The following is a 72,089-nucleotide window of genomic DNA, read 5'->3' on the forward strand; positions in this document are numbered from 1 at the left end:
GCCTGCTGAGAATAAGTGGACAGGGTGGGGGCATAGAGCTTGAGAAATATGGGCAAGATTTGGAATAGTCACTAAGGTAAATGAGAAAAGTTGTTGATTGGTATTAAGTAAAAAGATTGCCTGACACAACTGAGGGGCCAGCTGAGGTTGAAAATTAAATTTGTAATGGAGACAATCAGCTCAGTTATGTGATTTTCCCTAATGTCATTTGGCAACCTGGGAGCCAAAGCAGAGAAAATGTATGTTAGGGTTGGAGACTGATGAGACAGGTGAGACAGATGGTCAAGGGGGTGATGGATGAGAAGGTGCTACCAAGAGTATATTTGAAATGATGGATCATGGGGTCCAGTGTGGCTATGGAGGGAGGAAGTACCAGGAGGCACTGATGTAGTTATAGAACAAAAAGGAGTAACCAGACGTAGGTTTAGGTGATGTGAAAAAGTAGGTTCATTGGGAGTAAGAGATGGAGAGCGGGGAAAGAGTCAGAGGTTATGGTCAGATGGAGAATTTCAGTGTTCCAATTTCTTAGGGTTAGCATTCATCATTATCAACAAACCTTTACTAAATGCGAAATAGGCACACAAACTCACATTTCTAGGTCATAGATTCTATTCCTATCGCTCATCTTCTTGAAGGAAAATAGAATTAGTGACTATTATTTGGGTTAGGAAGCAGAATAGTTCAGTAAATAAACTTTAAAAATAAGTGGAAAAGTAATTGCAAATACTCTAAAAGCTGAGAACTTTGTACATATAGCGTCAAAAATTTTCATTTGCCCTAATTTCACCCTTCCAAAATACCAGTTTTTCTTTGGACCTGCTAATTCATAATGCATTTGATTTCTATAGAATGTCCGTGTATTGTCTCCCCCCCTTAAGACAATGCGACAACCTATTTTCTGCCCCTTGAATCTTTCTCAACTTCTTACAAATAGTATTTTTGGACTGATTTCAGTTCCTAATGTAGACTTCTTAATCCTACAGTCTGGAATATGCTGTATCTTACCCAGTGTTCTCAACTAAATTGTATCTTTCTGTAAATGAGCATATTTCTAAAATGTAAAAGTAACTGGTATAGTTGAACAAGCTGAAAAAAAATGTTAGGAAATACTCTTAAGTAAAAACTAATCAAAAACTGGATACTTGTCTTAATAAGTAGCATTGTGCTTGAAAAATAATTAGGGTTATCAAAAATATTAATTGTAACTCAAAGCTATGGTGTTTATTGTCACAAAGGTAAAAGGTTGGTAGAATCAGATTCTAATAGAAACTTATACCTCAAAGTATTGACATGGACCTATAGAGACCAGCTGCATTTGCAGAGTTAACTCATTTACCCAGTCAGTGGTGACTCATGCCAGAAATAGTTAAATTCAATCTACATATTTCAGCTAGAGATGTAACACTGGAAAAAGAAAGGTAATTGTAGCCCAGTTGAATCAATCTGAAACTGCTTCTTTAATCTTCTGTATGTTTCTGCTCTGCAAAGTTTATGAGGTATTTGGAATAATCTGAGAAGGCCCAAATGGAACAGAAAGGATCCAAAAAAAGGAGGAAAAGATATATGAAACAGAACTGAAAAAACTTAAGTTGTATAATCTCCAAAAGAGAAAACTGAAGTGAGCCATGTTCACAATCTATAAATAATACCTCCTGGGTAACAGTATAATGAAAGAAGGGAATTATTCATAGTCTCAGAAGACATGAGGACAAAGAGCAATGACTGGAAGCTAAAGAAAGCAAAATATAGGTTAAGTATTAGGAACACGATATGAAAGGTGGCCTATTCCTGTTAGGCCAATGTGAATACAACACTTTTTGTTCTACAACAGAAAGATTAAACAGTCTCCCAGGAAAAAAAAATTGCTTTTAATTGGTAAATTTCTTCACCTCAGTGTTAGAACTTCATTAACCACTTTAACCTGAAAATTAACTAGTAGAACAATTCTCACTAGCAACTGAACAAATAAACAAATATCCAAATAATGGAAAAAATGCAAAAGTAATTGTGAGAGACATATACAAAATTTTGACTCATATAAAAAATGTCATGCATATTGCAGATTTACTACCACATGAAAGCTAAAAGCACGCCATTCAGAAAATACTCAAAGAAAATCACTGAACTCTGCTATATGCCATATGACCTCATTAAGGTATAAAAAAATTAATTTCTTTACTAGAGGAATTTTTTTTGGAAAAAAATCTGGGGGAGATCTAACAAATGGAGAGCATAGCACTAAAGTTAACAGAGTAGATTTGGAATGAGAGAAATCTGGACTTGAATCCCTATTCCAGCACTTACTGTGTGTTCTTGGACTTAAGCACTCTCTATCCCAACACCGCTATTGTCAAATGGTGACACATAAACCAGACGGTTCTTGTGACTGACTATTCAATTGCATAGGATAATGTGTGTAAAGGGTTCCACCTGGTAGCTGACAGTGCTCAATGAATTGTCATCTTTGGATTGAATGTGCTGGAAATGGCTACAGGGATCATCAATGGACAGTTATAAGCAGTGAACACACATGATAATATGATCAACTAGCAGGACAAACTCCCCTTTCTGCCTCAACTCCTTCCATTCCCTCTTCCCTTAGCCATTCATTTGCATTACGTAGGCAAGTCTAATTGTTAAGTGGGAACCATCTGTTTGACAAAACATCTTTATCAATGTCTAATTCCATCACGATCTCTATCAAAATCTTTCTAATAAATAAAGCAAAGTAAAAAGTAAGATTTCACATAAGAGGATGTACTCATATCAATCACATTGCATTTTGATTACATATTGCTTGATATTCTCTATTAAGATCGATATTAAAGTTACTATTCAGTGAATTAGTTACAGCTAGGAAGTAAATAAAACTTTGAATATATAGAATATTTTATTCAGATAAAGCAGAAGTAACTACAGACTTGTTTTTCCACCAAAATAAGAAGATATTATAGTAAGGCTCACTTAAAGGAACTTTTGGTTAAAATGGGTGCCTAAGACTAGGAGTAAGTCTTCTTGTTATTTATAATGATGTATTAATTTGGCCTTTGCTGGAATTATGTTTCTATGGTCATTATATGATCTTTCTTACTGATCAGGAACAAGCCCCATAGTAGCATGGACAAGAAACAAATTGCTTCAATATTGTCTTAGAATTTATGACTCCTACCAAAAAAACCCTAGAATTTCTCACCTAAAACAAATTTGTTTAGTAGACCAACATCAAAACACATCAAAGAACATCTGTTTGAGTTTATTCTTTTATTAAATACTCATTTACGATTTTGACATTGCTTTGAGTTTAATCCTAAAAAGAATTTGTAAAAGTATATGTACAAAATTAGAAAATAGCCAAAAATGAGTTAAATAAGGAAAGTAATAAAAAAGCTGGTAATTGTATCTCTATGACTATGTCACTGGAAAAATCTGCTTAAATAAGATGCAAAAAGCACAAATCAAAAGAATAAAAATAAGTTGATTTGCTTACAACACAGCTAGTAATTTCTATTTAACAAAAGGGGCAATAGATACAGTTACCAGATACTAGGATTTCTGACAAATCAATAAAATACGATGAGCAACTCACCATATAAATGAATTTCTTATATAACAGGTAATTCACAAACTGGAAATCCAAGTAGCTAAAAAGTATTTAGAGACGTTTTTATTTAAAGCAATAAAGAAATAGCACTTATTGACTAACAATGGAATAATGAGTAAAAGCAAGTGTTCAAGATGTGGAAACTCTGGTAGATGAGACCCTACACTAACATAGGCATTGGAGAGATATCTGGCAGCTCTGTTTACATTAAGGGTATGAAGTCCCTATGACTACAAAATTTCATTTCTTAGAAAATTTCCCAGAGATTTCCTCAGGTAACATCATGGGAGGACCCTCATGAGGTCTTTATCACAGATTTCCTTGTGGTGGCAGGCAATTGTATATAATGTAGTTTATCTCAGGGGGAACACCAGGCAAGGAAGAGAAGTAAATGACTGGGTGGACGAACAGCAAAATGAATAAATCATAAAAACATAGGAATGAGTAGAAAAAAAGAGGAAAAAAATAGACGAAAGTTTATAGCACAATAAAATTTATTCCAGTTGAAATACATGCATATAAAACAATTCTACATACGTTGCATCTCTACTCCTGTACAGTAGTACAGACGATTTAAAGGATTTATGATAAAGACATTAGTTATCTTTGTGGGGAATGGGAGGAGGAGAAGGACTGGAAAAAAAGAAAGAAGGAATGAAATAAATAAATAAGAGAGTGCTTTGCATTGCCAAAAGACAGTTGTATTTTAGGAAAGGGGGGAAATTATCATTTTTTAAAGTATATTTTTGGGGCGCCTGGGTGGCGCAGTCGGTTAAGCGTCCGACTTCAGCCAGGTCACGATCTCGCGGTCCCTGAGTTCGAGCCCCGCGTCGGGCTCTGGGCTGATGGCTCAGAGCCTGGAGCCTGTTTCCGATTCTGTGTCTCCCTCTCTCTCTCTGCCCCTCCCCCGTTCATGCTCTGTTTCTCTCTCTGTCCCAAAAATAAATAAAACGTTGAAAAAAAAAAATTAAAAAAAAAAAATGTTTTTTTTTAAAGTATATTTTTATTTATTTTGAGGGAGATAGAGAGCAAACAGGGGAGGGACAGAGAGAGGGAGGAAGAATCCCAAGGAGGCTCGGCACCATCAGTGCAGAGCCCAGTGCAGGGCTCGAACTCATGAACAGTGAGATCATGACCTGAGCCAAAATCAAGAATCGGATGCTCAACCAACTGGGCCACCCAGGCGTCCCCAAATTATTAACAATTATTAACTCAACTTTCAGTACTAGAGGTTTAAAAAAAAATCAAGAAAATATGGTAAGTTGTATGTAATATTTATTAAAATTTGTATTTCGCCTTGACAATTATTCTATGTAGAGTTTCATTGTAACAGCCTTTAGATAGCACACTATGCCAAAATTGGCAAGATAAAACAGCAGAAACTTAGAAAATGAAAAATGCTGAAGCTAGTTTGAGACTTTAAAAAAAGTATAATAGACACTTTTGGATATCTGCCCAATTCTCAATGACACCGTTTCTCTGTCAACTGCCACTTCCCTCTGCCCCTCCCCCACTACCCCATTTGTCTCATTAACTGGAGTGACATTCTGGCAGCCAAACCATACCCATGGGGGTCAATAGGAATCTATCTCCCATGAATTGGGAATTGGGATCCAGAGACAAGGACGGTATCTATTTACTCAGAGAGTGAGGAGATGTGACCTGAGGAAGGTTTTAAGGGTTATATTCTGACTGCTTGTGTACAGTGAGGCAATGAAAAGCCAGTCTCTACCCAGCATGGAAAGATGAGAAGAGGTACAGAGAGGGGACGTAGGAAGAAGAATGCTGTTTGATTCCCTTTTCTAGGTGGAGTTGCAACTAATATCTCCCGAATATTCCAGCTTCTTCCAATAAATTTCCCATTAAAAAATGTATCAAGCTAGTTTGTCTTGGCTTCTGAAATTCCCAGCCTAATGTGATTTGAGTACGTATGGTATAGACTTCTGGTACTCACCCACATACTATGTTATTTTCTCGTATCTTCAACTTTCTCATCTCTAACCCTCAAGTCTAAAATGTCTAAGTCTGGAATCTTGCTTGGGTTCTGGGTCTTACGTTTTCACATGTTTCCACGGCAGTGTTTTGGAACACATCATCATTTTTTTAAGTGATAGAAAACAGCAAAAGTGTCTTCTTCAGAGGTGAAAAATAAAGAGCCGAGAGACTCCACTGACTCGTACAACTGGAATTCTAAGAGTAGTTGGTTTTTAAGAATAGCTAAATCCAAGCGCTGAAATCCTCTTATCAGCAAGGTGACACTCTTCTGTGAGGTCTGCTTTCTTGTGTATTGGTTTCTGTCTTTGCAGACTGTAATGGCAAAGACAATTAGAACAACTGTGCTAGTACATGGTGATAGCAAACGCCAATGAAAAATGAATGCCTCTTCATAATTATTCTAGTGATTTCCAGTGGCCTGACTCATGTCAAGTGGCTATTCCTGAACCTGGTATAATGACTTGGATTGACTTGTCTCCACCTCAGAGCCACTTCTGAATCCAGGGAGTGACTGGGGATAGCTCCATGCAAAATGCATTGACTCAGGAGAGTGGAGGAGTGGTTTCTCTAAGGAAAACCTCAATGTAATGCCAAAAGAAAAAAGGGCAATGGATGCTGGACAGACAAAAACTAAAGTAACTAAATTTCTTTCTCTCTCTTTCCCTTCCTTCTCCTTTCTTTCTTTCTTTCTTTCTTTCTTTCTTTCTTTCTTCTTCACTTTGATTTATTTTTTGTTTTTAGAGTAGGGAGAGTGAGAGTGCAAGGAGAAGAGCATTGGAGAGGGGGCAGAGGGACAGAGAGAGAGAATCTGAAGCAGGCTTTATGCTCAGCATGAAGCTCAACATGGGTCTCGATCCCATGACCCTGGGATCATAACCTAAGATGAAATAAAAAATTGGATGCTCAACAAACTGAGCCACCCAGGGCCCCCTAAATTGATCATTTTAATCTCTCACCTAGTATGGTTTTATAATTTCACATTGAAAAAAAACTCTTCTCAGTTACTAGAGAAAGAAATAAGTTAAAACCTTAAATTTCTCTTGGACTGTATAAATATACTACACAAAATACTCAAAGTCCCATCAAATGCATTCCTTATCAAGGCACGGAGAGTAAAAGAATCATGAGGAGTAATAGTGGCAGTTCTTGCTCTTTCCAAGTTTTTTTTTTTTTTTTAATTTTTTTTTTTTCAACGTTTATTTATTTTTGGGACAGAGAGAGACAGAGCATGAACGGAGGAGGGGCAGAGAGAGGGAGACACAGAATCGGAAACAGGCTCCAGGATCTGAGCCATCAGCCCAGAGCCTGACGCGGGGCTCGAACTCACGGACCGTGAGATCTTGACCTGGCTGAAGTCGGACGCTTAACCGACTGCGCCACCCAGGCGCCCCTCTTTCCAAGTTTTATGGGAAAAAGTATAAAACTTTCTAAAATAGCCTCTCTATTTCTGTCTAAACTGCTATTGTTTTTATATTGAACATTTAAGTAATCCTGTAGGGTGAAAAATAATCCAAAACACTAACGCTTAAACTTTATTTTCTCTGTTGAATACAACATTTTTTAGCTCTAACGCAGTTTTTAACTCTAAATATGTATCAGAATCTCCTTGCCAGTTTTTAGAAAATGTTCATGTTTGGGCTCCATCCCCACCAACCTTCAAAGAGTTTTCCATTACATTTATACTTCGATTATGTCAAAAAATTACCCAAGATTTGAAAGCAAACAAACAAGATTACTGGGTATTTTTTTCAATTTAGTGCTTAGCCTAACTTTCCATTGGTCTCTTTTGTAATTCTGTTGGGACAGAAGTTAACTTGGAAAGGTTTTTTTTAAAACATAGAAATGCAAATTTCTGTCCAATAGAAAAAATAACTCCAAAGATTACAAATATTTATGTTGCTATTTGACTTGAACCATGTTTGTCTTCTTATCGTTGCCTATAAATACCCAGCCTTTCAAATGCTTTTTGGTTTTTACCACTTGCTGGTTCAGTCATTAATTAGTATGTTAAATAAAATTTTTGACACATGCTTATTTTATATTTATGTGAGAGTCATGATGATTTCACTTTTTTGAAAACTATAGTTTAAAATAGTTTACCTTGCCACTTATTATTTATTCTAACAGGTTTGTACTGATAATTTACAGATTTATCAAATAGATTTTTGTTTCTTGAATTTATTTTTGATCATTTGAGCACCTGCATTCATACTTCACAATTTTAAGAACTAAAGGAAAAATGTATTTCAATATGGTTTTCTTTTTTCCCTTTAGTATAACAATGTTTTGGCTTCAACTTAGGTCATTTGGGCCAGACATTTAAAAAATTCCTCCTGCAAGTGAAAATATAAGAATGAAATATCTTGCTGGCTTCAAGTTGTTGCAATAACAAAGCAATTAAAGTACACATTCAAAATTTTCTCTGGAATATTTGAAGGAGATACGGAAGGTCATGTTAATGCATCTATATACCATTTGTGTATATGTTTACTTCCATGTGTGTGAAAAAGCTGAATAGAAGAGCAAATATAATATGCCACCTGCACTTCTAGATAAGAGAAATTTTCATTTCCAAAAGAAATACACTTACATGTAGAGGTGTATAAACAAAGGTTATTTTTAGACTCTTAAAGCCACAATATATAGGTGATTTACTATCTTCTAAAAACATCACACTATAGACCCACTTGCCTCACTTGAGGGACTCCTTCCTTCCCACAAGCAGTTTTCCTTAGCTTAAAATTGTTATCTACTTGAAAATAATCCGATCACACAAAGATGCTTATTGGCATCTTTTCAGTTTTGATTTTTTAAATTTTCTTTCTGTCCTTAACTATTTATTTTTAAAATATCCTTTTTATCCTACCTCTATTCTTTTATTCCATATTAGATTGCCTTTATAAGACTTTTTTTATTTGCATTATGTAGTATATTTTGAGGGAATTATATAGCATGGTGTATATATTGCATACACACATATATATTATGTACCACATGGTAGTGACTCTTACAACTGAGCAGATAGAAGGTTGAAGTTGAACCACTCTATATATAAATGTAAGAAAAAATCTGAGATAAAAGTCTTGAGGACATGGGCCAACTGGCAGTTGAATATCTTGGTTATTATGTCTAGCTCAGTTCTCTGTAGGGTGTTTAAAACATCTTTGTTGAACTGAATCAAGTAGAAACACAGTATGGTATTAAGAAGAAAATATTTTTTCAAGTACGTTTCCTTAAAATTAGCACATATAGAGAATACATCACTGTGCTTGCTTTTATTTGTAACTGTTATATGATAGGGATAATTCATACATATTTTTTTTAATCTTGACTCTTTTAGTAGCCTTATAAATATATAAAGAGAGGGACTAAGTTTGTTGCCAAAGCTTCTACCCAGGAATTTTTTATGGCTTGCTTTTTTTAATTGGTTTCTAATGAATTAAGAGTTTATTCAATTGATATTGAATGCTATTCCTTATTAAATGAGTGTTGGAACCAAAATGTGATTCACAGATGAATTTTGTAAGTTGATTTCTAGCTTTTATCTCATCTTTTATTTTTTTCTATCTCTTTACCTTCTCTTTGCTATTCTTTGTCTCTTCACATTTTATTCTTCATAATGACCTTGTCTTAATGCTGCTTAGCATTTAACATAAAACTTAGGTGCTTATAGGAAATGGTTACTACATATTTTTAAACATTTATTAAATTTAAAAATATGCTAACTCAATACTGAGATAATGCATGAATAGGGCATTAGGTTTCTTTCTTGCATTTCTCTTTTTATCTGGTGTGATTTTTAACAACTTGATAAGATGTGGATGGGTTAACCTAATGTGAACTGTATAGATCACGTCTAGAAAAAGATTAAAGCATATTCTTTATTATTACTGGGTTACAGACATGGAGACAACTGCTAATTTAATAGCACTTGGATATGCTATAATTCAAATCAAGTTCAGTCTAAAGATTTCCTTACACAAATATACAGAAAAGGACTCTTTACTGAGCAGAATTTGGTATAGATGATATTCATGTGTGGACTAGGCAGTCACCTAAATAGCAAAATTTGGACTCTGCTTGTAATAATAATTTTCATAATTTCTTATCCCACAATTTTAACTTTATTTTTTAAAGTTTATTTATTTAGTGTGTGTGTATGTGTGTGTGTGTGTGAGAGAGAGAGAGAGAGAGACAGACAGACAGACAGAGAGAGAGAGAGAGAGAGAGGCAGAGAGAGAGGAAGAGAGATGCCAGTGCAGAACCCCATGCAGGGCTCCAATTCAGGAACCACGAGATAATGACCTGAGCCGAACTCAAGAGTCAGGATGCTTAACTGACTGAGTCACCCAGACAACCCTCACTTCATTTTTTTTTTTTTTTGATTCGAGAAGCCATTTATTATCTTCAAAAGTTCCAAATTAAAAGTTCCCTGTATGATATTTATACTAGAAGGTTAGTTTCATGAGCTACCATATCTGTTCTAATGACTACTAACGTAGCACACTTCCTGTCGCATAATGGCACTTGTCACCAGTATGAGTATTTTCTTTTTAAATAGAAGAATAAATGAACAACTAATAAAGGAATAAACAAATACATTTTAGTCCAATAATTATAACTATGCTTTGTAAAAGTAACATATCTAGAAGGATTAAAAACATCCTAAAAAAGGCATCCTCAAAAAGCTTGTTTTATTTCACAGATTTGCCAAAAGTAGGTTCTGAATATATGTAAAAAGAAAATGCTGGTACAAGATAAATAAGCAGGAACTATGGGATTGAGTAGGCACATGTACTTTTTTTCATCTGTCCCACAGATTTATCAGAAAGTAAGTCTAAAATGAACTCTGCTCATTACTAAAAATTTTTGCTTTCAGCATATGCTTTAAAATCTTAAAACAGTGATGTCAGGTTTGTATCTAAGCTCACATCATTCCTACTCCAAGAAATATCAGGCATTTACAAAATAGCAGGCTAAGGTACACATTCTGATTTCAACCATAAATGATTCAGTCACTATCAGAATAATGTTACAGAATAATTTGGTATCAGGATAATTTGGTATCAGATTTCTGTTATAAATCATCAACGGTTAAAAAATTTCACAGCTCAGTCTTACTTTCTATTTATTTTATTATTCTAAATCCCCTTTGTGACATACCCTTAGGCAGGCATATAATTTATTTGTGCATCATCTGCGTGACAAAGAAGAACATTAGTTGTATAATATTTAGCCTTTATCAGTTTTCAAAGTATAAAAATCATTGTAGTAATAATTTCATATGTGTGTATATATGTATATATAACATAGATATATTTTATATGCTAAATGTAATTCTATAGTATTTATATAATATACAATGAAGACTATATTGGAAGGCATTAAGTTGCAAATCAAAGTGCACTTCTTATATATTATTTGTGCAAAAGACTTCATATGAACAAAAAGAGAATCTCACATTCCTAGTTGAATTATAAATCTTATTTGTTACTTTATAGCATGTGTTTTGCTTAATTAGGTTGGGTGGCCACATTTATTGCAGGTAGATTTAATGTCAAATAATATGACATTGAACATTAGATTTATGGAGCAATTTACATGTGAACTTTAAGAGGAGATCAAATAAGCCATAAAATTAAACACTATGTATTTTATCACTTGTAATTACTTAAGAAATTGACCAAGGAGAATGCAAATTGCTCATTGGTGTCAATCGCCGAGTTGACAAAAAATAATAAAATATGAGTTAGAGGGCAATTTTCTAATGATCTAAATGTAAATGTAAAAATTTAGGCTGGAAATAGAGTGCAGGGTTTAAATATATGATTTCGTGTCTACACAACATATGTTGTCAAGTAATGTATTGATGCATGAGGCCACAAGCAGCAGTTACTTGACAGCTGGCTTCCCATATTTGTCATATAGAAAAACTGCTGATTGTATTTCGGTTTTTCACCTGCATACACATAAACACAAGTATTGATTGTCATCTAAAGCAGCATCTTGGAAAAGATAGGTCACTGATTTCCCCCAAGGAAAGATTTCATTAAAATACTTCTTTTAAACTTTACTTTTAGACTTTATTGTGACATAACTGTCCTATATAGTTTGAATCAAAATTCTATTTTGATATTGTTAGACTGTCAGTATAGTCTGACATACTGAGGTAATCCATACCTTTTGACAATTGAATAGAGGGAAAGAACTTCTGGAACTCAACAATATATTTTTTTTAATGTTTATTTATTTTTGAGAGAGAGAGAGAGAGAGAGACAGAGCATGAGCAGGGGAGGGGCAGAGAGAGAAGGAGACACAGAATCTGAAGCAGGCTCAGGCTCTGAGCTGTCATCACAGAGCCCAATGTGGGGCGCAAACTCACGAACCATGGGGTCGTGACCTGACCTGAAGTTGGATACTTAACCAACTGAGCCACCCAGGTGCCCTTGGAACATAACAGTATTAATAAAAGTGTAAGTGGTTTAAATATCATACACTGTTCATGAAATTTCATCCGTATTAGTGCTTCTGCATATATTAGTACCAAAAATTTAAAATTAAAATCATTAGTGAATAGAGGAACAAATTTATGAACCAGTAATAATTATCTTTTGAGCTTTTGTTGCCTAGGGATTCAAAGATGAGGGTTTCTCAGGGAACTTACAATATACATGTGAATTCCGCACAAACACAAAAAATACTACATAGAAATATGCGTGATATAAAAATTGAATATGAAGAAATGTGAAATATAACATGGTTATACATGATTAACCAGCAAAGATTGGAACAGATATTTAGCAATAAGAGTTCAGATTGGTCTAAGAGCCTTGACCTACAGATTTTGATAGAGGAAGAAATTGAGTTGAGTTTGGAGAAAGGGCTGATATTCTTGGGTACAAAATACATACCACCTTAGGAGACTAGAAAAATATTGCAATGAATGACTGACTGACGAACATTTGTGCATGTGTATTTGTACACACATTTAAGGAATCATGACGAGCTATAGGAATGAGGCAAGACCTCCTTTTTCTCATTTTGCAGCAAATAATGAGCAAATCCCTAGTATCAGTAAGAAGTTGATGAGCATATTGCCTCTAAATCTAAATAAATAGAAGACGCTTTATATTGTAATTCAAGGTTGTGAAGGAGACAGATGTTCCAAACATGTTAAGTATCAGGAGAATAGATTCAGTCTTTTAGGCAATTTTTAGTACAAGATGTGTGATTCTTAAACATATATTCAGTAGTAAGGAAAGGGAAAAAGACACACAACAGCAAGCTGCTAACCAGAGCACAGGACCTTCCTACTTTACTTCCTGGTCAATTGTTGGCATAAGTAGTAAAAAGGAAAACTACAAGAGGTAGCCTGACCAGAGAAGTAGTAAATCTGATTCCTCAGACAACTTTCCACATTCTTGAAAAGGGAGATATAGTCATTCTATTGACCAAAGATAAGGATTTTAGTGTTTGAATTACATTTATAAAGATTTATAACTACATAAAATGTTCTGCTATGAATTCAACATTCATCTCAGTAATCTAGGGTTTCACCTGAGTGAAGTTCCTGACGTATCAATATGGCTATCAGCAAATGGAATTTTCTTGGATGTTTTGGGGCTAAAGTTCATTAAATGGGCAACTTTACTTTGCCAACCTAATCAGGCTGACCCACAAGCAGGGAATGACTGCACCCAAAACCAGAAGGCACAAAGTTACTCAGAGAGGGATGGAAGAAGTAAGAAAGCAAACTGGTAATACTGGGAGGCCTGTTGGATCCTGGTTAGAACAGTCTCTCTTAGTTAAACAATTTTGTCACTCGGAGAAGTCTCCTTGAATCCCTTTGTGACTATGGTGGGATTGAACATTGAACACAAAGAGAAATCTGTAGTCAGCACATGCAAATATCCATCCACAACAAAAAGAATAAGCTCAGTCAGATAAGTGAGCAATTAGATCAAGTAAACCTAGGGTGTTGTTTTCTGTTTGTTTTTGTTGTTGTTTTGTTTTGTTTTTATTTGAGTATTTTGACTATTTGGGTCAAAATAGTCAATTTTATATGATAAGAAATAAAGACAGAATTATACATTAAGGTAAAGAAGTCTTGTTGAATTGATTAAATTTTGGAACCAAATAATATATTTTTTGCCATGGCCCAACTCAATGGAGCCCCATGTTGGATGTAGAGATTATTTAAAAATAAAATCTTTAAAAAATGAATAAAAAAGGGGGGAAAGACATAAAATCAGTGAGGCCAAACTAGAAAGGAAAATGAGATCTGTGGGGTTAATTTCATTATTAATTAATTAATTAATTTTAAATGTTTAATTTTAAGAGAGCAAAAGCGGGGGAGGCGCAGGGAGAGGGGGACAGATCCAAAGTGGGTTCTGCACTGACAGCAGTGAGCCTGATATGGGGCTCTAACTCATGAACCGTGAGATCATGACCTGACCCAAAGTTGGATGCTCAACCGACTGAGCCACCCAGGTGCCCCAATATCTGTGAGGATAATTTTAAAGAAAAGATAGCTATAGATTACCACCAGAAACATGACACATTGCTAAAAACATAAGTTGTCTGTTTGAAAAACAGGTAAAATAAAATTGTAATTCAGATATATCTGTTAAATACATATACGTTATATATATATGTATATATATTAAAAGTATACATAAGAAATAATCTTATACAAAAAGAAGAGAATGAGATTCAAAATCAGAGCCATCATTGTGATACTTTCTCTTTTTTATATGTTATTCATTACACACTGTAAATTTTATAACTGTCTTGAGATTTAGATTATTATGTACGTTAATGAGTTTAAATGGATCTGATTTTTGAGGTTCATTAAGGTGTCAGAGAAGTCATCTGATTAGAAAAGATATATAAAGCTATACCACATAATTTGTGGAGCTCACCATATTTTGTTTTTCCTGTCTTTTCATGAAGAATAATTTCTGAACATCACAGCAAGAGCTGTGACTTTTCCTTGTTACTAAACTAAATAAAGTACATTGGGCTTCCTGGGCGGTGATGAGAATAGGGTGGAATGAGGATTGGAACTCAGTTAAGGATTTTTAAAGCCCAAAGGATAGAAATGTTCCCATTTAATCAAGCTTTGGATTTTAATCAATTTGGGGATAAGGACACAAACTCCTCTGTTTGCTGTTCCATGTCTTTAAATAGTCTCGTGGGAGGAAGTCATCAAAGTGTATTCTGTAAATGTGGGATTAACAAGGCAAAACTAAAGACACTTAGGTTTGCATCATAAATTGTGGCTATTGACTAAATTGTCTAGAGAAAGGTCTAATCTGCTTTTCTGATTATCTAAAAATTTAACCTTTTCTATTTCCCAATTGGAAAATGTTGGTTCAGCTTTGTCAACATATCTAGTGCCAATCAAATAAAGGTGCAACTTCAGTTAAAAAAATGAATTTTATGGCAGGAATAGTTCCCATTTATACAAAAATTGAGGATTACATATGAATGAAATTCCAATTGAAAAGAAAGCTGTTTGAGTATTTATGTCAGCTTTGTCTACACAGAGGTCTACTTTTTTTTATGTAAAAATAAAGTGATTATGGAAAATTATACCACTTTGGAGACTTAAGAATTTGAATTTTGAAAAAAATACTTATAGAGCAGATTTTCTTCATAAGATGTCACTCTTTAAAAAGCATCAAAGCCTTAATCTTTCCCTTATTTTTATTGAAATAAGAGTGGTGAATAGCACTTCACTGAGATTTGTACAATTTCTACATTTATGTAATTTGACTAGTTTTTCTTAAATGCAATTAACTTTTCTGTCCCAGAAGGATTTAACAGTGATGGTAGTAAATATCAGAATTTAACTGTCAATTGGTACGTGGAATCATTCTTAATTGATACTTCAGTGAGGTTGCCTATTAGACAAAAGAAATAAAAAAGCTCTTTACATTTTGCATTTGAATTAGTTTATGATAAACAGCAAAAAGCATTCCTGCCTTTGTCTTTGAGCCTAATAGGAAAAAGTAATTTGTTTACATATACATATGTATTAACTCCTATATCCTGATTAGAATAGTTTTATAATATTAAAGTTATAGTGTTAAAGTGTCATATAAATACAAGAAAATGAATGAAGGAATTTTAATATTTTCATTCTGTGGTAGCTATTTTAAGACTAAGAGCAAAAGGTTGTTGAACTCATTTTGTAAATGGGATAACATGATTTATGATATGGAGTAATAAGGTGATATCTTTCACAAAATTGGGTAAAAACACTCTTGAAATAGAATATGATTTAGTGTGTTAAGATGTTTCCATTTGGACTCCTGAGGTATCTGTATCTGGAGGATTGACTCAGATCCCGGTCTTGCATATTTGGAAATTTTATCCGTTTGCTCAGGGATTATCAGGGTGAGTGAATGAGGCTAACCAAATTCCTCAGGACAATTTAGTAATCTTAATTCAGGAAAACACTAAGTATACATAATAAATAAAATGTATATTATACATAATTTCTTATTACGCATGACACTTTTTTTTTTGTTTTTTAATGTGTCTTGAAAAGGGAATCTACTTGCTTAGAATCAGAGCAAAAGATTTGAATATCTTTATTCATCTTTAAATGGAAATGCAAAATCCTTTCTGCTGCACCATGTGTCCATGGTGGCACGTAAGACTCAATTGATTCTGATTAGGAGAATGCTGGATAAGCACATTTGTTCTTGTTCTATAACCTTTCTAATTCACAACCTATATCAGCACCCTTCTGTTTGTAATACTAGCTTCATGAAGTTTAAATTTCTATTATATCTCACTTTAAATGGAACACAATTTAGGGTAGCCACTTTCTATTATATCAAGACAGGCATTTAAGTACCAATAATAGCTCTATCTAAATATAACATAGGACCAGTTACTAGAGAACTTTTATTCGTATATCGCTGTAACTATAGCATGTTGTATTGCAGAAGAATAGCTTACCTTGAGTTTTTCTTTGGGTAGGCAACCTGTCATTTTTCTTCTAATTTGCTTATTAAAACTTCATTTCACTCAACACCATTCTCAAGATGTATTTCTGTTTTTATTAATGTTTTATATAATAATTGTACTTCTAAGCTTGAGCTGCTTTCAAATTAGGAGAGTTTGGGGCGCCTGGGTGGCGCAGTCGGTTAAGCGTCCGACTTCAGCCAGGTCACGATCTCGCGGTCCGTGAGTTCGAGCCCCGCGTCAGGCTCTGGGCTGATGGCTCAGAACCTGGAGCCTGTTTCCGATTCTGTGTCTCCCTCTCTCTCTGCCCCTCCCCCGTTCATGTTCTGTCTCTCTCTGTCCCCCCAAAAATAAATAAACGTTGAAAAAAAAAATTAGGAGAGTTTACTTAATCTTGTCTTTGCACATTACTTCTGTTCCAAGGGTCTAGCTTTATCAAAACCTGTGTATACTTAAGCTGCATCTCTACTTCTCCAAACATTTTTCCTTGATCAATATTTTTTTCTTTTTTATTCATCAGTAGAGATCATATGCCTCTATTATGTGATGAGAAAAATAATACTTTTTTCTGCTCTTTTTCAATCACCTCCCACCTATTTCTAATATGATTTCTTTCGAAGCAGTCAGCTATTATCACCTAGGGTAGCAATAACACTTAGGGGTAAATATTTCTAGGGAAAGCAAAGTACATGACATTGGGAGCTTCTATCGGGCAGGGATGTAAAGATCTTCCTGTAAAAAGAAGACTATCTGGGCTTGAGAGGGAGTGTCTTGCCATTGTGGTCTTTGTACTTCTCTATTTTCTTTAGGAAAAAATATAAGATTTATCTTCCATAAAAAATGAGATAAAATATTTGATCCCCTACACTAACCCAATTGTTTTTCATGTGCATGTTTTTCTTCTTGCTAATTGGTGTCGATTTCATTCAGCCCTTTTTGCATTATTGAATTAAGTATCAGAAGGGCTGGAGTCATCTAGAAAAAGAGACGCATGTAAGATAGGAGGAGTTCTTATCACAAGGGAAAGGAAAATCCTTCAAACACTGGAAAGAGAAGTCAGGGCATGACAGAAGGATATTACACTGATAAGGACTCCTTTTGAGTTCCCAACCCCAAAATACAGCGAGGTCAGGGGCAGTAGATGGCTTGAAAAGAAAATAGAAAGGCAGAGGAATCTTGTGCCTTGGCCCAGTAGAATAGACAAGATTGGATGATACAATTAGAGAGCAGATCTCTCGTTCCCCACAGCCTGCACTTGGCAGTAGAGGATACAGGTATACAGGATGTCTCAAGTGCTCATCAGTCCAGAGGTGGTGAAGGATAACAGAGTAGGCTGGTGAGCTCACCTGGAATCTTACTGCAGGGAGGAAAAGAATGAGCATTCATGGGGGGGCTGCAGGGCTCACTGCTTACATTAGGGGTTACAATTTGAATGGACTCTGCAACCCCACCTCAAGGGCTCTGAGGTACAAAATGATTGCAGAAGCAGGGCTTACAGAAAGAGCAGCTGTGCATTCTTCTAAGACTACCTGAAACAGAACCGAAGTTGTACCAGCTATGGAGTGGCACCTCACAGCTCAACACAAAGCACAACATGCGGACAAAGCACCTGAATATGTATTCAAAAAGTACATGCATTATGAACCAAAACCCTTCAACTTACCTTTATTTTCAGGAATGGCAAGAGTTATGTGAAGTAAAATAAACTGCTTTTGGTGAGGATATTGAATGATAGTGTAAAATTTTGGCCCATAGGGATTATAATTCTTCTATTGCATTTTGTGTTTCCTCTTAGTGTTTTATATTCACCATTTCCATTTGCATTTCTACCTCCATTTTATATTTTTTCCGTGTGTGTGTGTGTGTGTGTGTGTGTGGGTGTGTGCGCGCGCGCACACATGTGTGTGTATCTTTTCAAAGAACATACCTTTTTTTTTTTTTTTTCCTTCTGTATCCTGGTCCAGTTAAGTTACATTCAAAGGCATTACTTCCATGGAGTCTTGAAGTTGTTTCCTCTTCCCTCTACTGGAAAAATAATATCAGGTTCTCAATGAATATTTTTGAATGAGTATTTGAGGGACTATATAAAGTTCATTTATTATTTCTCGAGAGTCTAGCTATTGCTAAAAATAAGAGTCATAGGATAAGATTGATCAAGATGTATGGCAACAAGTCATAGAGGCATAGTAAGTAGTTTCGTTTGGACTGTCACCTAAATCCCATCAAATCAGCAATGGGAAGCCAGCAGAGACACTAGTCATGATGCAAGCAGTTGACTGACAGCTCCTGTCAGGTAAATTGGATGGACAGATGAGGCTATCTCCTCACAGGGTGGTCACAAACAGAGTGGAGAGACCCTGAGAGATCATCTGGTCTAAGCACAGGGTTAAGGGTTGAAGAAAGATGCTGAATCTAGCTATAGAAGAAAGCTGCTGCTGACCATAAGGAAAATCTTAGTTGTCCAGTCTAGCTAGAAATTAAGAAAATACAAGGATGAATCACTGAGGGATGGGGCTGGTAGATATAAACAACTTGTTTTTCATTTTAATATGAGATAATTTAATGGAACTAGGAGAGAATACAACTGCCTGTAATTGCATATATGTGTAAAAATAGGAGTATATATATGAAGTTTAGGTCAAATTGAACAAGATAATGTCGATAACCTTATGAAAGCCAGAGCAAGGTATAATTTAATCACAATGCTTCCTAGTTATTTGAATAAAAGAAATTGTACTTTAAGTAGGTGAGTGTAGTCCCTAAGCTCAGAACTTTAAATAGACTCCTTTTTAAAAACCATGCAATTATTGGCAGTAAAAGAATGACAACTAGAGAATTTGTTACTTTACTGGCACCATTACTTAACCTGCTCCCCTAGTCACCTTCACAACATGGTACCACTTCATGTAAAGATAACACTTCCCAGGAAATGAACAAAACATGAAACCATCTTTAGTATCCTTGTTTTGTGTTGTTGTCGTTGTTCCAGTTATATGAAATGTCTTTTTTTCTAAACTATCTTACATTGCATTTTACCTTTGACTTGCTAACAATTATAGGACTTTGAGTAGAAGTAGAAGACTCCTCAGATAATTTGTGATACAGGTAAGATTTTTATGTGATTTTTAAATTCATTTTCATTTAAAAACTTTTGAAGTTTTCCCAAATACCTTGTGTTTAAGAGAAGTGAAAAGCCTTCCTCCTTCTGGGATCCTTGTGAGACTCTTTGCAAGTTTCACTTTAATTTTGACTGGGAATATCACAATAATGTGATTTTTTTGGAGTATGAACTTTACTTTAAAGTTTCAACTAGAAACTGGAGCAGAGGGTAGCACCATCAAAAGAAATGGAAGTTAACCTAAAACTGTCATTTTTCAGAATATTTAGCTTAGGATCAAGTTTAGGTGAGGGATTTTTTGAAATCAGATTATTCATTTCTTTTTTTCCTGAAGCGTACAGTCATCTAGCCACAGCAGGGAGATACCAAGGAGTCATCTGTCTTCCCCTCTCTCTCCCTTGCTCTCATTTCTGGAGGCACAGCAGATAATACTGCGGCCACAGAATGAAGGGAAGTGAGTCCTCTGACACCAGTGTCCTCCCCACCGCTTCCCGTGTATCAGTTCAGGCAACCCCAAGGCAGGGTAGGTGCTCTTAAAAAAGATTAAATGCCAAACAATAGAGAAACTTTCAACTTCCACATAATCAGGGGCAGTGAATCACACACAAAACAGCGCTCCTGTTTTTCTCTTTGCATTCTTTCCAAAATTCCTTCTACTTTTCTTTCTGTTGCATCTTACCACTTGAGCATTATGTTTTAATTGTTCTGTCATCAGCACCATCATTCATAGTCAATAATGATTCAAGTTCAATATATTGTTGCTATCATGACGAGTGGTAGATTACGTAGTGAAGGGGGCAAGAGAGAGTCATCTGATTCAAAAAGCCTACTTCCTAAAGCTTAAAGTAGAAAGCCAAAGGCAAATAATGAAAAAATAATTTGTTTTTATTGTATTTGCTGTGGTTTTTCCAAAATAATGATGAGAGTTATTTCACTATGCTTTATAAAACATTACTAATAGCTGTTTATCACTTTCAAAGTATCTTTCAAAGATCTTCAGAAAAAAATTCTCGCATCCTAACTCATATGTCTCAAGGACAAACACATACAAAATTCCTCAATTCCAACTTGATAGCTTCCAGTTACCAAAGTACTTGCTGCATAGCTCCTGGGTAGTAAGAAAAGCTTAACTGATATTAATTCTACACAGAGAGTGCCACAACTAGCTATAACTCTAGTTGAGTTGCCAATGATTCTCTTTTCAGGATTGTTTCTTTTTTATCCCTGCACAGAAAAGTAAGCTACAATTACATGATTAGTTTGGTTATCTTGGATTTGTATATTATGGAAAGGACAACATTTGAGGTACAAAATGTTATGCATATTTTCTTTAAGCATATAATTTTCTCCTCCAATATTTTAAACTTTTCAATATACTTTCAACAAAGAATCTGTCATAATTTAGATGAGTCGCTGAGGTAGGGAATTCACAAAAATCAAACTTGACTTAAAAGGGCTTTAATTTACTTCAGCCTTACAGTAACATGGATCATCTTATCATTGTGAACCTTCTCTTGTTTCTATACAAACATATAAGCTCAATAATTTATTAAGCTAATCACTTCATTTATCTAAAGCAAAAACTTGCTAAAGCTAGAAAAAAAGGATAAAATCTCAATTAGATTTGAAAAGCAAAGTCTATTATTTAATTAATTGAATTTTTAAAGTATTTAATACAAACTATTTTTATTCTCACCAATATGTGAATATACTTTTAATAATATAATTATACAATTAAAGCCTTTTAAAGCCTTTTATTCAAAACTGAAAATAGAGGCTCAAGTTATGATAAACCTGAAATCAGTGTAATCCTTATTAAAAATTTCAAGGCAGGATGTCATTTATGTTTTCAATTTTATTTTTATATATGTAATACTTTTAGGCAAGTTAACTTTTGTCTGTCTCATTAAAAAAAGGTTGAAATTTAACACTGCTGACATGTTTTCTTTAAGTAAAACAATGCATGTTCATTGGCTGCTTGGGGAAACAATAAGGGGATGGGTTGTACGGTCAGTGACAGGGCAAAAATATATACATAATAAAGTGAAAACCTCCATTTCCAACCACTCATTGTCCTTGAGTAAATGTTTGCAGTTTGTTTATGTATCTTTCTAGGCATACATCTTTCAAAATTAAGCATTAAATGTAAATTTTACTAATGATAATACACAATTTCTGCTCTCAAACTAGTATATTTTCTTTACATGGACTAGTAGTCTCCCTCATAACATGCCCTAAGTTTGAATTCCAACTAATGTGCTTAATAGATGTATGATTTAGGTAAGTTCCTTTGTCTCTCTAAACTTTGATTTCCTCATTTGCAAAGGGGGTAATAATTGCAGAGAAGAATCAATCATTCTGGGATGACTCAGTGAGGAAAACTTACACTATAAATAGGGTGACTTTTCATCCTTGTTTTTCCTATTATCCCAAATTATAATAGTGTCTCTTTTCACTCTCAGAAGTATTCTGGTTTGAATGTTAAATGATATAGCCATAATTACAGGGTTGTTGAGAGGATTGAATGGGGTAGTGACTGGTGTGTTTTAAGACTTCTACATATTTAACTTATGGATAAATTATGTGTATATATGTATATATATATATGTGTGTATATATGTATATATATGTAATATATATATACATATATATACGTATATATATATAACATATATATACATATATATATACATATATATATACATATATATATACATATATATATACGTATATATATATGTAAATATATATTCTACATATTTAACTTATGGATAAATTATGTAATATATATATACATATATATATACATATATATATGTAAATATATATTCTACATATTTAACTTATGGATAAATTATGTGTATATATGTATATATATATGTGTGTGTATATATAACATACACATATATGGTTAAGTCATCATATACATAAGTTACTTTAGTGTTTTTACCTTCATTTACATTTACTTGTCTTTACTATTAAACAATATAAGCTAGATATATGTAGACATACACAAAGTCAGAATTATTTCAGATCCAATAGATTTTAAATTTAGAACACATACCTCAGAATCAAAACTGACTCTATGGTACAATTAAAATAGGCTTCATAATATTGATTGTACAAATTTTATCATCTAATTAAAATATGGCAATATATGAACAGAAGCCACTACTGAACTGACAGGCAATGACTGTACTTTTCATATTGTCTACATGTCTCATATAAAAAAGGAAGGGACCTCTAACAGTTTACATCTCTTCATTAAAAAATAATTTTGTTCTTCTGCAAACTTAGTATGTTCTTACTTAAATAAAAACACAATGGACAGGCAATGCCAATATTCAAGAATTAAAAGTACCTATTTATGGAAAAAAAAAAGGCATCTGGCAAGCCAAAATGAAATTCACAAAGCATAATAATTAACTTTTTCTTGGTCTGAAAGAAGTGTGTTTATGTGAGGAATGAGGAGATGCAAATGGGGGCGGGCAGAGAATATTCAGATGAGCAACATACACATACCCCCTCGCCAGAGACCCCACATCTGCCCAAACCAAACCTCACCTCACCTTAGGGTATCTTTCTGTGAACTACTTAGTGCAGGAGGTGAAGTAGGGGGATCAAAACCACAAACACAATTCTAAACATGCCCAGATATTGGGGAAGTGGGGGAGGAAAGTGATGAGAGAGGAAAGGACAGGGCAGCAAGTGGATCCCAGGTGTGGCTTCCCCACTAGGCCAGGACCTCTCCTCCGCAGAAGGAAATGCTCTGGCCAGGGACGGGGTCCGAGACGACAGCACACTGGAGGGCAGAACACCCTTGCCCTAGCACACGCAATGTCAACGTGCATGCACACACATGCTCCATGTGCATCTGCGTCCCCGTACCAGAGACACCCACTCCCAGATCCTCCTTGACCGAAGTCCACAGGGCTCAACTATGTCCTGGGTGTGAGCTCTGTATGATTTGAGGCTGCCCTTCCGTTCCACGCCATGAGAAGGGGGGTGTTCCCAACACTCATCCTTGGAATGGACGGTGGCTAGGCTGGGGACCCAGCGCGAAGTCAGGTTAGCTGGAAGGGAGCCTTGGTAAGGCACTGGGCTGGAGGATGGGGAGGCTAGTCCCCAAAAGTTCCTCCTGCTTCATCCCCAGGGTCAGGAGAGCAGCTTGGGAGATAGGGGAAGGAAGGGCTTGAAGGCAGTGCCCATACCCTGGTTTCCCATCCACCAGAGGGAGCCCTAACCTCCTCCTGCCCCCATCTTGCGGCTTGCAAAGACTTGGTCCGCGCCTACACGTTATTGCTTTTCTGCCCTGTTGAGGGAAACGGGACTGGACACCCCTATGCCGGTCACTCCGCGCCCAGAAACAGAGCAAGTAAGACAGCGCCACCGCACTGTCCGCTGTGCGTCGTGTCCTTAGAGAAGGTGGCCTCAGACGTGGGCTGCAGCGCAGAGGTAGGCTGCCAGCTGGCGCCATGGCCCAAATTCAGGCAAGTCCCGCTTGCTTCGCCCCTTAGTGGTGCTTGTGTTGATTAAAAACTGGAATCTCTCCAACCGCTCAAAGGCAGGGTCCTGTGTCAAACAGTAGAGTCTCCCACACCGCGGTCACAGCCGGGAGGTCAGGACAGGATCCTGGGGGGGGGGGGGGGGTGATGGGGAGGGGGGGAGGGGGGGAGGGGCAGGGCCACTGGGACCGCTCTGTTGAGTTTAGAAGAGGGTGAAGAAGAAACTGGAAGTGCAGACGCGGAAGGTGGAAAGAGGTGGACAAAACGGACGGGAATTGTTTTCTGCAGGGACCGCTGACCCCGCCCCGGGACAGCCCAATTGGCGGAACCTGCTTCCACTGGCAGAGGCCAGGGCTCTGTCCAAGCGGTGAACGATGCCCTGAGGCCGCTGTGCACGGGCAGGCGGGGTAAGTGGTGAAGGAGAATGAAGAAGAAGAAGAGGGTGAGGAGGTGAGGCATAGGGACACAGAAAAAGGGCAAAATACAAAGTTTAAAGTTTATTTTCTTTTTGACAGGGAGAGAGAGAGAGAGAGAGAGAGAGAGAAAGAACAAGGAGGGGAGGGGCAGAGAGAGAGGGAGGCAGGATCCCAAGCAGACTCCACACTGTCAGCGGGAGCCCAGGGCTCCAACCCACTAAAGGTGAGATCATGACCTAAGCCCAAATCAAGAGTCAGAGGCTTAACTGACTGAGGCACACAGGTGCCCCTGCAATACAAAGTTTAAAAAGAGAAGTAAAAAAGCCCCTGGGCGCTGATGGCACCTTTGCACGCAGTGGTGTCACCAGGACAATTGTGTGGTCCTGCTCACACCATACATATCCTTTCAGAGTAGGAGCACCGGGGAAATGCTGTCTGCTGGTCCAGCCCCAGTGAGCTCAGGTTGTCATAGCAGTCGCCAGGGTGTGATTCAAAGGATGCCACCATTTCAGTTCTCCACTAACAACTCCAAATGAAAATACTTGTTTTATGAAGTGAAGTGAATAGTATCTGCCCCCCGATTCGTATGTTGAAACCTCACCCCAGTAAGACGCTATTAGGAGGTGAGACCTTTGGGAGATAACTGTGAGAAATAAACCTATGTTGTTTATAAGCCACCCAGTCTGGAATATTTTGTTATAGCAGCCCAAAGTAACACAACTTGAATTAAATCACGTGTGTTCTGTATTAAACATTCGAAAACTATTTTATTTTCTTCAACATACCTGAATGTTCCTTTTTTTCTTTTAAATTTTAATGTTTATTTATTTTTGAGAGAGAGAGTCAGAGCACCAGCGGCGGAGGGGCAGAGAGAGAGGGAGACATAGAATCTGAAACAGGCTCCAGGCTCCGAGCCATCAGCACAGAGCCTGGAGCCTGAGTGGGGCTTGAACTCACAAACCGTGAGATCATGACCTGAGCCGAAGTTGGACCTCAACCTTCTGAGCCACTCAGGGGCCCCTTAAATGTTCGTTTTTATCAATTATCTGTGATTACATTGTTTAACAGTATCTTGAATGATTTATATATGTTTGTAGCTTGTTAGAGGTTATTATGACATTTTGTTAATGATTTCTTATATCGTAAATACCTTAAAAGCAGCCGAGATACTTCTTGTAACATTAGAAGTGCTGATCATGTGAAACCAGATACACTCAAAGGCAAAATTTGGAATTAGTAAATTAATAATCTGTATAAAGGACTACAGAAATTGTCACAGTAAACGCATGAACCTTGCTTCAAATTTGTCTAATAAAAATAAACATTCAATAAATGATGATTAATAAATATCACTTACTTTAAGCCAAACGAGGGACGTATTGAAAGAATAGGTAATATGGGAGGCTCAGTTGGTTGAGCGTCCGACTTCGGCTCAGATCACGATCTCATGGTTTGTGAGCTCGGGCCCTGGGTGGGGCTGTGTGCTGACAGTTCAGAGCCTGGAGCCTGTTTCGGATTCTGTGTCTCCCTCGTTCTCTGCCCCTTCCCCTCTCATGCTCTGTCTCTTTCTGTCTCTCAAAAAAGAATAAACGTTAAAAAAAAAAAATGAAAGAATAGGTAATGCTTTGTAGCTTTCAGAGAAAGGGGAGGCTATCTGAGCTTTTTCACTGATAACATTCAAATAAAGTAGCATAGGATTGCAGCAAGAGGGGCAAAAATTAAGATAGCGATTCGGTTTCGATTGGTAGATTGAACACAGAAAAATTAGAAAAACAAAGGTAATAATTTTGCTGTATTTGGCCTAGAAGTGAGCAATTCCTCAGGGTAACTAACCAGTTAAACATTAACCGATAATTTAACCAAAAAATCTGACTTAACTCTATTGGGAAGGTAAGGATGAGGCAGAGATATAAAAGAATTAAGTTCTCAACTGTCAAAACATAAATTCATTGGATGCTACTTAAGATCAAGAAATCAAAACAGTACTACGAAAATATGTCGGTAAACATCAGAAGAATGTAGGTTGTGGTCAATTTGATAGGTGGGAAAATAAGACAACTATTGCTGTATTTCATTTTAAGCATATTGTTGTTCTTAGATCATTAATGTCTTCATATAATTTATCTTATAAAAGTATAATATAAAAAGGAAAGCCAAGTAGGATTCTAAGAAATAGTACTTAGATTTTCTGCAGTAGACTTTTACTTAAGAAAATCAGGTGAAATTGAACCTGGGAAAAACACTGGACCCAGATTCTTCACACATTTTGAATATCAGAATTAAAAGTTTATTTCACAGGTAAAAAACAGTGATCAAAAAATATTTGTTATATGAAATATATCTTTTTCAAAAGAAATCCTTCAAAGTCACAAAATAATTTAAGGTCATTAGTCTGAATTCATAACGTATTCCATTGCTTCAGTTATAGGGACAAAGCAGCTTTCAGGTTTCTTGTAAAAAAACTATTTTTATTAGATCTATGTTACAGATTTGAGTATCTGGAGCTTTAGAATTGTTCTATATAGTGGTTCCTTATTTCATATAAGTTTTAATCATCGAAGTTAAAGTTTTGTAAGATCAAAGTAGTTCTAGGTCACAGTAATAAGCAGAATGAAACACATCTGGTACAGGACAGTTTTTCTTGATATAATAGTTCAGAGTCAGACAATCTACAACCATAACTGCCCAATGAGAGATTTATCCACTTAGATAGAGGAGCTGATGGGGTGACCTGCATCAAATCAATCTGTATGTCAGATCCTCTCCATCACAGTAATGAAACATTAAAATAATATACTGCAAGTTACTGTGTACGACTTCTAACCTTTGCATTATTATCCAGGATTAAATTGTAATTATCATTATCCTCCTACTTATCCTTAAGTCTCTCTTATAATGACTCCTTAAGCCCTCTTATCCTTTGCTGCCCAACAGTTTTCAGATTTGTTGTTTAGTCAGCTTCTTTATAACTTCGAATGTCCCACTTCATCTTACAACTGTCATTAAGGGGTGATTTCTGCCCTGGTAGGAGTGGGGACTGTTGAGTTAGTATGCAAAGTGTTAAAGGAAAGAAGATTTTGGTGTTTTCTCATGGACATTCTGCATAGAGAGTTTGAAAACACAGGTAATGTCCCAAATATTTCTGTTGCTTAATTTTATTTACAATTTACATTCCATATTCAGAACTCCTCCTCATAATTTTTGAATCAGTATCTTACTTTTCAAATGTAAATGTACTTTAAAGGTCAGAAATAATTTTAGTGATTTAACTTTTAAAATGCTACTTAATGTAGTTTGTTACAAAGACTCTGTTCTTTGTCCTCGATTTTGCTGTTTTAGGTTAGATAGTCAGGATATTATTTATACTAGATCAAGCTGCCAGGGCAATTCAGTTAGTAATCAGAAAGAAAAACAATTATTTTGTTTATGAAAGTTTTTTTATTACCTTTTGAAGATATCAAAACACTTTTAGTTCTTAAATCCTTACCATACTGCTGGAGCTAAATGGAAAACTTGTTATTATTACCTTATAAATTCAGTCACAGAGGCACAGAAATATTCAGTAAGTTGCTCAAGGCTTTGGTGTTCCACCTAGTATTTAGAACTCTTGTCTTTATGCATTTGAGTGCATCCACAGAGACCCAGCTAATCACTGAATTATTAAGGAAAATTATTATAACTTATAATTCCAAATTATTATTGGGAGTCATTCAAAGTAAAAAGGGTTATAGATCTAGATAGTTGCTTTTTGAAACTGAATTTCAGAACAGGAACTGACTCTCAGGTTCTGCTCAGAGATACAGAGGTCTAGTATTATTGTTTCCAACAACAACATAAAAGTCCAACAGGAGATTCCCAACTTTTCTTGAACCTGTCAGAGTATGGAGGTTGCAGGGCACAAAATCTAAGGAGGGATGGTCATTTTGCAGGTGTGAGACAAAAACAAACCACGTGCTGAATTGGACAAACTGTTCCTGGACCCCTATCAAAAAAAAAAAAAAAAAAAAAAAAAAAAAAAAAAAAAAAAAAAAAAGGAAAAGAAAGAAAGAAAGAAGGAAAGAAAGAAAAAGAAAAGGTAGGATGATTGCCAAATTGCTGGATGTCACGTAGGCACAGACTCCATCTATACTCACAAAAAGATGGGGCGAGACCAGAGAGATTGCTATGTGAGGAAGGAGAACAGAAGGAGAGAACATAGGAGAAGAGAACAGAAACCAATGTAGGAACAGAAAGGAACTCTGAGACCCTTCTCCCTTATTTCCTGTAAGGAAAAGGAGCTTTCATCTATTGGATAGGGAGAAGTCGTCACCCTTAGACACTGGTGAACATGTATTACAGATGAGGGAAAGGAACAAGCAATGAACACTCTACCCAAGAGAAATGAGTGCTGGGTTCAAAACTGCACTGGGATGGAGAGGAGCATTGAGGAAATCATGTCCTGGAGACTCGGGGATATAGTGTCTTCTTAATATTTACACTTAATCAAAATAACATAGACTGTTCCCACTTCTACCACTGGGTTAACAAGTGTTGAATCAATGAACAATTATTTGCAGGAAACAGACCATCGTTGAGGTATAGCATTAAGGGAAGGCCTGAAGTTCAGAGTGGAACAGATATTAGGGGGAAAAATCTGGCAAATCAACTCCTATACTAAACAAAATAATCCCTAAAGGAATTTAAAGCCTGTAGTATACTGAAACTAACCATAGCAACAACAAACTTAAAACCCATTCAGTTCCTTAATTAGATTAATTCAATCACATCCCCTGAAGGCCAAGCACAAGGAAAGGCATTACCATTTCAACACGTAACAACCCTTTGTGGTCAAAAATGATGGAGAGTTTGAGGTTCTACCCTACTTGTAGGCTAATAAGTTAGCCTGTCAAAGTTCATGAATGTTGGCAGAAGATACAAGATTTCTGCTCTGAGCAACACATGGTGATGACACAATTGGACATCCATATGTGAAAGAGAACAAAATCCTTTAAACATGCCTTATACTTTCCAAAACATTAACTTCAAATGAATAGACATTCATTTGAGTTTGGGTTTGACAAATAGCTTTTAGGCATGATATTCAAAGAAAAATACATAACAGAAAAAAAAAATAATAAATGGCATTACATTCAAATTAAAAACATTTGCTCTATGAAAGACACTTTTATGAGAATGAATAGACAAGCCATAATTAGAGAATATATTTGAAAATCACATATCTGATAAAGGATTTTTATGCAGAATATATAAATAACTCTCAAAGCAATAAGAAAAGAAACAATATGAAGATAAACACAATAAAAAATTGGCCAAGAATCTGAAAAGACACTACCAAAGGCACTATAAAGATGATATATATGAGAATTTGAAAAGATGCACAGTATTATTAGTCATCAGAAAAAAGCAAATTAAAACCAGAATGAGATATTACTACAAAGGTAGAGTAACAACAACGACAAGAACAACAAACAAACAAAAAACCCCATTCCTGCCAATACCATGAACCAGTGAACGTAAAGAGCAACTGGAAGTTTCATACATTGATGGTAGGGATGTACAGCCACTTTGAGAAAATACTTCTTTGGCCATGATCTAGCAGTCTTACTCCCTGTGGCTTGCTGAGGTGAATTCAAAAATTACCTCCATGCAAAAACTTGTGCACAAATGTTTGTAGCAGCTTTATGGATAATCACTAAAAGCTGGAAAGAACCCTGATGTGTTATACAGGTTAATATATGAATGGTACACACTGTAAAGTGGAATGTTACTTAGCAACATAAAAGAATGGACTGTTGTGTTATGAAAGAAGCAAGACTTCAAGGCTTTATATTTTATGATGATTTCATTTATATGATACTTTGGAAAAGTCAAAATTAAAAGGTTGAATTAGTGATTTCCAGAATTTGGGGTAGGAAGAGCAGAGAGTAATCTTAGGGGTGATATAGCTGTTTTGTAATGGGGTTGGTAAATACACAACTCTATGAGCTTATAAAACCCATAGAACGGTACAAAAAATGAGTGAATTTCACTATATTCAAATAAAAACACCTACCAACATATAGAAGAAATGCAAGATGGAATGTAGACTGTGACAAATGAATGTAACTTTATTTCAAATAAAGGACATAAACAATTGTGGGGGTGGGAAAGTAAGGGTCTGGCCTAAATAACTTAATTAAAAAATTTTTTCGATGTTTATTTATTTTTGATAAAGAGAGAGAGAGAGAGAGAGAGCATGAGCGGGGGGGGGGGGGGGGGCAGAGAGAGAGGGAGACACAGAATCTGAAGGTTCCAGGCTCTGAGCTGTCAGCACAGAGCCAGATGTGGGGCTCAAACCCATGAACTGTGAGATCATGACCTGAGCCAAAGTCAGATGCTCAACAGACTGAGCCACCCAGGCACCCCTGACCTAAATAACTTCAGAAAATAACTTTAGAAAGGAGTGTTTTGGTTGGAGGTTTTAAGATAGAAACAAACAACAACTGTACACAAACTCTATTCATAAAGCTACTTCTCACAAGAGTATGGTTAAAATTTTTGAATTACTTAATAGCTATACTTGAATTGAATAAATAAGCAAATATATTATAGATAAGGGACATTGCTAGAGATAGAGGGAATAGAAATAAACCTGTGGTCCTCAAGTGGACCAGAGGTATCAGTATGGAAAAAAAATGTGTGTATGCACACACACACACACACACACACACACACACAGAATAGACACGTGGGTATACACAGGTTAGCATGCATACATACATTTCCTAGCTCTGTCTTCTGAGTGTACCTACACACAGTGACATTCCAGTCTATATGAGTGAATGTAGTGCCCAGAGGTTGATTTCTAAATCACATTATCCAATAAAAGGAACCAGGTCTTCTTAGAAAAGTGGTGGATTCTAGGGATGACACAAAGAAAATATAAGTTATTTCTGGACATTGTGTAGTCCTAGAGAGTAAGGAAGTTTCAATAAAAGAAAGAATGGGGTGTGTTGAGAAGACACAGAAAGCAATCTGAAAGAGCCCCAGTTCCCAAAGCTGAAACAATCTGACCAGCAAAAGTATAATGACAATCATGACTTGTAACCAAAGAATAAAATAAATATTTATTTATATGTCTAAACTAATGACAAAAACAAATGTTTTAATGGTGAGGGGACAACTCTTCCTTGAAGAAGATTTCAGTTATGGAATTTAGAAGGAATAAGGGAAATAGAAAAACATGAGGCTTGAGGGCACTTCATTGATCTGGTGTTCTTTCCCCAAATCCATAACCTCAAGAAAACATCAGAAAAACCCAAATTGGGGAGCATCCTATAAAATTCCTGACCACAGCTCTTTAAAAGTGCCAAGGCCATGGAAAACAAGGAAAGTCTAGGAACAGTCACATACTGGAGGAGATTAAAAACACAAAAACAAGGAAATGCAGCATGGGAACCTAGATTGGATTTGTGAACAGAAAAAATGATGTCAGTGAAAAACTAGTGGAAATCTGAATAAAGTCTATAGTTTTGTTAATAGCATTGCACCAATGTTAATTTCTTAATATTGATAACTTTATTATGGTTATGTACATATTAATATAGGGTGAGCTGGGAGAAGGGAATATGGGGAATCTTACAATTTTTGCAACACTTTTTTAAGTCTAAAATCATTTCAAAGTAACAGGTTAAAATATTAAGTTTCTCAGTGCTAGAATTTACTTTCAAATGAAAATCTTTTAGAATCTGCTGTATGCTATTCTACTGCACAAGGCACTCTGGATTAAACATGATAAGACAATAATATTCTGCATTAAAGGACAATACACGCATTTATTTATTTATTTATAAGTTTATTCATTTATTTTTAAATTTTTTTAATGTTTATTTTTGAGAGAGAGGGAGAGAGAGAGGGAGAGAGAGACAGAGCATGAGCAGGGGAGGGACAGAGAGAGAAAGAGACACAGAATCTGAAGCAGGCTCCAGGCTCTGAGCCGACAACACAGAGGTCAACATGGGGCTCGAACTCATGAACAGTGAGATCATGATCTGAACTGAAGTCGGACGCTCAACTGACTGAGCCACCCAGGCACCCAATTTATTTATTTATTTTGAGAGAGAGAGCACAAGCAGGGAAGGGGCAGAGAGAGAGAGAGAGAGAGAGAGAGAGAGAGAATTCCGAGCAGTCTCTGCACTGTCAGTGGGAAGCCCGATACAGGGCTTGAACTCATGAACCCCGAGATCATGACCTGAGCCGAAGTCAGATGCTTAACCAGTTGAGCCACCCAGGTGCCCCAAGGACAATACATTTAAGATATATCTTTAACTCTATGTAATATTTTTGTCATTTTAAATCTTAATAGCGTATCTCATTCAATTCAGACCATGTCTATGTTGACCATACCATTTCAAGTTTATCTGCATTTATATAACAATTTAAGAATGCATCATGATTGGGGTGCCTGGGTAGCTCAATCAGTTGAGTGATTGACTCTTGATTTAGGCTCAAGTCATGATCCCAGGACTGTGGGTTACAGCCCCGAATGGGACTCCACACTGAGCATGAAGCCTGCTTGAGGTTTTGTCTCTCTTTCTCCCTCCGCCCATCTCCCTTGTTTGTGTTGCTCTCTCTAAAATAAAAAACAAGAACAATGAAAAATTAAAAAAAAAAGAATCTATTATGATTCTTATACAACGTTGAACATCAAGGCTTGCTGAATTTAAAGAATATTGGATTACGGGGCGCCTGGGTGGCGCAGTCGGTTAAGCGTCCGACTTCAGCCAGGTCACGATCTCGCGGTCCGTGAGTTCGAGCCCCGCGTCGGGCTCTGGGCTGATGGCTCAGAGCCTGGAGCCTGTTTCCGATTCTGTGTCTCCCTCTCTCTCTGCCCCTCCCCCGTTCATGCTCTGTCTCTCTCTGTCCCAAAAATAAATAAACGTTGAAAAAAAAAATTAAAAAAAAAAATAAAGAATATTGGATTTGAAGTCAACAACTTAAGTTTTATTCCTAACTTTGCTGCTGATACTAGTTATGAGAACTGCCACATGATTTTTTTTTTTTTTTCAACGTTTATTTATTTTTGGGACAGAGAGAGACAGAGCATGAACGGGGGAGGGGCAGAGAGAGGGAGACACAGAATCGGAAACAGGCTCCAGGCTCTGAGCCATCAGCCCAGAGCCCGACGCGGGGCTCGAACTCACCGACCGCGAGATCGTGACCTGGCTGAAGTCGGACGCTTAACCGACTGGCCACCCAGGCGCCCCAATGAACTGCCACATGATTTTAATGAGCCTCAAACTCATACTGAATTTTAAATTCTTTTTTTAATCAAAGTGGATTATAATAATCTTTATTTCTTGATCATAACTTAAAGATTTATAAAAAATAAAAAGTATTTCCTGATTAGTATAAACATTTCTGAAATTATGGAAAATTTAGGAATATAGAAAGAAAAAAAAAACACTGTATATTTATTTATCTTTATTCTCATGCCTGTGTTTACATAATAGGAACCGCCCAACATAAATGATTTTATTACTTACTTTTTTCAATTAGCATTGAGATAGAAACATTTCCTGTGTTATCACAAATTTTTACAAGCAAATATTAATTGCTATATAATAGATGTAATATATACTGGTTCAATGGCATATGCATATATACATGTATACGGTTGACCATTGAACAACAAAGGAGTTGGGGGTACTGATCTCCCACTCAGTCAAAAATCTACATATAGCTTTTGACTCCCCCAATCTTTGACTACTAATAGCCTATTGTTGACTAGAAAACTAACCGATAATGTAAACTGTCCATTAAGACAAATTTTGTATGTTTAATGCGTTATATACCATATTCTTATAATAAATTAAGTGATAGAAAGAAAATGCTATTAATAAAATCATAAGGAAGAGAAAATAAAATTACAATACTGTCCTGTATTTATAAAAAAAACAACCAACCAACCAAAACACTGTGTATAAGTTCAAACCTATGTTGTTCAAGGGTCAACTGTATATATCTATAACGTCCGAATATTTAAATATTTTCAACATTCTGTTATCATAAGCAACCCTCTATGAACCTGTATAAATTTTTCTGTAGCTGTATTACTTAATTTCTATTTGGAATTAATGAATCAAAGGGTGTTGCACATCAGCTTCTCCAGAAATATGACTTGGAGACAGACTGGTGTCCAGGAAGTTCCCCTGTGGGAAATTGAAGGGAGGGGTATTAAGTAAAGGGAGAAGATAGGTTGTGACACATTCTCAAAGTGGTCTCAGGCAAATTAATATCAATCTCTGAAGTTGAGATGCCCTTCAGAGTTGTCCGGAGTCAGGTGAGGGACCAAGCCTTTGTATTGGACCATTAACTAGTTACAGATGCAAAGTGCACAAAGAAAGAGAAAGAGACTAGATCAAAGGTTTCTTCAACACAGTTTGTCCTAAAGGGGGTTGTCCCCTGGAAGCACTTCTTTTCCTGATGGACACACCATGCCACAGCGTTCACTAGAAAGGCTGTCACAAGTTTCAAAGTTCTTTTACGCATTCTAGTAAGTAGGTCTCTCAAAACTATTGTACAATTGAGATTACTATTGCTGTATTAATTAACAGCTATAAGTTGCCTTGAAATCATTCAAATAAGTTCTTAGTCTATTTAGTTGGTTTACAGAGTTTCATATAACATAAATGTTTTAAAATATTACCAGACTTAATTATATACTCACTTTATTTGCATTTTATGAAATATTTAGATATGCTTTCTTATCTCAAAATTAGAAACATATTCTACTATACTTTAGTACTTTATAGTTTATTTCCATATATAATATCACTGAAATTTATTTTTGTGTGTAATATAATATAGGAAACATACTTTGTTTCCAAACAGGTAGCCATTTCAGGAATAATCAAACTTTTCCTTATTGATTTGAAATGTCACCTTTATTACATTGTAAATTCTCATACACAATATTCTCTATGCTTTGCATTGATCTATTTGCCTATTTCTCCATCAGTACCACACTTTCCATTAATAAAGATTTATGGTGCAAGTCTCTCTCCATTATTATTCTTTGTTTCTCATTATTTTCTTGGCCACTTCACAGATTTAATCTTGGAGATGAAATTTAGAATCAGTACGTCATGTTATAAAACAACCACAAACCCCAAAAAGCAAACAAATCAAAAAGAGATTTTGGATGGATTTTTATTGAATTTATGTATTAATTTGTAAAGAATTGGCATTTTTACAGTTTTGAGCCTTTTCCTCCAAGGACATGACATCCATTTCATTTACGCAGGTCTTCTTTTATTTTGTCATGGAATTTTTCAGCTGATTTGGTATTCAGCTCACACACAGATGAGAAATGGAATGAAATATTTGTATAAACTGATTCTAGGAAGAGTTCATGTCAGGATGACCTAGAATGTTGGTTGGCAGTCTGTTTCTGTTGAAATGCCCAAACTATAACATCCGTACCTTTAAATGTTTGCATAAACTTTAGTCATCCCCAAAGTATAATGCTTCTTCATTTGCTTTTTGTTCTTGTCTATATTTTGTATAATTATTTTTCTTTATTTTGGAATCTTCTCTCAAATTGAGAGCATTCGCAGTTTCAAATAATTCAGAAATAAATAAGCATAATAAGCACAATAGCTTGTGTCCTATATTTGTTTTGTATAACAATGTTCTTAGATTTTTCTCATTCATAAAGGTAATTTTAAAACTTTTATCCACTAAATCTCTTGCCTTTCAAATTTAGTGTAGATGAGATTCCCAAAGTAAGCTTCATGATCATTTCTATTTCCTTCCATAACTTATATTTTGATTCTCAAATTATTTAATGTATTTTATGACTGCACCATTAATATATTTATGTGAAAATTTTGGAGAATATAAAAAAGCCCTTGTCCCAAAATAAATTTTACTAATAATAGCAAACTTGAGAAAGCCACCCTTTACAGATTGGAGTATTTCTCTATCATTTTTATATACATATGAATAAGGAGGTATATTTGTGCTTTGGATAATTTTTTCACCTAAAAGTATATTACAAACATTTTTTTTCTGTAACATTATTCTTCAGCATGATCCTTTATTCACGTATTTATTTATTTATTTTAAAATGTTCAATTATTTATTCTGAGAGAGAGAGAGAGAGAGGGAAAGTGCACATGTATGAACTCATGAGCAGCGGGAGAGGTGGGGAGAGAGAGAGAGGAGAGAGAATCCCAAGCAGGCTCTACACTGTCAGCACAGAGCCTGACACAAAGCTTAATCTCACGAAATGAACTGTGAGGTCATGACTTGAGCCAAAATCAAGAGTCTGATGCTTAACCAACTGAGTCACCTAGGCACCTCCAGTATGATCTTTTAAATTAATATAGTATTCTACCATATACTGTCATAATTTATTGAGCTAGTCCATGAGATGTGGCTATCAGGTTGTTTCAATCTTGGTTCACATAAACAATGTTGGATATAATCAAATGTTTATTTCATTAGTATCCTTCCTAACATTGAAATTACCAAAATGAGAATATGGTCATTTTGTTCTTTGGATGTATATTAAACTGTCTTCTGAGAATTCGGTATGAGTTTATAGTTGCATATATATATATATTTGAACTCTCATTATGTCCCATACTCTTTACTAGCAATGGGAATATAGCAGTTAATGGAAACAGACAAACATCTAGGACATCCTGGAACTTACATTCTAGGAAGGAGAAGAAAATAATCAGACAAATAAGATTTATTTATACCTACTTTACATGATTGCTATAGACTGAATTATGCTTCCCCCAAAATTCAAAGCTCTAATTCTCAATGTGGCTGTATGGGGAGAAAGAAATTTTTGGAGGTAATTAAGCTTAACTAAAATCATTAGGATGGAGTCATAATCTAATAGGATTAGTGGTCTGATAAGAAGAGGAAGAGAGAGTTATCTCTCTCTTCTTGTATACACACTGAGCAAAGGCAGTGTGAGTGCACGGTGAGAAGAAGGCAGCTGTCTGCAAGCCAGGAAGAGGGTCTCACCAGAATCTAACTATGTTGACTTTAAACCTCCAGAACAAAATATCATAGGCTGGATGTCTTAAACAGCAGATATTTTCTCATAGTTCTGCAAACTGGAAGTCTGAGATCAGGGTATCAGCATCTTCAGGTTCTGGTGAAAGCCCTCTTACTGGTTTGTAGATGGCCACCTTCCTCTGTGTTTACATGGCCTTTCTTTAATGCGTGCATAGAGAGATTGAGTTTTACTTCTTATAGGACACTAACCCCATCATGGGGCCTTATCCTCATGATCTCATCTAAACCTAATTATCTCTTAAAGGCTTCTCTTCAAATACTATCACCTCCAGGCTTTGGAGGGAGAAATAAAAAGCAGACTTTGGCTTTGTTATATTTGAAATGCTTACTAGACATTTAAGTAGAAATGTGGGTTGGCAATTGGATATATAAGTCTGGGAATTAGCGGAGAGGTATAATCTGGAAGTCTTCAGAATATAGATTTGAAGCTGTGATGCTGGGTAATCACATATAGAGAATGGGGATAGAAAGGGTAAAGTATCCCAGTGATTGAGATCTAGTCCACCCTGCTAGTTCTAGAATGGAGAATTGAGGAAGAACAGGCAAAAAGACTAAGAAAGAAAGGCCAGGGTGAAGGTAGGAGTGAAGTCAGTGAGTAAAATATCCTGAAAGCAAGTGATAAAGTGTGCCAAAGAGAAATGATTAAATGCTGCTGATAGGGCAAATTAAATGACCACTGCATTTATTAGTCATTGGAGGTCATCACTGATGACCCCTAACACGAGCAGTTTCAGTGGACTGGAGATGGCAAATCCTAAATGAAGTGTATTCTAGAGAAAATGAGAAAACATACATATAGACAATGCTTTTGAAAAGTATTTTTGTAAAGAGCACTTGATAAATGGAAGCAGTATCTAAGAGAAAAATTTAAGAAAAGAGGTGTTTTAATTTTTTCCTATGTGTTAATTTATTTATTCTTTTGATTGGAGAAAATATATCAGGGTTTATATCTCAGTGGGAATGATCCAATGGAGAGGAAAAACTGATGATGTAGAAGAGAAAGAAGACAATTGGTCAAGTATTGTCCTCAAATAAGTGAGAGAGATGAAGGGACTGGTCAGTCGTCAGGAGTATAGATAATTCATCCATAAAAACAAGGAGTCTATAAAGACTACAATAAAAGCTTGGATTGTGAGTAACTTATTCTGTGCCTATTCCACAGATGAGCAAACATTTCTAATAAATGTTAACTTGACAAGTGAGTGATGTCTTTCAGTATGAGCAGTAGGTGACACGGAACATCACATGACCACAACTGAGCCAATGGTTCTTCTTTCTCTCTCTCACTGAGGGATTGTGGGTGATCATCTCTTCTGCTCAGATACTTGGTCTCAGGCAGAGGTGTTTGGCAGAAACGGTGATTTTTCAGAATGTTGGAAGGTGCCCACAATTGGTACTAGTGTATTTTTTGTCACTTCAAAGCACGTATGGACAGTCCTTTGCTTTTCCATACAAAAGTAAGCTTAGGAATGCTTTGCTTCATTGTAGGTCAGGCTGCCTGCAGATATAAACCTTTTTCTCTGCTGCCTTATTGCCATTACATTAAATACAGTATATGACAAGAGTTCATAAATACTGTACTATAGTCAAAATCCGTTAGTGATAGTTGAAAGTCATCCAATACAATAACCCTCCTCTCTCTTGTCTCCCTCACACCAGCCACTAAGTTTTCCAAAGGTAAGTGCAGGTTAATTTGTTTATTTTTCTTTATATTTTGTATTTTATTTATTATTTTATATTATATTACAATATTGTAATAAATTTTAAATGAATAGTTTTGAATTCTGGAATGAATCATCTGAGTTTCCACTATTTCTTATGCAGAAATTCACTTTTATATACAAGTACTTTGGATTACAAGCATATTTCGGAACAAATTATGCTCGCAAACCAAGGTTTTACCGTATATCAGTTCTGATGAAATCGGGTGTATGATCATGCTTTTTTTCCAGTATTTGGCAACATTGGAATGATCTCTTTTAAAAAATAGATATGAAACTCAAGTCAACCAATTGGAGATAAGCTTTGAAGCTATAAGTCAATGGACTTGGGATTTGCTCCAACCTTTGGCCAAATTAATAAGTAATTAGAAATTGAATGGCTGGCATTAAAACGTGGGGGAATGAAGCAAATTCATAGAAACAGCAAAAAACAAATAATAACCACAAACCTTTAAAAATTGACCATTCAGACTCAGAAATGGATTATTATTATTTTTTTTGTTTTGTTTTTATTTTGAGAGAGAGAGAGAAAGAGAGAGAGAGAATGAATGAGCAGGGAAGGGCAGAGAGGGAAAGAAGGAGAATCACAAACAAGCTCCACACTGGCAGCACAAAGCCTTATGCTGGGCTCAAACCCATGAACCATGACATCATGACCTGAGCTGAAATCAAGAGTTGGACAGAGGCTTAACTGGTTGAGCCACCCAGGTGCCTCAGAAATGGATGACTTTGATATAACATTCTCAGCTTTACATTGTACATTTAGCAATTAGGTTCCTTAAGAGTTCCATATATCCATCTAAACTTGAGCTAATTTGCCTAGAAGTCTATTCTTGATGCCATAAGGTCCATAACTAAGTCATGTAGTACGTGTGTGTGTGTGTGTGTGTGTGTGTGTTTGTGTGTGTGTATGTACACATGTATGCCCAAATGTTGACTGGCCTTTAAATTTTATTATGGAAACTTCTGCTTCTGACTATGACAAAATAGAGTATATCAGACTGTCTTAATGACAGCAACTGTAAAAACTAGATTAAAAAAATTAAAAAATTTGTTTTCAGACATCAGAGAGCAATCAAGACAGCAAGATCTTGATAGGCACAATTTCTGCAGAGAAGGAAACGTATTGAGATGAGATCTGCATTTCCTCTTGGAGCTTTTGCTTATTCTCAATAGTGGACATAAATACCAAGCAGAAAGCTGCATCCTAGAGCCTGTGGCAGTCTCTTAGGACTATGTAGATAAAAATTAGAGCCCAGGCCTGCCAAAGCAACCATGATATGAAAAGTCAAAATCTTGGGGAAAAGAAAAGTATTGCAAAGTTAGCCTGATATTTTTCCTGCAATTTCCCTTTGAGGCATTTGCTGATTTTTAACTGCATATGCCCAGGGCAAGTTATTGGGAATCTAAACAGAACACAGTTAATTAAAGGATAAAAAGTTAAGCAAAAAGTGCAAGAGATTAATTTGGCTGGAGAGACAAGAGTTGAGACCTCAGTACTACACAAGTCTAGGAGACCCGGTAAGCAAGCCAGACTTTCATTTGAGATTCCTTCTTTAGGATTGCCCTGACAAGTAAGAAAAATCCCAAAATATGTCAGTTTCCACAAAACAAGGTATCTAGCTAGAACTAAGTCATGGCGATTTTCCACATTCTTTGCATTTTCCAGACGTAAATTTAACAAAAACCAAAGCCAAAGCACAAATTATAAAATCATTGTTAGATAAAAGACACATTACCTTCAAGGAACAATAATGAAATTAAAAGCCAACTTTTCATCTGAAACCATGGAAGTCAAACAGCACAATGACATCTTAAAGTGCTAACAGAAAAGCACTGACAAAGTCATGCTCACTGAAAACATACTCACTGAAACTCATGCTCACTGAAAACATACTTCAAAGATAAAGTGAAATAAAGATATTTACAGAAAACAAAAAAAACAAAAAAAGGGGGCGGGATTTGTAGGAATAGTTTCTCACTAAAGAAATACTAAAACAATTTTTCCAGGAAAACTAAGATGGTCTTGGATTGTTGTAGATTGTAAAAGTGGCCAAAACATGTACCTCTCCTTCCCTTCACCTCCTTGCAATTTGTCATTGCAGATGCTGCCATCAAGATTTGAGTCAATTGTACCCCAAATTGCATCTATTTTCCAGGTTGTTATGAATTGAACTGTGTACCATTCCAAATTTGTATATTAAAGTCCTAACTACCAGTGTCTTCAAATATGACCTCATTTGGAGACAGTGTCTTTTTTTTTTTTTTAATTTTTTAGCGTTTATTTATTATTGAGAGACAGAGAGAGACAGAGCATGAGCATGGGGATGGGGGGTGGGCAGAGAGAGGGGGAGACACAGAATCCGAAGCAGGCTCCAGGCTTTGAGCTGTCAGCACAGAGCCCAATGCGGGGCTTGAACTCACAAACCATAAGACTATGACCTGAGCCGAAGTTGGATGCCCAACCGACTGCGCCACCCAGACACCCAATCAAACTAAAGTGAGGTCATTAGTATGGGGCCTACTCTAAAAGGTCCTTCAAAAAAGGAGAAATTTAGACACAGAGACATAGGTAGAGGGAAGACAATGTGAAGAGACACAGGGAGAAGATAGTTATTTACAACCAAAGAGAGAGCCCTGGAACAGAACCTTCCCTCACAGCCCTCAAAAAGAAGTAACCCCGTCAACACCCTGATTTTCTGTTCCAACCTAGCCTCCAGACTGTGAGAGAATAAACTTCCATGTTTAAGCCACCCAGTCTGTGGTGCTTGGCTACAGAAGCCCTGGCAAACTAATATACAGGTGCACTGCTTTTGGCCAATGACACAGAGGCTTGAAAAGGGCTATGAATTGCTCTCCTGCTTCTTTGGAATTCTAAAACCAGCCTGTGAAAAATGGCTGGATAACCTAGTGGAGGATGAAATACCACACAGAATCGAGTCTCAGCTGTGTTTTTCCGACTGAGACATATCCTAGCCTAATGAGCCAATAACTCCCTGATGTGAGACAGGCCATCCTAGATCACCCTGCAATCAGCTGACCTGCTAACTGACCACGGAAGTATAAGGAAACTTAGCTGTCAGCTGAACCAGTTCAGTCAGGCTGATCCACAGAAACTTGAGCCTAGTAAAACAGTTGTTTGAAGCCAACCACTAAAATATGAAGTTTTCCATTTCATACCAAAATCTAGGAGGTACACAGAAGTAAGAAAATTCAGGAAAGGAAGAAAATCCTTGGAAAAGGTAAATGAGTAAATAAAAATTATTTTTGACTGTCTAAAACACAACTGATAACATTTTGTGGGGTTAAAAATGTGTCAAATAGAGTAAGGTGCAAAAAAAATACCCTCAAAGTGGCAGAATTGTAATGAATTGTAGAGTGTTATAAGGTCTTGCCTTTAAGAATTATGCATTTGTTTGTGTTTTTAGGAAGATTTTCCCCACAATGACATAAATATTTGTAGTTTTTTTGTTTGCTGTTTATGTAATTATGGGAAAAATATATATTTAGATATTTTCTTCTAAGACATCTATTATACGTATTTGGTTTTCATTTAAATATTCAACAGCTTTTTTTTCCAATTAGCTACAACTTATTTTGGGGGATGATATAGAATAAAGATATTTTCAAATAACCAATTGCCCTAACACTTTTTAAATATCCTTCTTTCTAAATATATTTAAGATGCTCACTTTTCATATGTTAAATTTTATTTGTAAGGATGATATCTTTAAAACATTTTTTATTTCGCACAATAAGTCATTATGTCCTATTAGTAGTTCTGTAAAATTTCCACTGAAGTTTCTAATGAAACTATATATATATATACATAGTTTATATATATATATATAAAACAATATAACAAATAACTGTATATATGTAGTTACATAAAGAACTCTATGTAGTTATTTAATAAAGTCTTTTCACATGTACTTTATCATTTAATTAGTATACCACCAGTATGAGGTTTTATATTCCCGTTTATAAAAAGGAAGAAAATAAGGCTTAGAATAATTATGTAGTTGCCAAAGGAGTATAGTTATTAAATGATGTAGTCTTGAACACAGGACCCCAAACTTCAAATCTCAGACTTAAATGTAACCATGATTTGTATTAATTACTTTGCATTAGGCATTATATTTATGGCTGAAGATACAAAGATGAATAAAATTAACCTCTTTGTCTTTAGATGATATTGGACAGACAGTATTTCCCTAATCTATATTTATACATTCTATGTCAGCGACAATTTCATTCACAAATTCTCAATAGGCAGCCTTTTTATTAGAAGAAAACATCTTCATTACTTTCTCTGAACCATGCAGCATTTAAGGCTAATTATGGGTGAGTGGTAACACATTTGTGAGCTGTGAGTGACCAGTCACCAATCTTGGCCTTGGGTTCTAGGCATCTTATTAACAAAATATGTGGTCTTGAGCAAGATCATAAAATTTCTGAGTATCACTTTCATTCTTGGTGACAAATAAGAATAACTACTAGAATAGTAGTTAATCCTGCATAGGCAGAGATAATTCCTGCCTTAGGCCCTTGACTCTAACCTTTCTCATTAGTTGAAATTCTTTATTCCCAGACCCTTACAAGATACATTCGTTTACTTGCTTCAGATTTTGCCTCAAACTTGCCCTTGTAAATGAAGTATTCCTTGACCATGCCATTAAAAATAGCCAGTCTTGGGGCGCCTGGGGCATCTGACTCTTGGTTTCATCTCAGGTCATGATCTCATGGTTCATGAGTTTCAGCCCTGCTGGGGCTCTGCACTGGCAGCACGGAACCTGCTTGGGATCCTCTCTCTCCCTCTCTCTTTCCCTCCCCTGCTCTCATGCTCTCTCTCTCTCAAAATAAATAAATGAACTTTAGAAACATTGCCTCTCCTGACTACAAACTGGTATAGCACTCTGGACAACAGTATGGAGTTTGCTCAAACAGTTAAAAATAGAACTACCCTATGATCCAGCAATTACACTGCTAGGTGTTTGCCCAAAGGATACAAAAATACTGATTTGAAGGGATACATGTCCACCAATGTTTATAGCAGCACTATCAACAATAGCCAAATTACAGAAAGAGCCGAAATGTCCATCAACCGATGAATGGATAAAGAATGGATAAAGATGTGGTACAGATAGATAGATATAGATGATAGGTATAGATAGATATACTCAGCCATCTAAAAGAGTGAAATCTTGCCATTTGCAATGACGTGGATGGAGCTAGAGAGTATTATGCTAAGTGAAATCAATCAGAGAAAGACAAATACCATATGATTTCAGTTGTATGTGGAATTTAAGTCACAAAATAGATGAATACAGGGGGGAAAGAGAGAGGGAAACCAGAAACCAGACTCTTAACCACAGAGAACAAATTGATGGCTACCAGCAGGGAGGTGGGTGGGGGAAGGGTTAAATGGGTGTTGGGGATTAAGGAGTGCACTTGTGATGAGCTATATGGAAGTGATGCATGATTAGAGTCTACACTTGAAACTAATGTTGTGCCGTATGTTAAATAATTGGAATAAAAAAAAAAAAAACACTTGAAAAAATAGCCCCTCCTGCTATACCTTTCAATTTTAAAACCCCTTTTCCAGTTTATCACCAAAAACTGAACTGTAAATATTTTACATGTCTATTTTCTCTGTGTTTTCTAGAATCTAAGCAGCATGAAGGCTAGAACTTTGTCTAAATTTACCATTTTATTTCTCATGCTCTGAATAGTGTTTGCACATAGCAAGCACTCTATAAATTTGTTGAATAAACAAATAAGTTAATATTTGTGAAAATGAAATGAAGTATATACAGAAGACTGAAACACTTTCATGGTGTTCTGGTATACTTTTGTTCTTCTTTCTCCTCCTTTTATCACAGGTGAAGAATTCTTCACAAGAATAACACAGATGAAAGGATTATAATAATAGAATACTATGAAAGTATTTCATTTTTAGTCTCCTGTAATTTCATTTATTTTTCACAAATATTTCTTTCTTTCTTCCCACTTCCCTTCCTTCCACAAATTTGTGTTAAGTACTCAAAGTTCTTTCCCAGTAGACAACTACTCATTGCTATGAGTATGCCTATACGGTCTTTAATTAAATGAACTGGGAAATGAGATGAGTCACTGATGCCAAATAGGACCAGTAAGTAATGCAGAATTTCTTCAGAAAAAAAATTTTGCTGCAACTTCAATAGCAGCACCACAAAGGTACAAGAAAGAGAGTTCTCCCACTGGGAGTAAAGTTGTACATTTATTACACAAATGGGCTCCAGGATGGCCTGAGAACAAAGCACTTGACTGAGGACCTGGCAGAGGTTAAGAGTCTGGTATTGGTTTTATGGAACTACACATCACCAAGGCTTTTGGCAATTTGAGAAAAGAAGGTGTCAATATCTTATCGCCATCTGATAAAATATTTCTATAATTTTTTTTTCTCATTTGGAACTCTTGCTACAGAGTATCTCAGTAATATCTCAGTAAACAGCAATAGGTACAAAGTCTATTCCATTCTTTCTCTGGAACTAAGCACATGTTAGCTATTCAGGTTATAAGCGGCTCTCTCTTCATTACCAATTTGGGTTTGGAACTAGGCTTTGATTTAGTGATCCTGATATTTGTTGGTGGTCATAAACCCTTTAAAGAATTGTTTAAGAAATACCTATCAATTTTGGCCCAGGAAAATGTACACACACATGCATAATCTTTGGAATATAATTTTTGAAGAATTAGAGACCTTCTAACACCTATGCATGAACCTTGGGAAAACTCCACAATTTTAGTTTCTTCTATAGGAAAGCTGAAGTCCATGAGTTGTCATTGGGCAGTGGCACCCCTAAATGCCTTTGTCAAGAGGTGATTTCTCCCCTTTGGTGTCACTCCCTAGGTGTCTTGAGTTTCTTCTAAGAACACGGGCACTTACACATCAGTGAATTGATTTCAATTACTTCCTTCTTCATCTGTCAACCTTGAGTTCTGAACAGCTCAGATACAACACATTCCTAACTCCAAACATCTCTGGCCTATACCTTTGTGGTTCCTCTTTGCTCAACTACTTTTGATCTTATCATGCCTGAGACAGAAAAAGCCTTGTTATATATCAGTTTTTGTTTTCATAAGCAGTTGTTTGCTGTATCCCTGGGTTGTAATTTCTGTTCCTCTGGCATGATGGTCTAGACCTTTTTTAAGAGTTGATGCTAGTAATTATGTACTGAATTTTTTTTTGAAATTTGGATGGAAGCTCATTCCAGGAGAAGCAAGATGCCCAAAATATTTTAGGCTTTAGTAGATTATTATGCAATCTAGCAATTGTATATGCATATGTTAACAAGCTGTCTAATATGGTTGTGTAGGATGTTTAATGCATAGAGTAAATCCACATATAATGCTATGTATTACAGATTACCTTGAAGTGTTGTCTGCTGAAACATGCAATTTATTTTGTCTGTTAAGCCAGATTTATACATTTTAAAGCCAGTATTTTAAACCATACACATAACAATGATAGAATGAATATTGTGTTTAATAAATGCTTTCTCATGGACTAAAATGCAATTCTATATGATTAACATAATATTTAGTCTAATTAACTTTTTTAAAAGCTTATTTATTTATTTTTGAGAGAGAGCGCGAGACAGTGGGGGAGGGGCAGAGAGAGAGTGAGGGAGACAGAAGACAGAAAAATCCCAAGCAAGCTCCACGCTGCCAGCTCAGAGCCACATGTGGAACTCAAACACACGAATCATGAGATCATGACCTGAGCTGAAATCAAGAGTCAGACGCTTAACTTACTGAGCTACCTAGGTGCCTAAGTCTCATTAACTTTTACTTGTAGTTAGTAATCAATGAACCAAAGAGACTGTACTTAATTCCAACGGAGTTTCTAAGGTGGTTAAAAAAAAAAACAAAATACAAAAACAAGTAGCAATTATATTGCTAATTAGATTGTTTATTTGGTTTTTATTTTTCCCTTAGCAACTAAAGTTAATCTTTAGCATATCATATATTTCATATTATCATGAATCTATTCATATTATCAATTTATTCCTTTTTATTTTTATGTCCTTTTAAGTGGCATTAAAACATGAACCATGAGGGGCGCCTGGGTGGCGCAGTCGGTTAAGCGTCCGACTTCAGCCAGGTCACGATCTCGCGGTCCATGAGTTCGAGCCCCGCGTCAGGCTCTGGGCTGATGGCTCAGAGCCTGGAGCCTGCTTCCGATTCTGTGTCTCCCTCTCTCTCTGCCCCTCCCCCCTTCATGCTCTGTCTCTCTCTGTCTCAAAAATAAATAAAAACGTTAAAAAAAAATTTAGAAAAAAAAAAAAAAAAAAAACATGAACCATGATTTGTATTTATTGTGAAACACAATCCCCGACCTTCATCTGTGGTATTTACTGAATTAAAACATTTTAACATTTTTACTGGAAGTGTTTACCAACTTTTAATTCAATTTACAATAATTAGATTTATATAGTATGTATGAAAGCTGCTTCTTGTGAGCAATTGTAGTAAGTGTACAGGGAGATAGTAGAGAATTGAGTTTGAATCTTAACTTTGTCTTCCAAATAATGAGGACTCTGGGTTGTGATTTACATAAAATCTGATTGAAACTGACTCAAGAATGTAAAAAGTAAAAGTTGAGGAGGCATTGATTAGTGGTCAAACTTTAGCTACAGCTCAATCTAGGAGTTCAAATGCTATATCTAAATACAGTAAAACCTTCGTTTGCGAGCATAATTCATTCCAGAAACATGCTTGTAATCCAAAGCACTTGTATATCAAGGTGAATTTCAAGAACCATTGACTCAGTTGTGATCATGTGACATTAGGCATCATGTACTACTCATATTGCAAGACAGTGCTTGTTTATTAAATTAAAATTTATTAGAAATATTTGCTTATCTTGTGGAACACTCACAGAACAAGTTACTCGCAATCCAAGGTTTTACTGTATTGATTTTTTTTCTATAGGGGTAACTTACTTTTCATCATTGGGGTCAATCTCTATGGCTACATTTTCATTAGATAATAACTATAAATATACATATATATTTTGTGTTCACCAGGATTAGGAAGTACATATATTTTTGGTAGATCAAATAAAAGTTAGACTTATTCTTTTGACTTAGATCATGAGCCCATATCTGAACCAGTAAATTTGACCTGAGGATTGAAATGTTCCTATTGGCCATGCCCAATTGACCCCCCAACTGACAGGGATGGGAGTCAGTTCTATTTAAAGCCCAAAGCCCTGATGAATTGGACCTGGGAAGCCACAGTCTCCAGAAGAAAATTGGTTTATAGTGATAAAAAAAAAAAAAAAAAAGTAAGAAAGATGCAGGACTGGCTTTTTGCCAACATATACACACTACAAACCAATTACTCTCTGTGGGCAAGTTGCTTCATTCTTTGGGTTTCAATCTTTCTAACTATCAAAAATAATAATACATATCTTATAGAGTTTTGCTGCCTATTAAATGAGATAGGTTATATATATGTATGCATATATATGGCATAATGATTAACATATAATACTTTTGCAATTGATGTTAGTTTCTCCTTTTATGTGTTCCTTCCCAGACTGCCTACTCTCCTACTCCAATACCAAATGTATCATGAGGTTATATTTTATCCAAAAACACAAAAATCTCTTAAAGTCTGGATTAAGCCTGTTCAAGTATCCCTCCCTTCTTCCTTCATTTTCCTTCCTTCCTTCTCTTCTCCATAGTATTTCTGTACTATCTGTAATTATTACATTAGTTGTTGAGAGCAAACAGGATTAATTACAGGTGCATATCACAAAGATTGCATACTTAAAGCAATCTGAATATAGAGTTAGTGTTAGTAATTGTGAACAAGCATATTTAGAATCCTCTCCATAATTTGAACAACTATAATATCAATGTTTTCTAAATGAATAATTTCTTATTTTAATATCATATTATTTGTACTTATCCTAGGTCAATTTATGGTAGTTTACATTATACTTAGCTTAAAATGTTCACTGAGAAATGACCTAAATTAAATCAGTAATTCTTTCTGTGCCGCTGCTATTAGGTTCAATTACTTAAGGACACAGAATTAATATTAGGGCTAACAATAGTTACTTATATAACATTATATCTTAATGAGGTTGAAGTGTTAACATTGGCCAGAGTTATGCCATGAAACTAGTACACATTAATTGAAAAACTATGTTATAATCACACCTCAAATCAAATAGTCCAGACTCCTTGACAAGGGCATAATTCAAAAGTGAAGCCTCATGGTATCAGCTGAGAACATTGCAAATGAACCTCGAAAGTTTTCACAGATTCATTAATTCTTTAGGACAATCATGTGAAAATTAGTTTGAACTTCCTATAAGAGAAAGATAGAAAGACACCATAAAAGAAAAAAAAAAAAGATTCTTTGCTTACTACAGTTAAGCTCATTTACTTTTTTTTTTTTTTTCGTTTATTTATTTTTGGGACAGAGAGAGACAGAGCATGAACGGGGGAGGGGCAGAGAGAGAGGGAGACACAGAATCGGAAACAGGTTCTAGGCTCTGAGCCATCAGCCCAGAGCCCGACGCGGGGCTCGAACTCACGGACCGTGAGATCGTGACCTGGCTGAAGTCGGACGCTTAACCAACTGTGCCACCCAGGCGCCCCAAGCTCATTTACTTTTAACTGCACAAAGTAATGTAACTTGAATTTGAGGAAAGTGTCCACTTACTGAGTTTAATTTTTTTCCTGGATATTTTAAATGTATACTTTATCAACTTTTTTTTTCATATTATGCATATATTTTAGAAGAATGCTTTAGTACATTACAAGAAACACAGGTTTTAAAATAAAGTGAAATTCATTTGTAAACTATTGTAAAACGTGAAAACCCTGATTTTGTAAAGTGTAGAAGTGCTTGTTTTTAAAATAAAAATATATCTAAGTTTCAAGTCAAATCTGATTATTTAAAATACCTTCTGCCTTAATCTGCAGGAGAATGAGCCATCACTCTTACTTTTAAAAAGTTTTGCAATCTCGGGTATTTAGAACAGGTGATGGTTTTGTTGGCATTTGTTGATAGCATTAAAGGTGGGAGTGGGGTTTGAGGTGGAGGCGGGGCTCCTAGGACCTCCTTAAAATTTTTGTCTGTGTTTGGCAAGTCTGTCTCTACTTTTCTCCATTATTTTTTAAGGAACTTCTTATTTGGGGGAGTTTATACACCTGATTTGATATCCTATATCTCTTCTTTTTCTCACTCTTTGGTCTTTATTTTTAAATTCTACATGCTAGCATTTTCCCTTGCTTTTGTCTTCCAAGCCCTCTACTGATTAAAAACAAACAAACAAACAAACAAAAAACAAAACAAAACAAAAACTATTCTGGAAATTTTGTTGTAAAAATGTAAAATCAGAATAGCCAAGTCAATCTTGAAGAACAAATTTGCTGTATTAATAGTATCAGATTTTAATACCCAGCGTTAAGCTGTAATAATGAATACAGCATGATACCAATACAAGAGTAGACCAATAAATCAGGACTGAGAGTCCACAAAGCGACCCACACATACATGGTCGTTGATTTATGACAAGGCAATATTGGAGGGTTTTGGAAAAAGGATATGTTTTCATTACCAATAATTATTGCTGAAAATAATAATTGAATATTCATGTGAAAAAAAATCTTGACCCTACTTGATACTATATTTCAGATCAAGATGTGATAGAAAAAGTGTAATGTTTCTGCAAGAAAACAATGGAAAATATCTTAGTTACATTAGGATATGTAAAGACTTTTTAAGAACACACAAAAAATACAAAAGAATCATTGCAAGAGTGAAAATTCAAGCCACCCATTGGGAAAGATATTTTCCATACTTATAATCTGACAAAGAACTCATATCCTCTATATTCATAGATAAAACTTCTACCAGGCACTAAGAAAAAGAGAAAGTTCAAAATGAAAAATAGTAAACAGCTTGACTGGACACTTACTAAGAGGCCATCAAAATTACCAACAAACACACGGACTAATGCTAAATTCATTAGTCATGAAGGAGATATAAATTAGGGTCTCAGTATAATATTACCATATACCCATTAGAATTGCAAGAATAAAAAGACTGACATCAAGTGACAAAGATATGGAGTAACTGCTGATGAGACTGTAAGTTATTAGAATCGTTTCGGGAAGCCATTTGGCAGTGGCTCTTAAGTTGAACATTTGCACACACTGTGAAGCAGCAAATCTTCTCCTAAGTGTAAATGCAACAGAAATGTGTGTATGTATACAATCAAAGACAAACTTAATGATGTCCTTAACAGCACTACTTATAACAGCCCCAAACTGAAACCAAGTCAAATGTGAGTAGAATTAATTCATTGTTGTATATTCATACAATGGATTACTATTCAGCAATGAAAGTGAAGAAAATCATAACTGAGCCACATAATATGAAACAATCACAAAAGGTGTTGAGGAAAGGAAGACAATCGCAAGTGTTTATACTGTGTATATACATTTTAAATGAAAAAAAAAAATCGTAGGTAGAACTAACTGGCCTGGTAATATTTGCTAGGAAGAGAGATACTGGGAGGGAGGATGACAGGGGTTGCTGTGGTGCTTATAATATTCTATCTCTTTTTTTAATGTTTATTTACTTATTTATTTATTTTTTTAATTTTTTTTTCAACGTTTATTTATTTTTGGGACAGAGAGAGACAGAGCATGAACGGGGGAGGGGCAGAGAGAGAGGGAGACACAGAATCGGAAACAGGCTCCAGGAGCGCCCCAAAAGTTTTTGTTCTTTTAGATGGCATCTTTTAAGAATTTTATTGTAGGGGCGCCTGGGTGGCTCAGTTGGTTAAGTGTCCGACTCTTGGTTTCGGCTCAGGTTATGATCTCACAGTTAATGAGTTCGAGCCCCGTGTCAGGCTCTCCACTGTGTGGAGCCTGATCTCATAAAAAAGAACTGGAAAGGGGCGCCTGGGTGGCGCAGTCGGTTAAGCGTCCGACTTCAGCCAGGTCACGATCTCGCGGTCCTTGAGTTTGAGCCCCGCGTCAGGCTCTGGGCTGATGGCTCAGAGCCTGGAGCCTGTTTCCGATTCTGTGTCTCCCTCTCTCTCTGCCCCTCCCCCGTTCATGCTCTGTCTCTCTCTGTCCCCCAAAAACTAAATAAACGTTGAAAAAAAAAATTAAAAAAAAAAAAAAAGAACTGGAAAGTGTTATTATTTTTTTTTCTAGAAACAATTGGTGCATGACTGGTATTATCACTTTCTTAAATATTTGCAAGGATACCTTAGAGAAGCCATTCAGACCTGAAAGATTTCTGGGAAGAATTTTTCCTCTTTTTTGAAAAGTAAGGTCTTTAATAACTGTTACAGTGTTCAAAATTAGTGGTTTTTCCAATTTTTTTCTATTTTTATTCTAATTAAAAATTTTTGATGTAAAGTTTTAAAAAATATGTAATGTATTTTTAATATCTTTGGGTCTTGCAGTGAAGATCCCCTTTCATTTTTGTTACTGGTAATTTTTAGTTTTTCTCTCTCTCTCCTCCACTCTTTTTCTCTTTTATTGCCTTCTTTCATTCCTCCTCCTCATTGTTATGCCCAGAATTCGTGATCCTCAAAGATAGCCAGGGAGCCGAGTCTGATCTAAAAGCAAAAGAGCTTTTATTCTAGCTAGCTCGAGCTCAATCCCCTACCTGCACTGACGCAGCAGTGGTGAGATGGGGGGGGGGGGGCAGCGTGTTTCAAAAGGACAAAGGTTTTATTGGGGCCTAGGGGCAGTTGGTGAGGTAATGGCTATGGCCTCAGCCGATTGGCTGGGGAAGGGTCCGAGTTCTGTTAGGCAGGTGGGGGGGGCGTTGCTCAAGGGGAGCACCAACTCCCCTAGGGGCAGTTGGTGTGGTAATGGCTGTGGCCTCAGCCGATTGGCTGGGGAAGGGTCTGAGTCCTGTTAGGCAGGTTGGGGGGGGGGTTACTCAAGGGGAGGAGGTGTGGTCAAGGTGAAGGGCACAGAACAAGATGGAGTTGGCTGGCATAGGCCCACCCTTTCACTCATCTTTATCCTTCTCCCCTCCCTTCACCTCTCCTCCTTTCCTCTTCCTTGCCATAAGATATTTTAGTTAATTTTTCAAAGAATCAATGTGTCATTGTGAGTTTTTCCATATTGTGTACTTCTTTTATATTTCATTGACATTTTTCCTAAGTTTAACTGATCTCTTACTTTCTTTTGATTCTTATTGATTTTGATGTATTTTCATTGAATACCAACCAATGCATATTTAAAATAGTTCTTGAGATCATTTGAGGCTCTGAAGATGTTATCTTTCTAATGAGGATTTACTTTAGGCTAGGGAGAGAATTTCTGTACAAGCTAAGATTGAATTGATCAGATACAGGGTTTCTGACTAATTTTGCCTATTTCTTATTTTGCCTTAATACTATATTCTTACTCAGGAGCACCCAACTGAAAAATCTAAGATAATTACCATGGGACCTTCATTCTGGTAGGACTTAAACTCCAATTTTTATGTCCTCAGCTCTTTGAGACTGCTGGAAACTGCTATGCTTCTCGCCTTATTGGCTGTTTCTTACAAACTGGCAAATGCTTCAGGGAGAAAGATAATTCTAATTCTTGGGCTTAAATCTGTTCATTTACCTTCCCTCAAATCTCCTGTTTCCCAACTCTTAGTTGCCTTCATGGATCGCTAGGTCATGAAGTGAGGTCACAGGGAAAAGCCCTGGAACTGGAGATACTGACAGGCAAATGCAGAAAACCACAATTTATGAGAGAAGAAACTCAGGACCTGAAACCTCCATGGGAGCCAGAGTCAAAGTAGGAAAACCAGATCTGTAACTGACAAAGTGCTGGAAGCTCAGAGTGGACAAGTCTGAGAATTAAAAACTCCAAAAGAACCCAGTCATGGTGAAACATCCACACATTTTGAGGTTTATCTCCAGGATGTAGAACAGGTTCTTACTGTATATACCATAGAAAAATCCTTCATTGTCTTGCAAGGGGAAATAAAAAGCAACCATTTGAAATACCCAGATACTCTGTTCTTAACAAGTTCTACCCACATGGGAAACTAGTTAATTAAAGCCTAACTTGCTAGGAGTTTATCAGAGCCTAACTGACCTGAGGGAAGGAAATAGCCAACATCAGTCAGTTCTTGCATTCCCAGTGAGAGAAGAGAAATACAAAGCAACAGCCTATTCTAACCATCTGTTTCACCTAAGGTGAGGGAGGAAAAAAACCTGAGAAATACTTGTGAATCCAGAGGCATAGACTTGCTAAAAGACTGAGATCTAATCATAACTATAGCACGCTTAGTTTCCCCCAACACCTCATCACTGCATTACTAAAAGTTTATTTACAGAAATTCCTTTTACTCACTACATCATGCCTGGCTATCAAAAAATTACAAGGCATGCCAAAAGGCAGAACCCAAAATTTGAAGAAATAGGGCAAACATCAGAACCAGACATAGCAAGGATAAGATTAAGTACTTAAAACAACTATAATAGATATTCTAAGAGCTTTAATGTTCGAAGTAGACAGCATGTGAAAACAGATGGACGTTGTAAGCAGAGGAATGGAAATCCTAAGAAGAAACTAAAAAGAATTGTTAAAAATAGTTTTAAAAAACAAAAACAACAGAAGTAACACTTTTGATGGCCTGACTGGTAGATAGGACACAGCCGAGGCACGTTTCTCTAAGCTTTAGGATAAATCAATAGAAACTCCCAAAACTGAAAAGCAAAAAGAAAAAGATTGGGAAAAAAAGTACACAGCAGAATATACAAGGACTGCAGGACAATGACAAAGGAATAAAATGCATAATGGGAATACTAGAAGGAGAAGAAAGAGAAAAAGGGAGAGATAAACTATTGATACAATAATGCCTGAGAATTTCTGCAAGTTAATGTCAGACACCAAGCCAAAGATGTAGGAAGCTCAGAGAACACCAAGCAGGATAAATGACAAAACGTAACATGGAGGCTTATTATCTTTGAACCACAAAAAATTAAAGATAATGAAAAAATTCTGAAAGAAGCTAGAGACTAAATCACCTTAAATATAGAGAAAGATAAGATTTGCATATGACTTCTCCTAAGAAGACATTCAAGCAAGAAGAAGGTTGACTAAAATATTTAAGTGTTGAGAGAAGAAAAGCCTACCAATCTAGAATTCTGTACTCTGAAATTATTTTTCAAAAGTGTAGGAGAAATATGTTCTCCAACAAAAATTGAGGGAATTTGTTGCCAGTAGTCGTCACTTGCATGAAATGTTAAAAGCTGTTTAGAGAGAAGAGAAATAAAATAGCACATCAACTTGCACATAAAGAAGGGAAAATGTCAGAGAAGGAATAAATGAAGGCAAAATAAAAACTTTTATTTACAGTTAAAATTTTTTTTCCTTACTATTAATTGATCTAATAGAATATCTAACCATATTGAAGGAGTAGAACAAAGTTGGAAGACTGACACTATTTGACTTCAAGATTTCCTATAAAGTAACAGTAAACAGGACAGTGTGGTATTTGTGAGAGAACAAATAGATCAGTGGAATAATACAGTGCCCAGAAATAGGCTGCCATAAATATAGTCAAGGGATCTTTGACAAAGCTGCAAGGTCAAAGCAATGGAGAAAAGATACTCTCTTCCACGAATAGTGCCAGATCAGGCATCCATATGCAAAAAAATGAATGTAGGTACAGGCTTTACATCCTTCATAAAACTTAACTCAAAATAGATCATAGACCTAATTGTAAAATGCAAAACTGTAATACTCCTAGAAGATAAAATGTTAGAAAATCTACATGACCTGGAATTTGGTAATGACTTTTTAGAAACAACACCAAAGGCACAATCTGCAAAATAAACATTTGATTAGCAGGACTCGATTAAAATTGAAAACTTCTGCTCTGTGAAAGACAGTATCAAGAGAATCCCACAAACAAGGATAAAGTATTTGCAAAAGATTTCGTTCTTGATGAAGAACTGTTATCTGAAGTATATAAAGAACTCCTAAAACTCAACAATAAGAACACAAATAACCTGATTATAAAATGGGCCAAAGTTCTTAACAGACACCTCACCAAAATGATGTACAGATGGTAAATAAGCTTATGAAAAGATATTCCACATTATATGTCATCAGGGAAATGTGTATTTAAAAAAATATTTATTTATTTTGGGAGGGGAGGGGCAGAGACAAAGAGGGGGAGAGAGAGAATCCCAAGCAGGCTCCACACTCAGCACAGAGCCCAATGCGGAGCTCAATTTCATGAGCAGGAGATCATGACTGCGAGATCAGGACCTGAGCCAAAATCAAGAATCTGACACTTAACCAACTGAGCCAGCCAGGCACCTTGGAAATGTGTGTTAAAAGAGGAATGAGATACCACTACATACCTATTTGAATGGCCAGATTCTGGAATGCTGATAACACCAAAGTTTGGCAAAGATGTGTAGCAACAGGAACTCTCATTCGATGCTGTTGGGAATGAAAAATGGTCTATCCACTTTGGAAGCCAGTTGGCAGTTTCTTACGAGACTACACATACTGTAGCCATATGATCCAGCAATTATGCTCCTTGGTATTTACTCAAAGAAGTTGAAAACGTATAAAGACCTGCACATAGATGTTTAGAGCAGCTTTGTTCATAATTATTAACACTTGGAAGCAACCCAGGTGTCTTTCAGTAAGTGAATTGATAAATAAACTATTCCAGAGAATGGAATATTATTCAGTGCTAAAATGAGCTGTCAAGCCATGAAGAGACGGGGAGGGGTTTAAATGCACATTATTAAGTGAAAGAAGTCAATCTGAAAAGGCTAAACACTGTACGATTCCAACTATGTGACATTCTGGAAAAGGCAAAACTATACAGATGATAAAAAAAAAAAAAAAAAAAAAAAAAAAAATCAATGGCTGCTAGGAATTAGAGCCAAAGGAGGGATGAATAGGCAAAACACAGAGGATTTTTAGGGCAGTGAATATACTCTGTATTATAGTAATGGATACACGCCCTTTCACAATTGTCTAAATGTATAGAATGTATAGTACCAAGAGTGAACCATAACGTAAACTGTGGACCTTGGGTGGTTATGATGTATCAATGCAGGTTCATCATTGGTACAAAATGTACCAGTCTGGTGGGAGATGTTGATAATGGGGAGATTATATATGTATGGGGGCAGAGATGTGTGGCAAGTCTCTTACTTCCCTTTCAATGTTGCTGTGAATTTACCACTGATCTAAAACAAATCTTAAAAAAAAAAAAAAAAAAGATATATCCACTAACAAAATAGTTTGCAACATACTAGCCCAGCATCTCTAGAAACTGAAATGCTCAGTAGTGACATTTTTAGCACTCTTAATAAATGTAAGTCATTTTAGATACTTTAATTTACCAACTGTAGAATGTAGCAACTCTAGGAGTTTAGAGTAAGAGGATAGTATGGATGAACCTTTAATGCGTTTCTATATTTGTTATGAATAATCTTACCTTGCACATACCCACTAGTTAAGAAAAGTAGATTCACCTCTTGTTACGATTCATATTTCTTTTAAAAAGTATAGGTGCTCAGAAAGTTGATATGTTAACTTTTCTCTCTCTCCTTCATAAACGTTCTTAGAAAAAAATCCATTAAAAGATGATCAATGGAACAGAGTTAAACACTACTCCTACATGAGCTTCTCCTTTACTCATCAAATTCAAGCTGAATGGAAAAATATGACACATCTGAAGTTCTTAACCATTTTTAACTACAATAAGAATTTTAAGGAGTGACCTTTCCCTTTTCAGCCTGACACAGGAGGTCTGAACATCTGCAGCGGGTGAATCCCTGTGGCTTCACATGGGGTCTTTTATCAAAGTTAAGTACATGGTGGGATCTCAGTTGATAGAGATATTGAGAGTTTCCATTTGCATAGCAATTTAAATCTCTGTGAGCCTCGACTCTGTAACTTAGTTAACCAAAATGGGGAGATATCATGTATTGTCATTTTATTAAGGGAGAGTCTAAAGGGTAATTGTTTTGTCCAATATATTAAAAGTGATAAATACAGAATAAAGCTTAGAACTGAACACTACTGACGTGAACTAATCTTTTCCTAGAATCATGCACTACATACTGGGTACCCCTCACACACACAATTTCAATAGTATTAGAATATTGCACACACAGAGATCCCCTAAGAGCTTTAAACTGACAGAAAGGAGCTCTTTATCTTATTCTCTATATCCAAACTCCAGTTTTTGTTTACAAAGGAAAATCCAATCAGTGCTTTTGGAGTTTATGGTTGTTTCTAGGATCCTTTCATCCTATAAACTATTTCAAGTGGTTTTATTGCAGTCTTATCATTTCAACTTTACACTACAATTCAAACAGCTCAGATCTCAGATAAAAACAAAGGATCGAGACGTGATTGCCCACACTGCAGTTTAAACAGACACTAGAATCTGCACCACTCACTGCCATAGCTCTTTCAAATGTTTCAAAAACCACTAAGTGTGTCTCTGATCAGGAAATTGTTTAAGGCTTGAGTTAAAAGTCTTTGCTTTAATGGAAATGAATGAATATATATTTTACAAACATATACACAAATTTGGAAGAATTCCTGAACTAGTATATTTTCATTTTATACTTTATTGATAAGAAAAATAAAAACAATAAAACTCACACTGAAAGGGCGGGCCTATGCTGGCCGACTCCATCTTGTTCTGTGTCCTTCACTTGGACCACACCTCCTCCCCCTTGAGTAACCCACACCCCCCCTCACTTGCCTAACAGGACTCAGACCCTTCCCCAGCCAATCGGCTGAGGCCATAGCCATTACCTCACCAACTGCCCCTAGGCCCCAATAAAACCTTTGTCCCTTTGAAACTCGCTCTCTCTCCCCCCCCCCCCCCCCCCCCCCCCCCCCCCCCCCCGTATCTCACCGCTGCGTCGGTGCAGGTAGGGGATTGAGCTCCAGCTAGCTCGAATAAAGGCTCTTTTGCTTTTGCATCAGGACTCGGCTCCCTAGTGGTCTTTGGGGATCACAAATTCTGGGCATAACAACACTAGTCCCACACATCAGGGATCAATGTTCTATAAGGGAGGATTAGCAGGACTCTCGAGAACGATGGACCAGGTCAGCTAACAATGACTTTCCAAGTGGGCACAGTAAGTGGTGATTTTTTTCATTGTGGAAACATCACCACCATTGGAGGCTGTTCAGGAGTTGGTAACACGGGCCTATGGAGACAAGTGTATCCAAGCATGCTCTTGTTATTTTACACTCTGTATTGATTGCCTACTTGGCCTGAATTGAAATGGAGTGGGAGTATAAACATGGGTGTATTTGCCCAGCTGCTTGAATGATTCAGGTTAGCTTCTTCAGCAGGAATGCTCTGGCAGGTGGGAGCTCTAGGTCAGAAGCCTTAGTTCAAACACAAAAGCCTTCTCTGAGATGGAGGGGCCTCAAGGAGAAAAGGGAAGGGATAAAATTTTTAGAGAAACTTCCAATTATTAGTTTTTATATAGGGACTGGGGCTTGGAAATGAGCAGTAATTTAAGATATGTTTGACCCATAACCAAAGCTATTCCCTTAAACATTTTGTAGCCCTTTGCTTCTCCTTTCCTTCCTCCCTGGCCCTCGCCTTCTCCCTCTCTATCCACTCTCTCCCAATCCTCCTTTTATGTTTTTCAGGGCTGAGCTGCATTCCGAAGGACTTCTGCCCATTTCCTCGCAGGCCCTGATGCATTCACGTCTCAAATACATCCCGCCTCACTGCTAGAGCTAGGTTTACCCCTGAATGTACACAGTGTTTTCTTTGTCAGTGTGATGCCAATGACCACATCAGTTAGTGAAGTCAGATCCTCTCTGACTGGAAGTGTAGAAATCCCTTCAAGTATAATATTCTCTATAGTGTGTTTCTGTGGCAATTTACTTTTTCTGAAGAAAAACTCTATGAATCCTTATCAACTGGCTTTTTTTTTTTTTTTTTCCTTTTCTTCTCTGAAACCCATAGTATTGTTCTAGAACAATGGCTGGTTTAAGAGCCCTTTCAAAAACCTCCAGGGTACTTATTTGAGGGGAAAAAAAAAAACTTCAATGACATTTTCATAAATCTGTTTTTTCACTATGCACACTTCTGTAAATAGAGTGACTCTGTGGGGATAAAACATCACAAGGATTGACAGGGCAAACACTTTAATATACTTGTGGGAGGAGTGACGTTTGAGAAGTAGGCTGGCAGCACGTCCACGCTTTGATGGAGCTACTGTAAGGCTATGTTTTAATGTACCACATGGACTCAGTGGATCTGGTCTACTTCATCGCAGGGCTCCACATTGTTAGTGGAGCTGTTAGTATTTAGATTGTGGCTCCTTACCTGGCTGTGACTTCTGTGGTAAATTTTCAGTCAAATCTTATCCAACTGTGCTCACACCAGCCTGGATTCAAATCCAAATTCATGAACATGGGTCTGGTCTAGAAAGGATTTTTTGTTGTTGCTGCTACTATTTGTAGATATATAGAAAATTTTGTGGTTGCTATGTAATAAAAAGGATGTGCTAGTGTTTATTAATTGTGTACGAATTCAACCAATGTTTCAAGCATTTTATGTTATTTGTCTTCTTTAACCTTTAAAAGAACACTATGATACAGGTATTATTATACTCTTATATTTTGTATAAGAAACTAAACTCTGGGGCGCCTGGGTGGCGCAGTCGGTTAAGCGTCCGACTTCAGCCAGGTCACGATCTCGCGGTCCGGGAGTTCGAGCCCCGCGTCAGGCTCTGGGCTGATGGCTCAGAGCCTGGAGCCTGTTTCCGATTCTGTGTCTCCCTCTCTCTCTCTGCCCCTCCCCCGTTCATGCTCTGTCTCTCTCTGTCCCAAAAATAAATAAACGTTGAAAAAAAAAATTTTTTAAGAAACTAAACTCTGGAAGGTTAAGAGAAAAATTTGTGGGGGACGGTGTCTTCCTTTGTTTATTTATATTTGTAATATGAAATTGAAGGTCCATATGAACACATGCACAATCATGCTGGCCTGGGGAGAGGGAGCTGGGAAAAGGTCACTTGGCAGTGGGGCTGAACAAAGACCTTTTTATTTATTTTTATTTTATTTTATTTTATTTTATTTTATTTTATTTTATTTTATTTTATTTTTTAAAGTGTATTTATTTGAGAGAGTCAGAGACAGCATAAGTGGAGAAGGGGCAGGGAGAGAGGGAGAGAGAATCCCAAGCAGACTCCATGCTGTTAGAGCACAGCCAGAAGTGAGACTCGAACTCATAAACCATGAGATCATGACCTGAGCTGAAATCAAGAATCGGATGCTTAACTGACTGAGCCAACCAGGCACCGCTTATTTAGTTATTTTTAATTGATTCAAAGTTTACTAGGTAATACAACATGGTTCACAAAGACAATGGAAAACTCCAATGAGGGCACTGTTTGTTCTTTGTTTATCTTACCCAAATGGAGGCAAGACACTTTTGCCATAGGACTGCCCACTAAAGTCCTGACTTACATTGGAACTTTTATCTCTCTGCCTCCATAGTCCAGTTTCTTGCCACTGTATCAAGCTACCACAAATTGTGAGTAAATACCCAAGCATGTCTCAGCAGGCTAGAAAAAACTTACCCAACCAAATGTGTTGGGTAAGTTAAGACTTTTCGTTGGGAGTGGTGGTGGGCTTGAGGTCTTAGCACTCCAAAATGCAAGGTGCAGTATAGGTGGATCATAAACAGTTGTGTGCTGGTATATGTAACCCTGTTTCGTAGTGTTTGCTGATTTCCATTATATAAATACTCTCACTGTGGCTGATTTCAAGCTATCAAACATATATGACTGAATAAAAAGTTGGGATGGGATTTGTGTAGCATACTATATTATGTAGTATTTGTATCATACAGCAGTTGACATAATTAACCTCAAAAATAATAGTAGAATAGATAATAGTAAAGAGTGAACAATAGTTACCAGTAAAATATAGTAAAATAAACAGGAAATTATGAGTTTTGAGTATTCATTCTCTATGATTTTAACATAATTTATTTCATTATAAGTTTATATAATTTAAGTTTTAATAACGCCTGGATTTAATAACTAGCTCACAGAATTCCTGAAAATTTAACTCTGCCAGATAAAAGCCAGCTCAAAAATACCACTGAATAAATGAAGGTTTCATATTAATGCAAAAAAGATAATATAGGCATATCTTCAACAAAAGGTATAACCACATTATGACGAAGGAATTAATTGAGTGGGATTTCAGTTGCTCTTGAGAAAATGGAATTAACTTATAGCCTCCTGTGATTATTTCTTAGGCTCTTGGATGTAAATATTTAGGTAGACTTATCATAGGTAGAACACCAAGTAAAATTTAAGCTCTTATTAAAACATCACAGGACACCAACATCCTTTAAATAGCATTTCTTCTTTTTTTTTTCCTCCCTGCTCCATCCCTTCCTCAGCTCTTCCCTCCCATGCTCTAACCCCTGGAATCAAAAATCGCTAATTGGAAAGCACAGTAGTTTAGAGTCAGGACATATGAAGTTTCAGTTTGGCTTTTCCAATAACTCAAAGTGAAACTTTGAGTAAAATGCAATCTCTCTGAGACCGGGTTTACTAAATTATTAAGAGAGGGCATTTACCTGGTGATCCCTCAGGTCCCTTCTGGCCCTAACACTGCGTGATTAATGTCTCTCAGGATATTCATTGGCTGGTCAGATTGACTTTTGCTCATATCATAGAAGTTGAGAACAGGCCATCAATCAGGCGGACCACTCACAGTCTACCTCCCTGCCCCCACTGCTGTTGTCTTCAGAAGTAGATGAGATCAAACATTTAGGAATCCAATTTGATTTCTACTGCCCTGGTTCCAGTCAAACAAATGGAACATCATGATACTACCTCGGTCAGTTTCTGTACATACACTTTACAATAACTCCCTCTCTGGTTAATGATAAGAACGTTTCTCTGATGGTCTGTGGAGAATATGGATGAAATAAACGTTGGAAAAATATATTTGAATGGCATTCAAGTTAAAAACTGCAGGTGGTCACTAACATTAATGAAATCTAACATGCCACACCTGCTCATCTAATCTTAGCAAATATTATAGTAAATCCCTAATAAATTCTATCAGCATTTAAGCAAAGGGAAATTTGTTCTTTAAATCATGTAATTGGATATTGCATTGAAATATTTCATTAGTTCTGAAAATATTCTTTCAAAATAATTCCTTAGTTTCCATGATTCGGTTGATTGACTAAAAAAAAATTATATTTTCAACAATGATGTGAAACTATTCCTAATAAATTAATACAAAAAAGAATAGTCAAACAACACATGTTAGGGAAAACAAAAATGTTCTATTTTACAGAAACGTGCTATAATTTGTTATTTATTTGAAATGTTTTGGAAATAAAATGAATTGGCTATCTACTGCAGCTCACTTGGTAGAATTGCTCATTTGTGAAGCAGGATAATCTCTAAACTCCAGTATAGCGGTTTTAACGTTCTCACAAAAGGCCAACCGACACATACCTCCCTGTGAACTTCAAACCATATTGTATTTACAACGTAAAGACTGAAATTTGTTTACTTGCTCTATCTATAACACTGGACTAGGGGTTTCAAGAGATTAAAAGACCGAAAAGCAACCCCCCCCCCCCCCACTCAGAGAAATGGCGACAAGACAGATCAGAGTAACAGAAGTAGCTACTTGTTAGCTATGTGACTTCATGAAAATGAATTAAACATTCTAAACCTTGATTAACCATCTATAAGATGAGGAAAATAATTATACTTAAATCATATGTTTGATATGAGAATTATATGATAAATATATACAAATATGTTTGCTGTACTTAGAACAGTCTTATGATACACATGTTAAAATAAGTTGTTCGTTTATATTTGGTAAAGAAAATGAGCTTAAATGTATATATATTATATATTTCCAGTGTCCTATGATATCCAGAATTTTCTTTTCATCTCCTGCATCTTTCTCATTGAGGTTTCTGTTTTAGCTACCAGAATTCCAGTTGAGAAAACATGGGCTTATTTAAACCTGCTTTTTGGCCACAGTTGAAGTAGACACCTGATCCAAGCTCAATTACTTCAATTGCTTCTTTTAGAAATTTGAAATTATATTAAAGAATTGCCAGTGAATTTTGGCACTTTACTTGGAATGCATAGAGAACTGTATCTAGAGAGAACTGGAAAAAAAACAATCGGCAGAGAGAATTAATAATAAAACTAATGTGTGGAAAGGAAGAGAAATGGGGTACGAGAGTATTCCAGAAACAGGGGAGTAATCTTGGTTTCCTAATCTCAGACTTTAATGAAGACTTTCTTTTCTTCCTGCTGTGTTCTTCCATAAATTTTATCTTTTCCTTAGGTTTGTGAAGATAATTTTCCTTATTTACCACAAAATAATTGCCTACAACTTCTACAATAAAAGAGTACCATGGTTTGGATTTTTAAAGACTTTAAATTATGGCACAGTAATTTCAGAGTCAGCTTGGTGGCTCCAGAGATCGTGCAATGCACAATTCCAGGAGATGCCTTCCCAGGATCCCTGTGTGAAGAGCAACCTCTGGAGATGTGCTCTGAAGCAGCCATCAGAAATGGTCTTGCTACTTACAATTGAAAATCTTTGTCCCACTGGAACATACATTTTTTGTTTGTTTTTTTTTTGTTTCTAGAAACAGGGGATTCAAATCACAAAAAGGGATCTTATCATGTTTTTATTCAAGTATAATTAACATGCAGTGTTATATTAGCTTCAGGTGTGCAATGCAATGATTCATCAATTCTGTACATTACTCAGTGCTCATCAAGATAAGTATAATCAATCCTCTTCATCTATTGCTTACCTCTGGCAACCTCCTTCTCTATATTTAATAGTCTGATAGTCTATATTTAATAGACTCTATTTTTTCCCCCTTGTTCATTTTTTTTGTTTCCTAAATTCCATATATGAATAAAGTCATAGCATTTTGTCTTCCTCTGACTTATTTCACTTAGTGTTATATCCTCTAGACCCATCCATGTTGTTGCAAATGGCAAGATTTTATTGCAGCAAGATTTTATTCTTTTTTACAGCTTAGTAGTATTCCATTATATATATGTGTGTGTGTGTATATATATATACACACACACACACACACACACACACACACACACATGCACACACACACACACACACGCACACATACCACATCTTCTTTATCTATTCTTCTATGGATGGACACTTGAGTTGCTTTAATATCTTCACTATTGTAAATAATGCTGCAATGACATAGAGGTGCATATATCTTTTTGAAGCAGTGTTTTCATTCTCTTTGGGTAAATACCCAGTAGTGGAATTACTAGATCATATGGTAACTCTATTTTTATTTTATTTTTTTTTGAGGAACTTTCACACTGTTTTCCACAGTGGCTGCACTAGCTTGCCTTCCTACCAAGAATGCACAAGTGTTTCTTTTTCTTTTCATCCTTGCCAACATTTCCTATCTCTTATCTTTCTGATTTTTGCCATTATGATGAGGGTGTGGAGATATCTCATTGTGATTTTGGTTTCCATTTCCTTGATGATTAGTGATGTTGAGCATCTTTTCATGTATCTGTTGGCTGTTTGTTTTCTTTGAAGAATGTCTATTCATGTCCTCTGCTGATTTTTAAATTGGATTATTAGTATAATTTTATTTTTTTGGCATTGAGTTGTGTAAGTTCTTTACATATTTTAGATATTAATTCCTTATCAGATATATCCTTTATAATTTTCATTTCCGATTAAATAGGTTGTCTTTTGATAATGGTTTCCTTTGATGTGCAAAAGCTTTTTATTTTGGTATAGTTTCTTTTTTATTTTGAGAGAGAGAGAAAACGAGCAGGGGTGGGGTAGACAGAGAGAGAGACAGAGAGAGAGAGAGACAGAGACAGAGACAGAGACAGAGACAGAATCCTAAGCAGGTTTTGAATGGTCAGTGCAGAGCTCCATGCAGGGCTCCATCCCATAAACTGTGAGATCATGACCTGAGCCAAAATCAAGAGTTAGATGCTTAACCAACTTAGCCATCTAGGCGCCCCTTTTGGGGTAGATTCAATAGTTTAATTTTGTTTTTGTTTCCCTTGCCAATGGAGACATGTGGAAGAATGTTGCTATGGTCAATGTCAAATAAATTACTGCCTGTGCTTTCTTCTAGGATTTTTATGGTTTCGATCTCACATTTAGTTCTTTGAAAAACTTTGAGGTTTTTTTTGTGTATGGTGTTAGAAAGTGGTCCAGTTTCATTCTTTTGCATGTAGCTGTCCAGTTTTCCCAACACCATTTGTTGAAGGCACTGTTTTTATCTTATTGTATATTCTTATCTCCTGTGTCAAAGATTAGTTGATCATAAAAGTGTGGGTTTATTTGTGGGCTGTCTATTCTGTTCTATTGATGTGTGTATCTATTTTTATGCTAGTATTATATTGTTTTGATTACTACAGCTTTGTAGTATATCTTGATATCTGGGATTGTGATATCCCCAGCTTTGCTCTTTTTTTTGTTTTGTTTTGTTTTTAAGATTGCTTTGGCTATTTTAGGTCTTTTGTGATTCTATACAAATTTTAGGATTATTTTTTCTAGTTCTGTGAAAAATGGTGTTGATATTTTGATGGGGAATGCATTAATCTGTATATTGCATTGGGTAGTATGGACATGTTGATAATTTTTCTTCTAATCCATGGGAATGGAATATCTTTCTGCTTGCTTGTGTCATCTTCAATTTCTTTCATCAACATTTTATAGTGTTGAGAGTACAGGTCTTTCACCTTCTTGGTTAAGTTTATTCCTAGTTATTTTATTCCCTTTGGTGCAATTGTAAATAATTAAATTGTTTTCTTAATTTCTCTCTCTTACTACTACATTATTACTGTATAGAAATGCAACAGATTTATGTGGGTAGATTTTATATCCTGTGACTTTACTGAATGAATTATTAGTTCCATCAGTTTTGGTGGAGTCTTTAGGGTTTTCTATACACAGTATCATGTCATCTGCAAATAACAACAGTTTTATATCTAACTTACCAATTTGATGCCTTAAAAGGCATTTTGCTTATCTGGTTGCTGTGGCTAGGACTTCCAGTACACATTGAATAAAAGTGGTCAAAGTGAACATCCTTGTTTTGTTTCTGACCTTAGGGGAAAAGCTCTCAGTTTTTCACCATTGGGTAGTATGATGTCAGCTGTACGTTTTTCACACACGGCCTTTATTATGTTGAGATATGTTCCCTCCAGACTTACTTTGTTGAGGGTTTTTATCGTGAATGGATGTTATATTTAATAAAATGCTTTTTCTGCATCTGTTGAAATGATCACATGGGTTTTATCCTTTCTCTTGTTGATGTGATATATAATGTTGATTGATTTGAGACTATTCAATCACCCTTGTATCCTGGAATAAATTCCACTTGATATTGGTGAGTGACTTTTTAAATGTATTGTTGGACTTGGTTTGCTAATACTTTGTTGAGGATTTTTGCATTATACTCATCAGAGATATTGTCCTATAGTTTTCTTTTTTGCAGTGTCTTTATCTGGTTTTGGTATCAGGGTAATGCTGGCCTCATAGAATGAATTTGGAAGCTTTCTTTCTCTATTATTTTTGGGAATAATTTGAAAAGAATAAGTATTAACTCTTCTTTACATATTTGGTAAAGTTTGCCTGTGAAGCTGTCTGGTCCTGGACTTTTGTTTGTTGGGAGTTTTTTTGATTACTGATTCAAATTAATTGCTACTAATTGGTTTGTTCAAGTTTCTATTCCTTTGTGCTTCAGTTTTGGTAGGTTATATGTTTCTAGAAATTTATCCATGTTTTGCAGGTTTTCCGATTTGTTGGCAAAATTTTTTCATAATACTATGTTATGATCCTTTGTATTTCTGTGGTGTTGGTTATTATTTCTTATCTTTCATTTTTTATTTTATTTCAGTTCCCTCTCTTTATTTTCCTCGATAGATCTGGCTGGAAGTTCATCAGTTTTATTGATATTTTTTGAAGAACCAGATCCTGGTTTCACTGATCTGTTCTATTTTATTTATTTATTTATTTTAGTTTCTATTTAATTTATTTCTTCTCTAATCTTTATTGTTTCCTTCCTTCTACTGGCTTTGTATTGCTATATTCTTTTCTCTTATGACAGGTTTTGCTGTATCCCAAAGAGTATGGACCATTGTATTTTCATTTTCATTTGCTCTGTGTACTTTTTGACTTTTTCTTTGATTTCTTGGTTGACCTATTCATTGTTTAGTAGCATGTTATTTAACCTCCATGTATTTGTGTTCATTCCAGGTTTTTCCTGTCATTGATTTCTAGTTTCATACTTTTGTGCACAGAAGAGGTGCATTATATGATTTCATTTTTAAAAATTTATTGAGACCTGTGATCTATTTTGTAAAATGTTCCCATGTACACTTGAAAAGAATGTGTATTCCACAGTTTTGGGATGGATGGAATGTTCTGAATATATATATATATATATATATATATATATATATATATATATATAATCCATAATCCATCTGGTCCAGTGTGTCATTGAAAGCCACTATTGTCTTGTTGATTTTCTGTCTGGATGATCTACCCATTGACTAAAGGGAGGCGTTACAATCTCCTGCTATTATTGTATTACTAGAAATTTCTTCCTTTATGTTTGTTAATAGTTGCTTTGTATATTTGGGTGTTCCCGTGGTCCCTTGTTGCATAAATATTTGTAATTGTTATAGTTTCTTGTTGGATTTTTCCATTTATGATCATGTAGTATCCTTCTTTGTCTCTTATTATAGTCTTTGTTTTAAAGCTAATTTCATCCAATATAAGTATTGCTATCCCTGTTTTATTTTCACTTCTGTTTTCATGATAAATATTTTTTCCTTCCCTTTATTTCCAATCTGCATTGTGTCTTTAGGTCTGAAATGCATCTCTTGTAGGCAGCACATATATGGGCTTTGTTTTTTTATCCATTCATTCATCCTGTGTCTTTTGATTGGAGTGTTTAGTTCATTTACATTCAAACTAATTATTGACAAGTATGTACTTATTGCCATTTTTGTCAGTTGTTTTATGGTTATTTTTGTAGTTATACACTGTTCCTTTCTTCTCTTGCACTCTTCTCTTGTGGTTTGATAGCTTTCTTTAGTGATATGCTTGGGTTCCTTTTTCTTTATCTTTTGCATAGTCGTTACTGGACTTTGATTTGTGGTTAATAGCAAGTTTATTTGTAACATCTTCTGCATATAGCAGTCTATATTAAGTTGATAGGTACTTGAGTTTGAACCCATTCTAAAATCACTAAATTTTTATTCCTCTCCTCCTGCATTTTATACATATGGTATCATACTCTACATCCTTTTATTTTGTGAATCCCTTGACTGATTTCTGTAGATATAATTGATTTTACTGCTATACTGGTTTTATAAGTGATCATACTACTTTTATTGTGTTTATATGTACCTGTGACCTGTGAATTATTTTTTCCTTTTCTACTTTTCTTACCCTCCTTATGGATTTTCCTTTCCATTCAAAGAATTCCCTTTAACATATCTTGTAAAGGTGATTTAGTAGTGTTGAATTTCTTAAATTTTTGCTTGTTTAGGAAAGTCTTTATCTCTTCTTCTATTCTGAATGATAACCTCGCTGAATAGAGTATTCTTGGCTGCAGGTTTTTTTTGTTTTTTTTTTTCAGCACTTTGAATATATCATGCCATTCCCTCCCAGTCTGCAAACATTTTGCTGAAAAATCAGCTGATAGTCTTATGAAGTTTCCCTTGTATGTAACTGTTTTCTTTTCTCTTTCTGTTTTTATAATTCTATTTTTATCACTGCTTTTTGCCACTTTAACTATTTTGTGTCTTGGGGTGGACCTCTTTGGTTTGATTTTGTCGGAGGCTTTCTGTACCTCTTGGATCTCTATTTCTGTTTCCTTTCCCAGATTCAGGAAGCTTTCAGCTATTATTTCTTCAAATAAATTTTCTGCCTCCCTTTCTCTTTTCTCCTTATGGGATCCCTATAATGCAAATGTTTTTACATTTGATGATGTCGCTGAGTTCCCTTAATCTATTCTCATTTTTATTATTCTCTTTTTCTTTTTGCTGTTTATCTTGCTTTTCATTACTCTGTCTTCCATCTCACTGACCCATTCTTTGCTTTCTCTAACCTGCTGTTTTTTTTTCTATCTAGTGTATTTTTAACTTCAGTTATTGAGTTCTCAATTTCTGATTCTTTTTTTCTATTTTCTGTCTCTTTGTTGAAGGTACAGTTATCCTCCACTCTTTTCTCACTTTCAGTAAGTATCTTTATGATCATTACTTTGAATTCTTTATCAGGAATATTACTTATTTCTGTTTCATTTAGCTCTTTTGCTGTGAGTTTGTCCTGTTTTTTTCTTTCCCATTTGGGCCATATTTCTCTGTCTCCTCATTTTGTCTACTTTTTGTGTTTTTCTATTTATTAAGAAAGTCAGATGCATCTCCTGATCTGAAAGTATTGCGTTATGAAGAAGAGGTCCTATTGTCCTCTGTAGTGGAATGTCCCTGGTTCACCAGAAGCTAGTATTTCAGGGGTGTTTCCTATGCATGGTACACATATCTTTCTGTTGTGTTTCAGCCTGTTTGCCTTTAGTCCAGTCAGCTGCAATGGACCTCTTTGCCTGTTGGGGCCAAAGTTTGGTTTCTGTGCTGTGAAAGGGTCAATCTGAGGCTCCTTGGGCTTTACAGTTGGGTCAGACTTGGTGTCTGACCTCAGCCCATTTGCTGAAATCACCACCTCATGGACCTGCAGGGCACTCACCTGCATTGTTCCCTGAAAAGCTTTCACTGGTGGGTGGGTTCTGCAATCAGACCAAGTGTCTGCTCTCAGTCTGTCTGTTGGGGTTGCAATGTCCCCAAACTAAAGTGCTCTCTCTTTGTATAGCCTCCTCTGAAGTTTTTTTGTTAAATGTTTATTTATTTATTTTGAGAGAGAGCATGGGTGGGGGAGGGGCAGAGAGGGAGGAAAAGGATCCCAAACAGGCTTCACACTGTCCCCCCTCATGAACCCTGAGATCATGACCTGAGCCAAAATCAAGAGTCGGATGCTTAACCGATTGAGCCACCCAGATGCCCCCTCCTGTGAAGTTTTGTTGGTGGGCAAGGCCAATAATCAGATCAGATGTCTGCCCCCACCCTGTTGTGCGTGGTTATCTTCCCATCTCTCCATGACAAGAGTCACTTTGGAGTGGTACTGTCTACTGTCTGGACTTCTTGTAGAATTAAAGTCCTCAGATGCAACTTTGGATGGTCTCCTGCTAAGTATGTTGAGTTGGGTGGGGTAAGTCTCAAGGAGATTATGTTGGGGGGTCACGCAGTATTAGCAAGTGAGGTGGCAAGTGTTCAGGCTAGTTTGGCAGGTGTTTCAGTATCTACAGTGTGTGTGTGGGGGGGGGGTGGAGGGAAGCAGGAGAGAGAAATGGTACTTACCAGCTCTTTTGTTCTTGGAGAAGTCTTCTAAAGATCCCTACTCCTCCAGTGCAGTCACTGAGATTCGCAAATAAATCTTCCTGATTACCCCAGGTGCATTTCAAACTGCTGCTTCTCTGTTGTATCGTGGAAGGGTTCTTTTTTCTCTTTAAGGGAAGGAAGAGTTTTCTTTTCTT

The sequence above is a fragment of the Leopardus geoffroyi genome, chromosome B1 (assembly GCF_018350155.1).
Source record: "Leopardus geoffroyi isolate Oge1 chromosome B1, O.geoffroyi_Oge1_pat1.0, whole genome shotgun sequence".
Taxonomy (NCBI): domain Eukaryota; kingdom Metazoa; phylum Chordata; class Mammalia; order Carnivora; family Felidae; genus Leopardus; species Leopardus geoffroyi.